Source organism: Saccopteryx bilineata, chromosome 4 (genome assembly GCF_036850765.1).
Source record: "Saccopteryx bilineata isolate mSacBil1 chromosome 4, mSacBil1_pri_phased_curated, whole genome shotgun sequence".
Lineage (NCBI taxonomy): Eukaryota > Metazoa > Chordata > Mammalia > Chiroptera > Emballonuridae > Saccopteryx > Saccopteryx bilineata.
Window position 1 is genome coordinate 93494297 of NC_089493.1, and position 69976 is coordinate 93564272.

Genomic DNA, 69976 nt, shown 5'->3' on the forward strand with positions numbered 1-69976 from the left:
CCTAGGTCCCAGAGGTCTTTTATGCCACAAAAAGGCTTCCTGTACTTAATACTTGTGTTAAAATCAACCCCAGAAGTTATCGCCAAAAAACAATTACTCTGCTTTATAAGTCTGAGAGCTGACAAATTAAAATCTAACAGCAATTATCCATATTTTTAGCAAGACAATAGTCTTAACATTCTGTTGCCATAGAGACCAGTACAGAATAAAGGAGCCCAACAGAGCCCTGCCCCTGAACCTCAGATCTCCTCCTCTTATCTGGTTCCTAGCTGGTGAGCCAGGCTCTAACTCTGTCACCTGTTATAAGCCTTACAAAACTGGCAGAGGAATGTGTGCCTCCCTTATGGTAGGGCCATTCCTGGAATATTCATCTCCCTGAAAGCCACTGTTCCCAGGCCTGCGCTTTCCCAGGCTGAGCTATACATATGGAAAACAGAGTTGAGTGACTGGCAGAATCGAAGACTAGGCCTGAAGAGTCCTGATGTATGATGCCCGAATCCCTTTGGATACTGGACTGGGATTTATATTATAATCAGGGCTAAAGGCAGCATGGAGGCCCCTGGTAACAATGGTGAGTTTGGGAGGTTTCTCTGGTAGTTATGCTTCTCAAGATCTTAAAACACCCTAAAAGAAGGCACAGAATGTGCTGCTGTCACACTGCCCTCTGGTGGAAAGACAAGATCTGTCCTTAGGCACTGACAGAACCTGAAAGTCTAAAGTACAGTGGGCAGGTAGGCTTGGAGATAGTTAAGATGAAGGCAGATAGATGGAAGAGAACCATGGGGCGGAGAGTATAATGCAGATACATCTGTATACAGGTATGTGCTTTTTGTCTTTTTTTCTTTCTAAAGAAGGTTAGGTAACATTAAAATAAAGAAGCCCTGGCTTGTTGGCTCAGTGGTAGAGCGTCAGCCTGGCGTGCAGGAGTCCCAGGTTCGATTCCTGGCCAGGGCACACAGGAGAAGCGCCCATCTGTTTCTCCACCCCTCCCCCTCTTCTTCCTCTCTGTCTCTCTCTTTCCTTCCCGCAGCCAAGGCTCCATTGGAGCAAAGTTGGCCCGGGTGCTGAAGATGGCTCTGTGGCCTCTGCCCTCTGCCTCAGGTGCTAGAATGGCTCTGGTTGCAACAGAGTGACCCCTCAGATGGGCAGAGCATCGCCCTCTGGTGGGCGTGCCGGATAGATCCCGGTCGGGCGCATGCGGGAGTCTGACTGCCTCCGTTTCCAACTTCAGAAAAATACAAAAAATAAAAAATAAATAAAAGAAAAGAAAGAAAACACAATGACATTACAAATGTTTTATATCCCTAGAACTATTCATGGTTTTGGCTTATTAGACATTAACATCAGACACAACTTACTGAGACTACACACATATGGGCAGCAGCCACCACAACAGCAAGACTTGCCTTTTATACAAAGTTTTCGTGTGTGTGTGTGTGTGTGTGTGTGTACACACAAGGGTATAAAATCCAGTGAGAAGGGCTCGCATGTGCCCAGGTAGGGGACAGGAGCAGTTTTCACAGCTGGGGTGGAGCCTACAGTAGAGGCACGTGGGAAGTGGTAGAGAGTAGCAGACTCCCCACCACCCTCTCACCCTGGACCGGAGGAAGGACCTGGGAGGAAGGACTATACAGAGGAAGATGAAAGGTATGGAAAAGGTACCCCATCTTTCACTAAACTCCTGAATGCCCCTAAGACATCCAAAATGCCTGGCAGGATAGATCATTTCTACCGCTCCCAGCAAGAGGCTGAGCTCACAGTAGTTCTGGCCCCAAGCTGAGGTCTAAGGCAGCTTCACAATGCACATACAAGTCCAAGCTATCTTCCAGGGCCCTTGCACAAACCAGCACCTTCAAGGTTCATCCCCCCCCCCCCAACTCCAAAGACCTCTTGGACCAGGGCTTAAAGGTTTTTCGTTGACAGAATTGTAGGGTAAAGGTATAGGGAAAAAAAAGTCAGTTCCTTCAGTTAATGCCCTATGGCCTTCCCAACAGAGGAGGAATCAAGGAATCACTAGGAGGTGGTTGGAAAGGGCAATGAAGATCATCCCAGGAAACGGTATGCACGAAGAAACAGGTGTTCAGTAACTCTGCTCTCTTCGACTAGTGGTTGCTCAGCAGAGTCCATTCCCAGTCGGGCCGTGGGCAGAAGCTCTTCCTGGTGTCTAAGGGTGGCCCCAATGCCCCCAGAATTAATGTCCATGACCTCATGATGGCTTGGTCCACAAAATGGAGAGAAGGGGCCATAGAAGGGTGGTTGTGAAGAGGGGAGTAGCAGTACTCAGAGGCACAGGGAGGCAATACTGTGCCACTGATTTACCTGGGGCAAGGAGAAGAGGTAAATGAAAGCCAAATTAAGGAAAAAAATCAGAGACTAAAATGAGCAGGGTCCTGAGACTCACATGGTCTGGGGGTTAAAAAGGCTAGAAAGCTGGAAGCACTGGGTGGCGATTGCCTGAGAGGCAAGGTTCAGGGCTGGACTCAGAGCTAGAAAAGAAAGGCAAAGTAGGTTAGTGAGCACAGAGCACTCCTTCTTTCCAGGCCCCAGCCCATCTCTCCCTTTCCCAGCTCCAAGGCTACCAGTCAGAGCTCCTGGGTTTAGGGCCCCCAAAGGAACTGCTCCGTTCAACTGCAAGGCAGCAGCTTGGACAGCGGCAGTGGTGGCAGCGGCGGCAGCAGCTGTGGTTGGCAGCTGGATTCCAGAGCCTAAAAGGAAAAGAAAAGGTAAAGTCCCAACCCTTGATCTACAATTCAACCCCATGTTCTTCACTCTGTAGAGAAACTCTACCTTCTGCCAATTTGGCCATGAGCTGTAAACGTCCACCTGCTGATCCCAGATCCAGCTCCTGGTCTCCATCAGGAAAAGTAATATCTGTGCCACCATCTAGTCGCTCAGTCACATGGCCAACCCTCATAGGTCGACCAGCAAGCTCAAATCCATTCAACTGTTCCAGGGCCCGCCGTGCGCACTCAGAGTCAGAGAACTACAAGAAACCCAGGCCATGTCAGTCACCTCTTCGCCACAGACATGCCCTCAAAGCCCCACTAGCACTCCTAGTCCTACTATCCCAAGAAAAGTGCATGCTTGCTGCAGCACAAACTTTTCTCAGGAAATGGGACCTCAGATCCCCCTAAAATTGTTCTCTGAAAGGGACCTTTTCCAAGTGACCCAGTGGTAAACACTTTACAATCTTCCAGCTCTACTAAAAACTTAACAATGTAAAAAGTGTATTATCTGTAGGGAGCCTAGCTTAACGGGCTCTTTTACAAATGGGCATATAAAACAGAAGACCAAGAGCTAAGGCTCCTGTGCCTTAGGACTAGTAAGTTCCCCCCCCCCTTTTTTTTTGGACAGAGACAGAGTCAGAGAGAGGGACAGATAGGGACAGACAGACAGGAAGGGAGATGAGAAGCAGCTCCTTAGTTGTTCAGAGATTGCTTTCTAATATGTGCCTTGACCAGGGGGCTGCAACAGAGCTAGTGACCCCCTGGCTCAAGCCAACAACCTGGGGCTCAAACCAGCGACCCTGGGCTTCAAACCAGCGACCATAAGGTCATGTCTAGGATCCCTCACTCAAACTGGTGAGTGAGTACTCAAGCCAGGTAAGCCTGTGCTCAAGCTGGCAACCTCGGGGTTTCGAACCTGGTCCTCCATGTCTAATGCTCTATTCACTGTGCCACCGCCTGGTCAGGTAGGACTAGTAAGTTTCAGTTCTACTTAAGAAAAAGGAATGTGGACCTCCACAGCCCAGCTATAGGAGGGACACATCCTGGTGTTGTAAAAGATGACTGGATCCAACCCTCACGTCCACCACAGGGCTGCTTACTCAGTGACCTGCTGACCACAGGGCCTCTACTCTCTCGTCCCTTGCATCAGCAGCAGCCTGGCATAAAGAGGATTCCCAGTATGCTGTGTAAGCATCAAGGATGTTGACCTAAGAGCAGCAACATAAGGGCAAAAAGGTCCCACAGAAGCCTTTCCGAATCTGAGTCACACAGAGAGCTAGAAAAGGTACCTGCCACCAGGAACGCCATACCTGGCTTTGTTTACTCTGGTATTACCTGCCCTAGGGCCTGGCACGTGCTACTGACAAGTCCTAGGCAGGTGGTGGAGATGGCCTGCCTTTACTAGATATTTTTGAGGTGAGCAATCGCCATGGTAGAACACCACCTACCTCCCCTCTGCCCTGCAGGTAACTGTGGGGGTATACACTATCTGGACTGAGCCCAGAAAATGTCAGTTTCTATCGGACTTTGTGGCTGGCAGCCAGTCCTCAGCCTGGAGCACATGGGCTAGAACAGTGGCTGGCAAACTCATTAGTCAACAGAGCCAAATATCAACAGTACAACGATTGAAATTTCTTTTGAGAGCCAAATTTTTTAAACTTAAACTATATAGGTAGGTACATTCCTTATCGAGGTAGCGCCTGCACATGGTATTTTGTGAAAGAGTCGCATGTGGCTGGCAAGCCGCGGTTTGCCGACCACTAGGCTAGAAGAACCAGTTACGGGAATTGGAAACAATTTTATTGGAGTGTCAGGGAAAGATGAGACTTGCCCACTATTAGGTGGCTTCACTAATCTCCCTCTAGTATAAAGATACTTCTTAGTGGGAAAACTGCCTCAAACAGGGTAGCACCAAAAGGAAGTACATAACTTCCCATTCCCACCCCATCACAAAAATATACCAATTCTGTAAAGCATACAGTATCTATAAAAGCCCATAACTAACTTCCCTCATACCACCAACCTTTCACTTGCAGCCTGGAATCATTACTATTACCCAAAGAGCAAACTGCAGCACCAAGGTGGCTGAACTCCTGAATACCCCCATACCAGGGCCACTGACAGAGTGCAGGAACAAAGCCAAGATCTCTAGCAATGCACTCATCTCAAGGGGAAGAAGGCTAGTCCAAGCTTCAGGCACCAGGGTTTATGGGTCATTTACACAGTTCCTAAAGGAGGAGGACGAAGCTGCAAAATCAAACAGATGCACAAACCCAAATTAAACAAGTTAACAACTAGAGACTTACCGTAATAAAACCGTAACCTTTAGAGCGGCCTGTATCTGAGTCCTTCATCAGGACAATATTATCGATCTGTATAATAGGGAGAAATTATTATAACTCTTTTGGGTAACCTACACCTTTGACCTTTCCTACCCAGACTGTTCACAAAGCTCCAATTAATTTCTAGCCACCAATTAAATTTCTCCAAATCTTTGAAAAAAGAGACAACGTCCATTTTTCACACAAAATACCTTTTCTGATTAATCTTACTTAATCCAGACCCTTTTATTTCATGATGCTGACTCATTTGTCTACTGAACAATCTAAACATAGAGATGGAGCCTAATTTTCCCAGCATGGACCCATATGCCCCTTACTAGGTACACAGTGGGTTAATCATAGTCAGACAGAATGAAGGAACACTGACCCTCCCCACTATTTCCAATACCTTCAGAGGTTTCTCTTACTTTATACTCACTTTGCCAAAGGGCTCAAAGATGCCCCGGAGCATGTCCTCAGTGATATTGAAGTGCAGGGAGCCCACATACAGGCGCATTGGTCCACCACTGCCCTTCTGCAGATTGTTGGCCATGGCTGCAAGTCGGTTCTTCTCAGCCTGAGAGAGGAAGAACTGATGGGTCAGGTCCCCCACCTCCTACCTTCAAACTTGTCTTCTCATATCATCAGTTTCTCAACCTGCTCACCTGTGAGGCCTGTACAATAATAGGTACTCCCAGAAGCCGCTGCCCGGTCAACCCAATCGCCAGTGGCACAGACTGGATTTCACAGAATTCCACATAAGCAATGCCCTTAGAACGACGTGAGTTCCGATCTGAGATGATACGTACGTCACGAACCTATCCCGGGGAAAAAGGAAATCCTAAATTGGACATAAAGGGGGATGGAAAGAAGACAGAAGAAAACTAAAAGGGGCAGGTTACCTTGCCAACAGCAGAGAAAAAGTCCTCCAGGTCTCGAGGCCGAATGCGGGCGGCTAACTGCATACAGAAAACTGTTCGGGCATCACGTTCCTCAGGACTCAGATTATCAACTGGCTCCCTAAAGAATGAGTAAAAGTTGTTGTGTTCCCCCCGCCCCAGAATACTTGATCATCGTTCCCCAGCTAACCTCAAGTACTGCACATTTCTGAAGGTTGGCTCAAAGGTCTTTTTATTCACAATCCCTAAAAAAGTATGTATTATCAACTCACCTGATTGGGCTCTTCTCTCTGAAATGAGGACTCTTACTGTGTCCATACCTACGTCTAAGAAATAGAGAATGAAAAAAGTGAAAATTGTGTCACCCAACTTTACTTATGTTGGTTCAATGTTGGGTCTGTCATCATTAGAAAACCAGATCTCACCACCTCATTTCACATGTGAATTCTTTTTCTTAATTTTAATTTTTTGGTGACAGGGACAGAGAGAGACAGAGAGAGGGACAGACAGGAAGGAAGAGAGATGAGAAGCATCAATCTTTGTTGCGGCACCTTAATTGTTCATTGATTACTTTCTCATATATGCCCTGACCGAGGTACTAACAACAGACAGAGTGACCCGTTGCTCAAGCAAGTGACCTTGGGCTCAAGCTGGTGAGCCTTGCTCAAGCCAGATGATCCTGCACTAGCTAGCGACCTCGGGGTTTCGAACCTGGGTCCTCTGCATCCCAGTCTGACACTCTATCCATTGGGCCACTGCCTGGTCAGGCTAATTTTTATTTTTAATTTGTTATGTTGACATGGTTTCAAGTATCCCACTCAATATACCACACGTGAATTCTTAATAGCACCCTTCCAGTAACTGAATCTCCTCCCTATCAAAGCAGGATAGAAGCATCTACAGGCAGGAATCACAGTGCATGTTTTTCACCCAGATTACTATACAAAAGTGAGCTTATTAGCAAAAGGTGATACCCAGTGGCTAGTGGTGGACTCCGATAGTGCACACGATCCTCACGACGACGGTCCCGACTTCGGGACTCATTACTATGTCGACGATCCCAGCTACGGCTGCGGTGACGACGCTGCCGATCTCGACTTCGGCTCCGACTGTTTCTCCGTCTATGCCGATCCCAGTCTCGACTACGACTACAGATGGAAATAATTAGTTTGTTAAAGAACCAACCAACCTCTTCAGGCCTTTAATGTATAGCTATCCCTGTATCTTTCCATTTATAATAATTCTCAAAACCCAAGAGCCCTCAAAATGACTGACCTGTGCTTTCTATCCCTGCTTTTACTATGGCTCCGACTCCTCTTTTTCCTGTGAAAGACAGTAAATTCTTATTATTGCAAAGATTTCATTATCTCTCTCAAGTAGAAGGAATGACAGTATGGCCATGGTGAAACAGAAAGCAGTAAAGGATCCAAGCCCGTATGATGTGGCAGCAGGGCACAGCCACCACACAACACCAACTTACACACAGCCCTGGCTGCTGTCAGCATCTGAAGCAGCCAAAGCTAGTGTTTCCAAAGTAGGAGTATTCTTGCTATTTTACTCAAATGAAATACAGTGGTACCTTGAGATACAAGCAGACCAACATACTAAATTTTTAAGATACAAGCTGTGACTCGGTCCAAAATTTTGTTCGAGATACGAGTCATGATTCGGGAAGCTGCCACTAGTTGGCGCGTTGGCGCACAGGTCCAGTATCAGCAGCACAGCACCAGCATCTTGTTCTTTCTCAATTGTCACCCACAGAATCAAGTCGAATCTCGTGTGCTGTACTCGTTCTTGCATCATTTTTGCATTTTTTTACTAACATTTTTGTGTGTGCAATCATGGGGCCGAAGAAAGTGAGTGTAAAGGACAGTGGTGAGAAGAAGAAGAGAATGATGTTGATAGAAGTAAAGCAAGAAATAATAGAAAAACATGAGCATGGTGTACAAGTGATTGAACAGACAAGGCTGTACGACCACAATACATCTACAATTTATACCATCCTTAAACAAAAGGATGCCATCAAAAGCACAAATCCAGTGAAAGGAACTACAATTCTGTCCCAATTAAGGACAAATATCCATGAAGAAATGGAGAGGCTTCTGCTGGTATAGGTGAAAGAGAAAGAGCTGGCAGGAGATACAGTGACGGAGACTGTAATATGCAAAAAGGCATGTAGTATTTATGACGACTTGAAGAAGAAAAACCATCAACCTCAAAGGGAGCAGAAGATACATTTAAGGCAAGTCACAGCTGGTTTGAAAATTTCAAGAAGAGATCTGGTATCCACTCGGTGGTGAGGCATGGTGAAGCTGCGAGTGCTGACGTTAAGGCAGCTGAGGAGTATATCGCACCTTTTGCTGTGCTTATCGCAAAGGAAGGCTATGTCCCCCAACAAGTATTCAACTGTGATAAAACAGGATTGTTTTGGGGAAATATGCCCCGGAGGACTTTCATCACCGTAGAGGAGAAGAGGCTGCCAGGCCATAAACCCATGAAGGACCATCTGACCCTTGCATTGTGTGCAAATGCTAGTGGTGACTGTAAAGTAAAGCCACTGCTAGTGTATCATTCTGAAAATCCTCCAGCCTTTCAGACTCACAAGATTCTTAAAAGAAAAACTGCAGGTTATGCGGCGCACCTATGCTACGGCATGGGTTACAGGGCAGTTTTTTATTGAATGGGTAAATCTTGTCTTTGGTCCTGCAGTGAAGAAATATCGTCAAGAAAATAAACTCCCGCCCTGGCCGGTTAGCTCAGTGGTAGAGTGTCGGCCTGGCGTGCAGAAGTCCCGGGTTCGATTCCCGGCCAGGGCACACAGGAGAAGCGCCCAGCTGCTTCTCCACCCCTCCCCCTCTCCTTCCTCTCTGTCTCTCTCTTCCCCTCCCGCAGCCAAGGCTCCATTGGAGCAAAGATGGCCTGAGCGCTGAGGATGACTCTGTGGCCTCTGCCTCAGGCGCTAGAATGGCTCTGGATGCAACAGAGTGACGCCCCAGAGGGGCAGAGTATCGCCTCCTGGTGGGCATGCCGGGTGGATCCCGGTCGGGAGCATGCGGGAGTCTGTCTGACTGCCTCCCCGTTTCCAGCTTCTGAAAAATGCAAAAATAAAAAACAAATAAATAAACTCCCGATGAAAGCATTAGTAATCCTTGATAATGCTCCAGCCCACCCACCTGGTCTTGAAGATGACATTCTCGATGAGTTCAAATTTGTGAAAGTCCTCTACCTCCCACCCAAAACGACTTCAATCTTGCAACCTATGGATCAGCAGGTCATTTCCAACTTTAAAAAGCTTTACACAAAGCATTTGTTCTGCAGCTGCTTTGAGGTGACTGAGAATACAATTCTAAACCTTTGAGAGTTTTGGAAAGATCACTACGACATCGTGATATGTTTACGCATTACTGACTTTGCATGGCAAGAGGTTACAAGAAGAACCTTGAACTTGGCAGGGAAATAGTTGTTGCAGACAGGGAGTTCAAAGGATTAGAACCAGAGACCGAGACCGGGTAGAAGCATTGGAGGAGATTGTGTCCCTTGGAAACTCGATGGGTCTGGAGGTAGATGAGGGTGATGTAAACAAGCTCATGGAGGAACATGAGGAGGAACTCTCAACCGAGGAATTAAAGGAGCTACAGATGATGCAACATACAGAGCTTCTGCAAGAGATTAGTAGTGAGGAGGAGGTAGAATCAGAGGAAGTGATTTCTACAAGTGAAATTAAAGACATGCTGGCAATGTGGGAGAAGCTTTCACGTTTCTTTTTTTTTTTTTTTTTTTTTTCCTTTCATTTTTCTGAAGCTGGAAACAGGGAGAGACAGTCAGACAGACTCCCGCATGCGCCCGACCGGGATCCACCCGGCACGCCCACCAGGGGCTACACTCTGCCCACCAGGGGGCGATGCTCTGCCCATCCTGGGCATCGCCATGTTGCGACCAGAGCCACTCTAGCGCCTGAGGCAGAGGCCACAGAGCCATCCCCAGTGCCCGGGCCATCTTTGCTCCAATGGAGCCTTGGCTGCAGGAGGGGAAGAGAGAGACAGAGAGGAAAGCGCGGCGGAGGGGTGGAGAAGCAAATGGGCGCTTCTCCTGTGTGCCCTGGCCGGGAATCGAACCCGGGTAGCTTTCACGTTTCATTGAAAAGAAACACCCAGAAAAAGTTTCAACTGGTCATGCTTCAGCACTTTTTAAGGACACTTGTTTGTCACATTTCCATAACATTTTAAGAGGCAGGCAAAAACAAACCTCTTTGGATAGATTTTTATTCAAAAGTAATGCAAGTGAAAGTGCTGAAAGTGCAGCCAAAAAGGCAAAAACAGGTGATGATTAAATGAAAAATATGTAATGTTAAGCTTAGGTTAAATTTAAAGTTAAGAAAGTGCATTTTTTTACAATTAAGTTTTTGTGGTTTCATTTTAAGTAAAGAAAGTGCAGTTTTAGTTTTGTTTAAAGAAAATGCAGTTTTAGTTTACATTTAGTGTTAAGAAAGTGCAGTTTTAGTTTACATGTCTACAGTGCCTGCATCCCCCCTTCCTCCCTCCCTCCTCCTCTGCCATTCACCTCCGTTAGCTGCACTCATCTGTCTCCAAGGTAAGAATACAGTACTAAATAACACTTTTTTCTCTTACTTCATATATTTTGTTATGCATTGGTAAAGTATACATGTGTGTTTCTTAATTAAAAACATGTCTTTTTTCATAATTTAGGATGGTTTGGGGATGTTTCACAGGGCTGGAATGGATTAAATCTATTTCAGTTATTTTAAATGGGAGAAATTTGTTTGATACACGAGTTGACTGACTTACAAGCTCAGTTACAGAATGAATTAAACTCGTATCTCAAGGTACCACTATATATTAATGATGGAACTGATTCACAAATCTATACTGAAATGCTTAATATACAACATTAAATCAAGTCACCACTATTCCCCTGAGCCAGTGGAGCCATTACTAAAAATCAGCAGTCTTAGAACCAACTACCTCCGTGTTCTGACTGTTTCTCCAATGGACATGGTTGTTTCCCTTCCTAAATTGCCAACCCAATTCTTCACCACACTCACTTGCTTGCCTCCCCACCGGTGCTGCTCCCACTGCCACTGTTGCCGGTGCTGCTGCTGGGGTTGCTAGGACCATCCTTTTTAACCTCTTTCCTTTGCTGCTCATCCTGAGGGGTGCACCAGGAAAATGTCACAGGGTTCAAGTAGCAAACACAGATTCCATTGGGCATAGAAAGAACAAAAGTAGATAATAAAAAAAGCATGTGAAATCAAAGCTCTCAATTATCTAGCCAACTTTTTAAGCACCTGGATCTCCTAACAAAGGAAATAAGAAGAAAGAAAACTATTCAAGAGGAAGAGACCAGAATGACAGATTTTGATGTCAAAACTAGTTGCTGAACATCCATTTCTCAGGAGAGTGAGAAATCAGGTCTGAGGTGCACTGACTTTCTAACATATCATTGAGAGCTATGAGCAAAGCACTCATTCCCACCACATCAAGTGCCCCCCTCCCATTTTTGGGAACCCACTATAAAAGCATGGCCCTTGAGTATGGGTCTCTAGCACAGCATACTAAAAGACTATGCCTTTTATGAATAGACACTGTATACAATAAACAAACAGGGAAAGAGAATTCACAAAATGTTGAAACCAATGATCCACAACTGCTTTTTCTTAGTAACCCAATTCCAGGAGTGAGGTGAGAATATTACCTCCTCTTTTTTATAGGGAGCCTCCAGCATGGCCTCAATCACTATATCAAAGTCATCAGATGCCATTGTAGTAGATCTGAGGAGAAGATATCAACACATAAGAACCTCATCTATATTTTTCCTCCCCTTCCAGCACCCCACCTTCCCTTCCCCCTCCAAGAAACAGAGTTTGGAATAAAGTTCCATTTCATAAACTCCAAAGGGATCTTACTGGCTCTTGCTTACCCTCAGTTTAGTTTTGCACCTTATAAATCTGAACTATTTCTGCTTGGTGGTTAGAATAGGTCAAGGGTCTAGAAGGAAACTAGGTAGAAGAGAAAATGCCGGAACTCAAAATTATTATTCACTTTACAAATGAACACTAGGCCTCCATTACACTGTTCAAAATTCTGAATAACTGGTTTAAACTAAAATCATAGAAATAAGCACATATTACCAGTAAAAAGGTAAAGATGCAAGACTAAAACAAGACAAAGCAACACCAAAATAATGCAGATTTGCCCTAAGCTCTTTCCAACATCCCCCTTCCAAACATCAATAATTAGGGGACTCATCATTAAACATTTTTCATACAATATGAACTATTTTTTAGATAACTCAGAAAGATTATGATTAAGACAAGTTTAACCAATCTGACTTAGAAGCCTTTTTGTCTAGGCAGGCAAGGCAAGACTTCTTGCCTCCCCCAAGCTTTCACATCTAGCAATTGTCTTCCTCAAGTCTGCCTATCACAGGTCTGTTAAATATGAAAAACAGAAGATACCAAACAAAATCAATATACACAACATAAATGAACCTCAAAATAATTATGCTAAGAAACCAGACCAAAAAAAGAGTACACATTGTATGATTACATTTACACAAAATTCTAGAAAAATGCAAACTAAATCAGTGACAAAGCAGATGAGTGGTTGCCTAGAGATAAGAGTAGGAGGAGAGGGACTAGGAGCAAAGGATTACAAAAGGGCACAGGGAACTTTTGGAGTGATGGTTTCAAACTCATCAAATTGTACACTTTAATGTGCACAACCTTTTTTTTTTTTTTGGTATTTTTCCGAAGTGAGAAGGGGGTGAGGAGGCAGACAAATAGACTCCCACTTGCGCCTGACCAGGATCCACCCTGCATGCCCGCCAAGGGGCGATGCTCCGCTGCAATGCTGCAATCGGAGCCATTCTAGCGTGAGGCAGAGGTCATGGAGCTATCCTCAGGTCTGGGCCAACTTTGCTCCCATGGAGCCTTGGCTGCAGGAGGGGAAGAGAGAAATGGAGAGGAAGGAGAGAGGAAGGAGAGGGAAAGGGTGGAGAAGGGGATGGCGCTTCTGCTGTGTGCCCTGGCCGGAAATTGAACCCGGGACTTCTACAAGCCAGGGCCAACGCTCTACTGCTGAGCCAACCGGCCAGGGCCAATGTGTAGAACTTTATATCAACTATACCTGAATAAAGCTGAACCCTTCTCCCACTAATCTTAAGAAATTTCTATGCCAGCTTGTTAATCATAATCGAACTTTCCATATCCATAAAAACTTTGTCTTCTTGCCTGACCAGGTGGTGGCTCAGTGGATAGAGCGTCAGACTGGGATGCCGAGGACCCAGGTTCGAGACCTCGAGGTCACCAGCTTGAGCGCAGGCTCATCTGGTTTGAGCAAAGCTCACCAGCTTGGACCCAAGGTGGCTGGCTCAAGCAAGGGGTCACTCACTCACTCTGCTGTAGCCCCATGGTCAAGGCACATATGAGGAAGCAATCAATGAACAGCTAAGGTGTCACAACAAAAAACTAATGATTGATGCTTCTCATCTCTCTGTTCTGTTCCTGTCTGTCCTTGTCTATCCCTCTCTCTGACTCTCTCTGTCTCTGTTTAAAATAAATAAATAGGCCCTGGCCGGTTGGCTCAGTGGTAGAGCGTCGGCCTGGCGTGCGAAAGTCCCGGGTTCGATTCCCGGCCAGGGCACACAGGAGAGGCGCCCATCTGCTTCTCCACCCCTCCCCTTCTCCTTCCTCTCTGTCTCTCTCTTCCCTACCCACAGCCAAGGCTCCATTGGAGCAAAGATGGCCCGGGCGCTGGGGATGGCTCCTTGGCCTCTGCCCCAGGCGCTAGAGTGGCTCTGGTCGTTACAGAGCGACGCTCCCTGGTGGGCGTGCCGGGTGGATCCCGGTCGGGCACATGCGGGAGTCTGTCTGACTGCCTCCCCATTTCCAGCTTCGGAAAAATACAATAAATAAATAAATAAAAAACTTTGTCTTCTTTAAAGCAGCTAATGCATCATTCAACAGTGCCCATAAAATCCAGTCTACTTGATGACTTAATAAAGTAATATGAGTAATGTAAAAATTATATTAAGAGGTAACAAAAATAATATAAAAATATGAAAAGAGAAATCATTACACTTATCATTTACAGCAGCAGTCCCCAACCTTTTTTGGGCCACGGACCAGTTTAATGTCAGAAAATATTTTCATGGACCAGCCTTTAGGGTGGGACGGATAAATGTATCATGTGACTAAGCGTCAAGAGTGAGTTTTAGACGGATGTAACAGAGGGAATCTGGTTATTTTAAAAAAATAAAACATCGTTCAGACTTAAATATAAATAAAACGGAAATAATGTAAGTTACTTATTCTTTCTCTGCGGACCAGTACCAAATGGCCCACGGACCGATATTGGTCCGTGGCCCGGGGGTTGGGGACCACTGACTTACAGTACCTAATACTGCTAGGCATGCTACAAGAGATAAAATTCTTGGAAAGAGCTAAACAATAAAAATTACTTAGAAACAAATTTAAGGCTTAAAATGGAAATCAAGCCAAAATCAAATTGATGTGTCTAAAATCCAGTGAACTTGTATGACATGTGAGGGCAGAGTGGATAAAGTGACAACTTAAAATATCTGAGGTTGTTGGTTATGGGCTTGCCAGGTCAAGGCACATATGAGTTGATGCTTCCCACTCCTCCCCTCGCCTTTCTCTAAAATCAATAAATAAAATCTTAAATAAAATCCAGTGAACTCAATCTCTTATAATACACCTTACATTTATTTTGCAACCCAAAGTTATGGATTCTAAAGCCAGATATTAGATCCAATGCACAGATGAAATACAGGTTTTATGAACTGCTCAAAATCACAAAAGTCAAAGGGAAGAGCTGCCTCAGGAGTAAAGTCTCTGATTTTGGTCTAATTTCTATCTACTATACATACTGATTTTAGCTCTCTCATAGCTTATAACTCTAAAGAAAACTTTAGCCTGACCTGCGGTGGTGCTGTGGATAAAGCGTTGACCTGGAATGCTGAGGTCGCCGGTTCAAAACCCTGGGCTTGCCTGGTTAAGGCACATGTGGGAGTTGATGCTTTCTGCTCCTCCCCCCTTTCTCTCTCTCTCTCTCTCTCTCTCTCCTCTAAAATGAATAAATAAATAAAATTTAAAAAAAAAAAAAGAAAACTTTAAAAAGTACACAGCAAATCAAAATGTCTGTTTTTAAATATATTTATCTAGAGAATTAATGTTCTGATAGGTTTATCAAAAGAATCAGTCCCAGCCCTGGCTGGTTGGCTAAGTGGTAGAGCGTCAGCCTGGGGTGTGGAAGTCCCGGGTTTGATTCCCGGCTGGGCACACAGAGGCACCTATCTGCTTCTCCACCCTTCCACCTCTCCTTTCTCTCTCTCTTCCCTTCCTGCAGCCAAGGCTCCATTGGAGCAAAGTTGGCCCTGGCGCTGAGGATGGCTCCATGGCCTTCACCTCAAGCTAGAATGGCTCTGGTTGCAAAGGAGCATCACCCCCTAGTGGGCATGCCAGTTAGATCCCGGTCAGGCGCATGCGGGAGTCTGTCTGCCTGCCTCCCCTCTTCTCACTTTAGAAAAATACCAAAAAAAAAAAAAAAAAAAAAAAGCCTGACCAGGCGGTGGCACAGTGGATAGAGCGTCAGACTGGGATGCAGAGGACTCAGGTTCGAGACCCCGAGGTCGCCAGCTTGAGCGCAGGCTCATCTGGTTTGAGCAAAAGCTCACCAGCTTGGACCCAAGGTTGCTGGCTCAAGCAAGGGTTACTTGGTCTGCTGAAGGCCCGCAGTCAAGGCACATATGAGAAAGCAATCAATGAACAACTAAGGTGTGGCACGCGCAACGAAAAACTAATGATTGATGTTTCTCATCTCTCCGTTCCTGTCTTCTGTCCCTGCCTATCCCTCTCTCTGACTCTCTGTTAAAAAAAAATAAATTAATTAATTAAATTAAATTTTTAAAAAAGAAAAATACAAAAAAAAAGGAAAGAAAATCAGTCCTATTAGCCACACCTTATTATGTTGCTTCTATCTATAATAGATATATGTTCCGAATTATCAAGAACCAGGCTAATTGTAATATATACTATTTGGCCTATTGTGGGGAAAATGGTTCTAAAAAGAAAAGGTTTTGATCCTCAAACTTCATTTCAATCATTTTGGCTGCCAAATCCATACAAATTTTTTTTTAATTTTACTTATTCATTTTTAGAGAGAAGAGAGAGAAGGAGAGAGAGAAACAGAGAAAGAGGAGCTGGAACAGAAGGGGAGGAGCTGGAAGCATCAACTCCCATATGTGCCTTGACCAGGCAAGCCCAGAGTTTTGAACCGGCGACCTCAGCATTTCCAGGTGGACGCTTTATCCACTGAGCAACTACAGGTCAGGTAAATCCATACAAATTTTGTCATAAACTTTATCCTTTACAATCTGCTTTTTCTTCCCTAAATGAAATGCTTCCGATTTCAAGAAATGTTAAGTGCTAGTACAGGGTTGGAGTAATCTAATACACACAAAACAACTTTCACTTACATTGACAAACAAACCCCCAATGATGGAGTCAAGTTTTCCCTCAGACTCAAAAACAAGTGAACTAATTTAAACAAAAACATATATAACATAAGCACATTTTGAAACTTGCAATCTCACTGGGTTTAGTATAGCTTTCTGATGTCCTAAAATCAGTCAAGTCCCAAACACTTTAAATTTTCAGGTTCCTAATTTTCACTCCCTGTCCTAACTTATGGGTCAAAGTCCATTCAATTCCATTCATTAAAACATCACGAAACTTCCTTCCTTGCTCCAAAAACTGCCTTAGGGACCCACAATCATGGCAGTGCCCAGACCCTGTCACACTAAAGACCCAAGAGTGCACTTAGACCCAAAGGAGAAGGAAGAACCACTGTCAGCCCATTTCAGGCAGAATTCACCAAACGCTCCCCAGGAGTGATGGCAGCGCCACCTCCCGGGACTGTTCACTGAGCTGGCACAAACGAAGGCAGTCTCCAAACTGAAGGCAGCTTAATTAAGAACAAGAACATGAAGAAAGATAAAAACATTCCCCATGACGTGTAACAAGCCAAGGCAATGCTTTAAAATAAATGGTCAAAGCCCTGGTTGGATGGCTCAGTTGGTTGTTAGAGCATCCTCTCAAAGCGCAGAGGCTGTCTGTTCAATCCCCGGTCAGGGCACAAACAAGAGCAGACCGATATTCCTGTCTCTCTCCTCCTTCCCCTTTCTCTCTCAAACCAATACAATAAACATTAAAAAACGAATAGAGAAATGAATGCTAATAAATATTGTTTTAAAAAGTAAATGGTTCTATAAGCATCATCTCTCCGATGGCTAGTGTCCCAAGGCTAAAACCTCGTACGTGGCCTCTCTACACTTCTCTTCCGCCACGGAAAGTGTGGTCACAAAAGGAGAGGCAAAAAGCCCGCAGAGGCCAAACTACTGAAATGAGCCTTTCAGAAACTGAAGACTGACAAATCAAAATTCCTTCATCTCTCTGAGAGGCGACACTAGGGATGAAAGGCGATCCTACGTGTTCCCTCAGAAGCAGCGGGTTGATGCTCCCTCTCCCGTATCTGCAACCTTAAACATCAGGGCTGCGCGGACCTGGAAAAAGATCCTAGAGCCACTGAGATCCTTGATACAGCATCTCATCGGTAACAAACATGGCCACGAGGCTGCCTATCCCTAAAATCCTGCCAGTGGGCTACATTTAGGTAGCAAACACTTCCAAGTCAAAGAAAACAATTTTCTAAAAAAACTTGTAAGTTTGCCTGAACGTGCTCTTGACGCCATTTTCTGCCTGTGACGTCAGGGGCAGGCGCCGTGCGTCACGCATAAGTGACGTCGAGAGGAACCAGGTTTCAGGGTTTCTCACCAGTTCCGGGTCCCCGCGGTGGGGGGAGGGCGTCCCGGTCTTCTCCGTTCCTTTGGGTTTGTTGGGGGAGGTGCGAAACACGGCTGTCTTCCAGAGCCCCAGCTGTAAATGCAGCACTATAGCCCTAGCTACTCCTCTTCCCGCAAAATGGCGGCAGCTCCACTATCTTCCAGAACTTTCCCCAATCTGCGCAGGCGCTAATACAGACAAGCGGTGGAACTAACCTTCCAGGTTTCGCGGCAAGTTCAAAGCACAGATTTTCATTGGCTTAAATGCGAAACACGGGTGGAGCCAAACTCAAGTGTTTCTTAGCAACCATCAAGTTCCCATTGATTGGCCAACCCTCCGAGACTTCCGGAAAGTGGAAGCTGCCTCAGGCATCCTCTCACAGCTCTCATTGGCTAAATGACTTGCAGAAGGCGGGGAAGATGAGCGGAGAGCGGGAGGTAAGGACCTTTCTACCAGGCTAGGCCACCGCCACGAGCCAAGCTGAGATTTAACATTTGCCACGGGGATGATGTCGGTTTGGGAACAGCTTTGTGGAGAGCGACTGCGCTTCCGTCACGTCGGGAGATGCTGGACTGCCCACCCCATTCTGAGCGCGCTGTTCACACAAGCCTCCCAAATGCCTCCTCCTACCCTCAGTGCTTGGGACCTGGGAATCAGTTTTGTCACCAATTTGGTCCTACAGCTCACAAACCTTCAGTTCAGATCAGTACTCCACACACTGCACCTTGCAAGGGGAAAGGAAACTGGAGACTCTCTCAAGTGGCTCCTTAAGATATGGAACTGATGTCTGCCCCTCAATCTCAAGACTTCTGGAAAGGTAGCTGGTTCTAACATGGAGAGAGTGGGAATCAGAGGACTTAATGCCAAATCAGTCTGGATTTGAAAACTATATTATTATACCAATTTCAAATACCTCCTCTATGAAATACAGAATTGGAATAGATAATCTCTTAGGACTGCAAACTCTAACTTGATTTTGTTCAAAATAGGTGGGTTCTTGCTGGAGATAACCAGATGGCTTCATTTATCTCCCAAGAAGTAACAGGTGCTGGCAGTTCAGCAGCTCAGGAAGGTGGAAGGAAAGCTGGCTTTATATACTACCCCATCTTTCTCCATAGTGGAATATTACACCTCCCCAGAAAAAAGCCAAGTCATGGGTCCTAATGGATGAGACCTCTTGTTGCTCGTTAGAAAGGCCCATACCCAGGAGTCCAAGAGTCACCACTAAGCTTGCTAAATAGGGAATAAAGCTAGGCTCCCCTGGGTCTTGCATAAGGGAAGAGATCTGAATATGCCTAAATTTAGGTAAGGTGTGGGAAAACAGAGGCAGGGGGGAGCAGGATTGGACCAGAAAGGCCATAATTTCACTTTATTTGTATTTCCTCCCACACAAAACCATCAAAACAGGAACACAGATGGGCAGGGAAAGGGCTGAAAATGTGTTCAATCTCCATGTTCTCAGGGCTATTCCAGGGAGCACTTGAGGCTGAGTGCCTGTTGGAGTAGCTTCAGATTACTAATTTAATTTCTCGTGCTTTGGCCTGAAGTCTTCACAGATTGATGGCTTGAGCCCTGTATTAATTCTCCTTTGCCCACCTTGATGTAAGGTGGGAAAGCAGACTGAAATGCTCCTCTCTGGTGGGCAAGGGGAATCACAGCCCACAGAGGTACTGCACCATCTGTACTACAGGAGTGGAACCATAAGCTGCTTCCAGACATGGCAGGCAGGGCTAGAGGCCAATGGTGTACGAGCGGCCTGTGGGGTTGTGAATAGCAGAACAGACTGGTGCTGTCACAGCCCACTCATACCACACCTTCTTGGAATTGCTGCATCGCCAGAAACGCACACAGATGGTCTGGCCTTCACGCACCGTAATGGGCTGCTGTAAGAAGCAAGAAAGGGTGTTTCAGGGTGGAGCTAATGAATTATATGTAGCAATGTACTGAACTGTATGTGGAAATAAAATAAAACATGAATCCCAAACCTCATGAAGTTTATTTGAAGTCTGTCAGAATAACCAGAACTGAAAAATCAGACAGTAAACAAATAATCCAAAATGTGATCAGTGCTGTGAACATGCAGAGGGTGCTATGAAAGTTCCTTTGAAAGGGAACACTAACTTAGTCTAGGAAGTCAGAGAAAGTTATCTGACAAGACTAATCTTTAAGGAGACATGGAAAATAAGTTAGCTGGGTGAAGAGGGAGGCAAAGAATTTCACAGGCAAAGGAGAAAGATATGAAAGCCTGAGGCAGGAAAGAAGATGGGGTATCAGAGAAACCAAAAGCCAGTCCAGTGGACTGAAGCAATGTAATCAAGGAGACAGTAGCTTGAAAGGCAGGCTAATACCAAATCACACCAAGTCTTACGAGCAATGCTCAGGATTTTAACCATTATCCTAAGAACAGTAGGAAGGGTTTTAAGCAGAAGAGAGATATGATCAGATTTGAGTTATTAAGACTCTCAGTCAAGGTAGAAAATAGTAGAACAGCTAGAGGAGATAAGGAAGCCAGGCAGAAGGCCACTGCAGATACCCCAACATTTATAACTGATATCCAAGCATGTGAGAGCAGTAGAACATGAGTCATGGCGAAGCATCATCCATTACCCAAAGGTGAAGTTATTCCTAAATCTATGGAGTTTTAAAGACGATTCGTACCTTAATGGGGAAGAGGATGGGAAACCATGAGAACATCCCAGGAGAGTGAGTCTCTGGGCGGATACCTATGTGGACAAAATAATAAAAAAACTGAGGTCTTCATGACTGTGCTTTTTGACTAGGTTGAGGAATCTTCTGGATTACTTTGAAACAAGTAATCAAAGATCCCCATTCACTGACTCCTGGGCTCCCCATAACACTAAATGAAATGCATATAAGCTACCGAGATTGTATACTCATACCCCACCATCCACTGCCCCAGACACTTACTCAGAGTGATGTCCTGATAAAGCACAGTCTCAAAGTAGCCTGCAAAGCCATGCAGCACTGTATTCACCTCCACAGGAAACTCCAAGGTACAGTAGCGGTTGTTGTCAATCATAGGATCTGTCAGGGAAGAGTTGTGTGGGTGACAAAGGGCAACTTGCTAAAGCATGAACAAGAACAAGGGAAGCCTCAACAGGGCTGACCCAGGACAGCAAGGGAAAAAACCAAGAGGGTGAGCTCTTACCCACCCAGCCAGAGGAGAGACATACAGGAACCCACCTCTGTTGGGATGGCTGAAGGTAAAACAGGGCTGGGGTGCAGAGAGCTGGTGGAAGTTGTGCAGCCTTACCACATAAGGCATCTCAAACTGAGCCTGACCCAAGAGATGGAAAGCAAGAGCTGGAGAAGATAGGTAAGGGATACCTACTTCTTCACTTCAAATACTTTCCCACACCCTCAACTCCTCCACCTCTCCATTTTCTGCAGAGGAATAAAACAATTGGTGCTAATACAGGAAAAGGAAGTACAAAAGAAATGACTCCTCCAGAAGAGGGTGGCTCTTTACCTCAGGGTCACGATCCTTTTCCCGACAGGCTCGGACCTCATTGTACAGCTTAGAAGAGGAGATAGGAGCCAAAAAAGAGGTATACTCCCCAGGGATGCTCACGCCGTCATCTGCAGTACAACAGGGCCACATTAATTCCCAAGGGCTGGATATGGTATAGCTGTACTCACTGAAAGCTCAAATTTCACTCATCCAAACAGACTCAGGTAACTCAATGTTGTCACATTCCCAGGCCAACCTGCTCCCAGCTCCTGCTATGAGGGATTCCACTTCCAGGTTAATTTGGAGTCACCCAAGATTAAAACTGGAAGGAACCTAAGTATTCTAATCAAATGCTTAACTTTTGTGAGGTCACAGAGCTCTTTGAGATTCTGACAAAAGCTAAGCCCAAGGTACATATCACAGCACTCGGAGTCCACAGACCTCAGATTAAAAGTCTGCTCTAGTCCACTCCCTTTATTTTATATATTTATTCTTTCTTAATCATTTCTTATTTTTCAGTTACAGCTGACATATAGATGTGAACACCAGTCTTCAGAGAAATTACTTCATTTCCTAAGGGCATTGACCCAAGTCCAACCCTTCTCCCCCTAAAACCCTGTAGCCTTCTCCTAGACTGCTGTCTCACCCAACCCCCTCATCCCCCACAGCCTTCCCAGCTGATAATCCAATCCCCTTACTCAGTACACCCCAACCTGGAGGCACCTTTCAGGAAGTGTTGGGCTCCATCCAGGCACTCAGGTGACAGTTCATTATCAGCAAAGGAGCCCAGAAGCTCACTGACAATAATGTCTGCTTTCTCTGGAGCCACCCATTCCCGCATGTCTGATGAGACTACTGTCACCTGGCTTCCCCATTCTTCAAACTGCCAGTTCTCTAACCTAAAACAGAGGTGATACAAGTGAGGACACTAATAAGGAAAACTGGTACTGGGGACAAACTTCTTAGCAAGTGTTGCCACTCACGTCACCACAGCATTAGGGTTCTTCTCCACAGCATACAGCTTTATCCGCCGGTCAGCCTGCTTGGCTGCCCGCAGGGAAGCATTCACCAGGGGACCCCGGCCTGCTCCCAGGACCATCAGCACCCTAGGAAAGAAAGACTTAAGCTGACTCAGCATATAGAAAAGTAGGAACACAAATCTCTGGAATCATGGTGAGGTTACTCACTGAACATTGGTGTCCTTCTCGTCATCTGGCACTCGGTCTAGTAGACATTTGTAGATGGCCTAAGGGGAAGGAGAGAAGACTTCATGGCTATAATCACATCCTCACCTAGGTCATTCTGGCCCTGTGCCTGACCCACTCTGGGACCTACACTGTACCTGCTGGTACTGAGAGTATTTGATGGGGTCCTTTTCAAACACTTCATATGTCTGAGATTCCAAATTGTCCATCAGTGGCTGATGAATGAGAGGAAACATGCAAAACATGTTAGCCAGTTTCTGGCAAGGACAATGCACCAGAATACTAAAACCTTCCCATCACTGCCTCCTGAGCTCTGGTAGGATTTTAGAACACCTACTCTCAAAAGACAGCTCCCCTCCCCTTCTCAGTGCATTCCAGACCTACCTGGAGTGGGGACTGCAGATAGTCTTCATAGCCCTTGGCAAAGAGTTCATAGGCATTGGGTGGAGGGCGGTTCTGGCTCAAGTATTCCAAGTACTGGAGGTAGGAGCAGAACTCCTTCTCCGAGTGATGGTTGGTGCCTGTGATAATGAACTGCACCTCCAACTGTGAGAGAAATCAGACCATAAGACACAGCCTCACACCAAGATTCGGGGATATTATTATGGCTTATAGCCAAAGAGTAGTAGCATAAAATAAGGTCCAGGCCAAGAGTTCTCCAAATACCAAAATCGACATAATACTTCAATGAACTTAACTTATAAATCCCTAAAATGCTATATAAACATTAGCGTGGCTCAAAGGGCCCTATAAATCCTTGCTGGAACTTCTTTTTTTTTTTTTTTTTTTTTTTTTTTTGAGAGAAAAAAGGAGAAAGCAAGAGAGAGACAGGAATATTGATCTTCTCCACATGTGCTCTGACTTGGGATTGAACCGGCAATCGATCATCTCCCATATGTGCCCGGAATCGGGATTACTGACAACCACTGTGCTTCAGGATGATACTCTAACCAACTGAGCCATTTGGCCAGGGCCCTTGCTGTAACTTCTTAAATGAAACCTGCAAAGTTTTCATGAGATCTGGTAAATTCTTAAATGTTTCTGGAGCTCCTACTGCCATTTGCCTTTTTCCCCTCGAGTCCCCTAACTTTGCTAAAATAGTTCTTCAGAAACCAGAGAGGAAAGGAGTCAGTCCCACAGAAGAAAAAGGCATCATACATATGGGAATAAAGTAAAAGGATTAGCTGGAGCACCTTTAAAATCCTACCACCCACCTTGAGCAGCCGGAAGATCAGTCTCTGGTGCATCTTAGAAAGAACAGGAAATCCCTTCTTATTGGTCAGGAAAATGCTGGTGGGGAGAATGGCTGATTTGATGGGCTCCCCAAGCCAACGATCAATGACATGATTAGATGGAAGGTCAGCCCCAATTTCAAGAGCTACACAAGGGAAAAGAAAGACCTGTCAACTATTGCCAGGCAAGAAGCATTTTCTCGTTCTTTTGTGTTAAGATCTGTTTATCCCTTAAAAGCAAGGCAGACTAAGGCACAGAAAAAAAGCAAAACTGCCCAGTAGCCAGGTGTACATGACATTCCTGATTCTTATTCACAAGAGGTCAGAGAAGGGATACCTAGCATAGGACCCTGATGGACTTACCTACTGCAATCCTCTTGCTATAATCACACAAGGTCCGGAAATTGTGCCACCTGTCCAGAGTCAAACAAAAATATAGCTAAATATATATGGCACACCAATCACCACAGTTCAAGGAGACCATCCTACAGGTTCCACCCTGTAGTTCCCTTCAACATACCCTTTGCCCTGGTACAGTAGCAAAAGGAAACATACCACATCCATGTCTTCTCTTCTCCACTGTATTCCTCTGTGTGTGCAGTTGGTGCATTCTCAATTATATCATCTCTAAGGTCCTCTGGTGCCACCAAGGGTACTCGCATCCAGAACTGTACATGGACAAGCACTCTCTTTAGAACTCATTGGGTCAAGAAAGCTTCCCTCAATTAAAAGACCTTGATCTAGCCTGACTGGTTGTGATGCAGTGGATAGCGTCGACCTGGGACACTGAGGTCCCAGGTTCAAAACCCCAAGGTCACTAGCTTAAGCACAGGCTCACCAGCTTGAGTGTGGGATCATCAACATGATCCCATGGTCACTGGATGGTTTGAGTTCAAAGTCTCTGGCTTAAGCCCCTGACAAGGCACGAAGCAATCAATGAACAACTAAAGTAACACAACTGCAAGTTGACACTTCTCATCTCTCCCTCTCTCTTGCTAAAGAAATAAAAATTGAAAAAACAAAAGACCTTGATCCAGAGCTCAAATTAATCCCTTCATATGCTTTTCCCAAATTTGTGATTATTTACAAATGTATCTAATGCATATCTTTATATAAATATCTGTGTTAGTCTTTATTTCAACTATAAATTTTTGGAGATACTTGTATATTCTTTTTTTTTAATTTTTCATTTATTGATTTTAAAGAATAGAGAGAGAAAGGTGGGAGGAAGAGCTGGAAGTATCAACTCATAGTACTTACTTCTTATATGTGCCTTGACTGGCAAGCCCAGGGTTTCAAACCCTCGCCCTCAGCATTCCAGGCCAAGACTTTATCCACTGCACCACCATAGGTCAGGCTATTCTTTATCTTTACTTTTTTTTTTACAGAGACAGAAAGAGAGTCAGAGAGAGGGATAGACAGGGACAGACAGGAATGGAGAGATGAGAGGCATCAATCATTAGTTTTTCGTTGCATACTGCGATACCTTAGTTGTTCATTGATTGCTTTCTCATATGTGCCTTGACTGTGGGGCTACAACAGACCGAGTAACCCCTTGCTCAAGCCAGCAACCTTGTGCTCAAGCTAGTGAGCTTTTGCTCAAACCAGATGAGCCCTCGCTCAAGCTGGTGACCTCGGGGTCTCGAACCTGGGTCTTCTGCATCCTAGTCCGACGCTCTATCCACTGCGCCACCACCCGGTCAGGCTATTCTTTATCTTTAATAAATCTCTGCTCACCACTTTCAGATATGGGAAGGCAGTACTGACATTACAGTTCTACCAAATGCACCCTTTACTGAATGTCTAGGAACAAGAAGGTATGAACCACACCTGGACTACCATAATATGCAGCAGGAAAGAAAGCCTTCAGCCATACCATGGAGGAGTGATGGCCAGTGTGGATGTGGTTGGTCAAAACTCTGGCCAGGTTTGTGTTATCTTCTTGATTTAGGGGCAGCAAGAAAGCTGGAAGACCCAAATATGCTCCAAAATTTAGCTCCTGTAACATGGCCTGGAATGGAGATCAAGAGGAAAAGGTCAAGAGCTAGCAACCCATATAGCTTTAATTGAATTATATCAGAGTTATTGAGTTATGGGGGAAAAACTGCTCTCCCCACTCAGCTTGGTTAGAGACCTGATCTTCAGAAAGATGCAATGAAAAAGACAAAAAGTCTTACCGCCTCCGAGTTCCTGCGGATCTTCTCCACTTTTGAGTCTGGACGAATCCATGGAGAAAGCTTTCCCACAATTAGTGTATTCCAGTCTGCACTCCCCCACCCAAGAAAAACAAAGATCGAATGAGGTTAGGCACTTCACTCATTCAACTTCTAGTTCTTAACAGGAAGTAAGAGTAGAAATGAAAGAAAACGACTTTTTCTATCACAGATCTGGGATAGCCTGATGCAGATTAGGAAACTAAGGCTTTAAGCAGGTAAGCAAAGAGAAAACAGTTTTCTACATATAACGAGTTATCTATATCCCAGGGACTAATCAATATATCTAAGCCAGGAAAGGAGAATGAGGGTACTGATAAAGCAGAAATTGTTACTGCCTCTAATAAGTAAGGGGTGTATGGGATGGTCCCTACCCCTTCCTGACAGCAGTAGGTCTGATCGTGTCTGGGGGCCCGGTCGATTCTTAGCAGGTTCCTGAGTGAATTCCCTCTTGAAACGCGGGTGGAAGACAGGCATGCAGAGGAAATCAAACCTACAACCGCGACAGACCCAGAGTCGTCATGTCAAGAGCAGCAGTGCCCAGAGATCCAAGCAACTGTATTAGGCTATCTGGATTCTGCACAACCTTCTCAGCTGCCACCATCAGTCAACCGACTGGACAGCTGAGTTCAGCCCACCTTGGGGCATATCACCTCCGCTGCACTGTGCCTCACTTTCTCCACAAAACACAGCCATGTAAAAGATGAGTAAGGAGAAAGGTGAAAATCCACACCAAGTGAATTTTCTACTCTGGTGTCATTGGTTTTCCAAGACTGTCACATCCAGATCTGCCCCAGTACTGCTCATGCCTCCCCCTTAAAGGTTTACCTCTTCCCTCCTTAGCCCCCTAAAACTACCTCCCTTTTTCAGACAACAATCTCCCTCTCCGGGGCCCTGGAGATCGGTTCTCCCCTTTTTTGAGTTTGCATGACAATTGCCCCGACTTTTGGGCTCAGTGACCACACGCCCCCACTAAGATTTTCCTACCGCTCCAGGGCCCGAGCCTTCTCCTCACAACGTGTACTGGTTTCTGGTCCCCACTATCTTACTCACTCCGGCTCCCCCCTCACCCCTGCCTTCGGGGATGACTAATCTACCCCTCTCCGTCCTCGAGTTCGGACCCTAGATTCCGCCCGCAGAGGTCCGGGCCCTCACCCCTGCTTGGCCACAGCCCCCAATGTGTCAGCTATTTCGGGGACGCAATTCAGGTCCCTGCCGCTGGACACGCGGCTCCCACCAGCAGCTCCAACCGTCATCGCCGCCATCTTTCTTCGCCCTGTCCACGCCGGGATTCCTTAATACTAGCAACCAATCACAAAGCCGGGGAGAGAAGCCCCCCCCCCGGAAGGCGGGACGAGTCTCCGTAACAACCAGAGCGTCTTTCCCGGCTCGGGTGACCCTTCCTGCCAATCGCGGGCTGTAGAGTGACGTACGATGTGGCTCCGGAAGCCTAACCAATCGTAGGGTCTGGTTCTTGACGAACTTCAATCTCCCATAATGCTTTATATATTCGCAAAATTTTGTTGGGACTACACGTCCCATGAAACCCTGCAATATAAGTTTGAAGTGCCACCATTGAAGGGCCTTTCGTCGTCTCAGGGCCAGTGGCGCAATGGATAACGCGTCTGACTACGGATCAGAAGATTCCAGGTTCGACTCCTGGCTGGCTCGGTGAGACGAGCGGGAACATGTTTTTATTGCATGGGATATGGCCATAAGTCTCCTTTTCTCTTCTTACACTACTCACTACTTAAAGTTTCCTCTCTGATACCGTGATTTTCTGGTCTTAATTTGATTGAGTTCTACAGCCATCTTATGTCAGCTTTTCCCGTAACCGAATTCAAAGGTGGTTATTGTGTCACTGCTTAGGTTCATCTGCACCCTGAGAAAATTGGGTTAATGGCTGGTACTCTTAAAGTAGACTTTTTATGAACTTTAATATATTATGTTTGTAAATAGATTGTGGCAATTCAGCCACTAGTTTCTCGTGATTCTATATCTCAAACACATAATGTAAATAAACATCTAAACACACGCGAAGATAGAAAAATATTTAGTGGTGAAAAATTAAAGAGGAGTCATGATCTGCTTGGCCGAGGCCTGAGAGAATTTCTACATTTTTCTTGGTCAATACCTGATAGAAGGATGGAAAAGAAGGAAAGGAATGAAGGAAAGACATCGGGAAGAGAAAGGGAACACCTGAAGGCAGGAGGCCGAGAGGAGCAGCAGGGATGGAAAGGAGAACACAGTACAAAAGGCCCTAAGCAGGAGGCACTGACAGAACTTAGGGACCGACTGGCAGAGACGTGAGAGAGAATTCTGGGGGTTCTGACCCTCTGTGAGACAAGAGTAATGAGAGAAACTGTTCAGGGAGAATCAGGGTTTGGGTTTGGTAATGCTGAATTGTACGCCCAGGGGGCGCTGTATAATAGAGAGTTGGATGAACCAGACAAGATTTGGAAGTCGCCAGAAGAGAGGTAGTGACTCAAGTCACGAGACGGAATGAATCCACCATCGCCCATGGGAGACACATTACTGGGAAACACGGGAAGGGTGTGGGTATTGTAAACAATAAGGACCCCTCGGTACAATGTCAAGTGTCCAAAAAGGGTGAAGGTCCAAAATCCGAGGGACTAAGAAAATGCCTATGAAGCCAAAAGGGGTTGCAGATGTTTTTGTCCCATCTTAGTCTTTCATTCCTGCAAGTGATATTATTATTATTATTTCTTTATTCCTCAGAACAGGTTTAGATTTACAGAAAAATTGAGCATAAACTACAGCGAGTTCCTATATGCCTACCCATATCTTTCTCTATTATTAACATCTTTTTTTTTTTTTTTTTTATTCATTTTAGAGAGGAGAGGGAGAGACAGAGGGAGAGAGAGAGGAGAGACAGAAGCTGGAAGCATCAACTCCCATATGTGCCTTGACCAGGCAAGCCCAGGGTTTCAAACTGGCGACCTCAGCATTTCCAGGCCGACGCTTTATCCACTGCGCCACCACAGGTCAGGCTCTATTGTTAACATCTTAACATGAGCATAGTACAGTTATAACAACTCATGTACCAATATTGAAAACATTATTAAGTAAAGTACATAGTTTATTCAGGTTTCCTTGATTTTTACCTAATATCCTTTCAGTTCCAAGATCCCATCCAGATACCATATCACATATAGTTGTCATGTCTCCATAAGCTCCTCTGGCTGTGACAGTTTCCCAGTTGTTCCTTGTTTTTGATTACTTTAAGGAGTACTGGTCAGATAGACTGTAGGATGCTCCTCTATTTGGAATTTTTCTAATGGTTTTCTCATGATTAGACTGGGATTATGGGTTTGGGGGATGAAGATCAAGGGATAAAGTGCCATTTTCAATCACATCATACCAGGAGTACATAATATCAACATAATTTATGACTTGATACTGACCTTTCTCACTTGGGAGAAGTACTAGAATTATACTCCCCTCTTCCCCCTTCCATCTATGTTTTTTAGAAGGAAGTCACTATGCCCATCCCACACTTAAGGAGTGGAAAATTACAAAAAAAAAAAACATCTTTGGGGTGGAGTGTCTACAATATTGATTTGGATTCTTCCCTGCAGATCTTATGAGTAGGTGGTTGCCCACAGGAAGTGAGTGAGTGCTCCATTGACATTTTAAGAGGTAAAAAAGAGTTGTTGAGGGTGCTGGCTTGTTCTCTGCCCCAGCTGTGACCAACCAAACTCTGCATTCACAGAAGTCTTAGTAGATGTTGTTTCTTCAGAAGCTAATTATCTGAGTTGTAGACCATCTGTGCTCCTGGCATCTTCCTTCTCATGTCAAGCTGGCTTCTCTGTTTGTTGTTAACTAACCCATCCATGGGTGAGGGGGAGAGAAATCTATAAAACAGTAATGTCTGCTTTGCTGTCAGTTAAAAATAATTTTCAAACGGATTTGTGTAAAAAGAACCTAGAATTTATGACTGTCCTTGATTCTTGAAGTAAGTTTAGATGTGCAGAATATCATTTGTCTGTTATGTCTTTGTTTTTTTTTCATTCAAGATGGCCTCAGTTATATGGCAAGCATAATGCTGAACAGTACCCAGTAATTCCATACCACATTGCTTCCCACCTTTCCTTTAGTACTTTCCTGTGTCTTTTTTTTTTAATTTTTTTTAATTTACTTTTTTAGATTTTATCTATTCATTTTTATTAGAGAGAGGGGAGAGAGAGAGAGAGAGGGAGAGATAGAGAGAGAACAGGGGGAAGAGCAGGAAGCATCAACTCCCATATGTGCCTTGACCAGGCAAGCCCAGGGTTTCGAACTGGCAACCTCAGCATTCCAGGTCGACGCTTTATCCACTGCGCCACCACAGGTCAGGCACTTTCCTGTGTCTTAAAAAAACATTATGTACTGTGGGTCTCCCTATATGAGCTGTAGAGAAGCAGAAGAAACGTACTGATAAAGAAAACCTTGTAAAGGATACTTCCTAGGCATAAAATCAAAGCTGGTGAAGTCTGTCCATGCTTGGCTTCATCTGCTCTACCCTCTATGCTGAACGTTTGTGCTCCGAAGCATGTGAATCACTGCTTTACACCTACACTGGGTGTAGGCCTTGGCTGGGATGAAGATAGGAGATGGTAGAACAAAAGGGAAAACACTGTGGAAAAGAAATAATGTTACATACTTTCTCCAACAGGAAACAGTTACCAACAGGCCAGAGCATTGGAAACTGTTCAATAAGGGAAGATGTACCCACTCCCAGTTCTTCCTCCAATTGGCCTGCCAGCATTCCTCACCTTCAGGCCCAGTTCTTCTACCTGATCTTATTCTTTGTTTTTTTCTTCTTTTTTTCTTTATTAAGTGAGAAGTGGGAGGCCGGGAGGCAGGGAGGCAGAGACAGACTCCTGCATGTGCCCCAACTGGGATCCATCCTGGCAGGCCCCCCACAGGGCGATACTCTGCCCATCTGGGGCTGCTGCTCCGTTGCTCTGCAACTGAGCTATTTCAGCGCTTGAGGCGAGGCTATGGAGCCACCATCAGCACCTGAGGCCAAATTGCTCAAACTACTCAAGCCATGGCTGTGGGAGAGTGGGGAGAGAGAGAGAAGGAAGAGGGAAAGGGTGGAGAAGCAGATGATTGCTTCTTCTGTGTGCCCTGACCGGGAATCAAACTGGAACTTCTACACACTGGGCCAATGCTCTACTGCTGAGCCAACCTGCCCGGGCCTTTCTCCCTTTTTATTGAATTTATTGAGGTGACCCTGGTTAACAAAATTATACAGGTTTCAGGTACACAATTCTACAACACATCTTACCCGATCTTATTTTTATGTCCTTGTGTAAACCACCTCCAGCCCATTGTGAACTCATCTTTTCTTGTGCTGCCCTCCTCCCTCAGCACTTAGCTCCCTCCCCGGGATCACCTTCACTCGCCTCTGTGCCTGCTCAGCCAGCCACACTCTTCAACACCAAAATAATGGCTCATTTGACCCTCCTACTGCTCCAGACTGCTGCTTCACAATCAAGGCTGTCCTCCAGCCACAAAAGTGGCAGAGTTACTGAGGCAAAATAATTTGTGCCAATTTGTATTCTCTTCCTTGTCATCTTTTAATATACAGGATTTATCTGTCAAACAAATTGAAAGTAGAAATTGTTTTGGAACATAGAAAAAGATGGAAAACTACCCAATTTGTTTATGAAGTCAGAATATACCTACTATCAAAACCTATCAGAAATAGTGCCCCTCACAATACACAAAAAATCTATAGATCAATCTCACTTATGAATATACATGCAAAATCCTAAAATATTTAAGGTTAACATAAACAATTCAACAGTATATTAACATAATTATATACCTCAACCAGTTAGGGTTTATTCCAGGAATTAACACAAAGTTAGATATTAGAAAATTTCTTTATGTAAGAGGTCAAAATTAACCAAATAAGAAAAACATTTAATCATTTCTAATAGCCACTAAAGAGAACATGGTTTTCTATAAATATTCTCCTTTTTTTTTTTTTTTTACAGAGACAGAGTCAGAGAGAGGGATAGACAGGGACAGACAGGAACGGAGAGAGATGAGAAGCATCAATCATTAGTTTTTCATTGCACGTTGCAACACCTTAGTTGTTCATTGATTGCTTTCTCATATGTGCCTTGACCGTGGGCCTCAGCAGACCGAGTAACCCCTTGCTGGAGCCAGCGACCTTGGGTTCAAGCTGGTGGGCTTTTTTTTTGCCTCAAACCAGATGAGCCCGTGCTCAAGCTGGCGACCTCGGGGTCTTGAACCTGGGTCCCCTGCATCCCAGTCCAACACTCTATCCACTGCGCCACTGCTTGGTCAGGCATATTCTCCTTTTTTTGTGTGAGAGAGACAGACAGAGGGACAGACAGAGGGACAGACAGAAAGGGAGAGAGATGAGAAGCATCAATTATTTGTTGCAACACCTTAGTTATTCATTGATTGCTTTCTCATATGTGCCTTAACTAGGGGGCCTACAGAAGAGCGAGTGACCCCTTGCTCAAGCCAAGGGGCCTTGGGCTCAAGCCAGCAACCATGAGGTCATGTCTATGATCCCATGCTCAAGCCAGCACCTCGGGTTTTTTGTTTGTTTTTTTAATTTATTCATTTTAGAGAGGAGAGAGAGAGACAGAGAGAGAGAGGAGAGACAGAGAGAGATGAGGGGAGGAGCTGGAAGCATCAACTCCCATATGTGCCTTGACCAGGCAAGCCCAGGGTTTCAAACCGGCAACCTCAGCATTTCCAAGTGGACGCTTTATCCACTGCACCACCACAGGTCAGGCCACCTCGGGGTTTTGAACCTGGGTCCTCTGCGACCCAGTTCAACAGTCTATCCACTGTGCCACTGCCTGGTCAGGCTCTATAAATATTCTTAATAGTCTTGATATTCTTTATATATATATATATATATATATATATATATATATATATGTCAGGTTATGTAAAGATAAAATAAAATAAAATAAGACTCTCATCACTGTATTTAATATTATTTTGAAAAACCCAACATAATAAGATTGGAAATTTAAAAAGAGGGGGTTATAACTTTTGGAAAAAGAGGCAAATTTATCATTGTTTGCAGATGATATCTTGTATACATAGAAAATTCATGAAAATCAATTCTAAAATAATGAGAATTAATAACAGAATTCAGAGATGTCATTTGATACAAGATAAATATAAAACATTCGTAGACTTCTTATATACTAAAAATAACCAATTAAAAGACATAATTAATTTTAAAAACCAATAACATGATCATGGCTCATTTGCCAGATGCCCTGTTCATCCATCTACTAACCATGTAAACCTAATCCTTCTAGCCACAAAATGGGAATGTAAATCTCATAGAGCTGTTTGAGGATTAAATTAGTTAATATGGTAAAGCATTTAGAACCTACCTTGCACTTAACTATCAATATATATATGCCTTATCTACTGTATTAGTATTTTCTTCATTCACAGTGGTTACAGTAAGACCACCCTAAAACACTTAGCTGAAAAAACAAACAAAAAGAAAACACTTAGCTGTAACCTTATTGAAAAATGTGAGGAACCTGTATAAAGACAGTTAAAAAATTTTGCTGAGAGATAAAATGAAAGATGAAAAACAATGTATTTTATGAAGATATTGATTCTTACCCAATTAATTTCTCACTTTTACAACATTCAATCACAATTCTAGTGGATTAGAATCACAATTCTAATTCTTTTGTTATTTATTTATTTATTTAAGTGAAAGCAGAGGAGATAGGCTCCAACTGGGATCCACCAGGCAACCCCCGCCTGGGGCCAATGCTCAAATCAACAAAGCTATCTTCAGCACCTGAGGCCCACACTCGCACCAGCTGAGCCACTGGCTGCAGAGCAGAAGAGAGAGAGAAGGGGAAGAGGAAAGGGGAAAGCAGATGGTCCCTTCTTATGTGTGCCCTGACTGGGGATTGAACCTGGGACAATCGTACACTGGGCCAATGCTCTATCCACTGAGCCAACCAGCCAGGGCTGAATTATTTGATAAAATTATTCTACCATTCATCTGTAATAAAAAGCAGACAAGAAAAGCTAAGAAAATTTTTAAAAAGAGGAAAAGAGAGAAGAAATTTGCTCTTTATATTAAGCCCTTTACCTCAAGCTCTTTATGAAAATAAACAATTTATAAATAAATAAAGGGCTACAATGCGCAGTTGGTACAAGAATAGACAGAATAAAAGAGCTAAACCAATAGACCAGTTGTATATGTATAGGTATCTGATTAAATATATGAAATTATTTATTTTTAATTTTATTTTTTTTTAGTGAGAGAGAGACAGATAGGAAGGGAGAAAGATAAGAAGCACCAACTCGCCTGACCAGGTGGTGGCGCAGTAGATAGAGCATTGGCCTGAGATGCGGAGGACCCAGGTTCAAGACCCAGAGGTCGCCAGCTTGAGTGCAGGCTCGTTTGGCTTGAGCAAAAAGCTCACCAGCTTGGACCCAAGGTCTCTGGCTCGAGCAAGAAGTTACTCGGTCTGCTGAAGGCCCACTGTCAAGGCACATATGAGAAAGCAATCAATGAGCAACTAAAGTGTCACAACGAAAAACTGATGATTGATGCTTCTCATCTCTCTCCATTCCTGTCTGTCTATCCCTGTCTTTCTCTCTCTCTCTCTCTCTGTTCCTGTAAAAAAAAAAAAAAAAGAAGAAGAAGCACCAACTCATAGTTGTTCACTGATTGCTTCTTGTATGTGCCTTGACCTGGGGGGCAGGGGCTTCAGCTCAGCCAGTGACCCCAGTGCTCAAGCTGGTGAGCCTGCCCTCAAGCCAGAGAATTTCGGTACACAAGTGGGCAATCTTGGGGCTTGAAGCTGGGACTTCAGTGTCTCAGGTTGATGGTTTATCCACTGTGCCACCACTGGTCAGGCTAATTAAATTTATGAATTTAATTTAATAATAACAGCTAACATTTATTGGGCCCTTATTTTGTGTCAGTTTCTATGAAAAGCACTTTACATTCACAAGAACGCTGTGAGGTAGGACATGTTATTCATCTATTGGTGAAGGAACTAAGTCTTAGAGAGGTTAAATGACTTGCTACCCACCCTACACAGCGATTTAGGTGAGGTCAACACACTTAAGTCAACTGACCCCAGAGCCTTTGATCTTAACCTTAAGATATACTATCTATAATTTCCCTTCTAGAAAGCTACTTTGACAATCTTCACAAATGAGGACAAAGATTAATTAAGAGAAACGCTTAGTCTAGCATTTTTTTTATGATTACAAAATTGTAAAACAAGTTAGATATTCAACAGGGACATGATTAAATATATCATCCATACAATGAAATCTTAAGCAGCCGCAAAATCAATGTTGTCAGAGAAAATTTAATAATGTAGAGAAATGTTCATGATATGCCATTAAGTGATGCAGATCACAAATTGTACATACAAAATGACCTCAATATGTGGGAAAAAATAGTATTTCCCTGGTTTTTTTTTTTAATTTGTTTTTTTTAATTTATTTTTGGAGAGGAGAGAGAGGGAGAGAGAGACGGGGGGGAGGAGCTGGAAGCATCAACTCCCATATGTGCCTTGACCAGGCAGGCCCAGGGTTTTGAACCGGCGACCTCAGCATTTCCAGGTCGATGCTTTATCCACTGCGCCACCACAGGTCAGGCCATTTCCCTGGTTTTTTAATTTAATTTAATTTTTTTTATTTTTGTATTTTTCTGAAGCTGGAAACGGGGAGGCAGTCAGACAGACTCCCGCATGTGCCCGACCGAGATCCACCCGGCATGCCCACCAGGGGGCGATGCTCTGCCCATCCAGGGCCTCGTTCTGTTGCTACCAGAGCCACTTTAGTGCCTGGGGCAGAGGCCATGGAGCCATCCCCAGCACCCGGGCCATCTTTTGCTCCAATGGAGCCTTGGCTGCGGGAGGGGAAGAGAGAGACAGAGAGGAAGGAGAGGGGGAGGGGTGGAGAAGCAGATGGGCGCCTCTTCTGTGTGCCCTGGCCGGGAATCAACCGGGACTTCCGCACGCCAGGCCGATGCTCTACCACTGAGTCAACTGGCCAGGGCCATTTCCCTGGTTTTTTATAATCATCTTTATATTATGTGGGAAAAAAATTTAATGTGTATAAAAGATGTCATCTCTGCTTTTTTTACATCTTTTTTTTTTTTTTTTGAGTGCGAGCACGAGAGAGAGGAGAGAGAGATGAGAAGCATCAACCTATAGTTGTGTCACTTGAGCTGTTTATTGATTACTTCTCATATGTGCCTTGATGGGAGGGGCAGGGGAGGTGCTCCAGCCAAGCTAGTGACCCCTTGCTCAAGCCAGCAACCTTGGGCTCAAGCCAGTGACTCCGCTAGGACCCCTCGCTCAAACTGATGAGCCCGTGCTCAAGTCAACGACTTTGGAAACTGGGACTTCTGCATCCCAAGTCGATGCTCTATCCACTGCACCATCACCAGTCAGGCATACTTCCTTTTCTTTTGAAGATCTAACCAAGGCTCCCCTCCTCTGTAGGCTCCTGTCATCCAATCTTCAGCAGTCACTCTTCCCTCATAGCAATAAGTAATAATCCTCCTAGGTGGACTAATATTTATGAAGCACTAACATATGCCAGGCACTTTAAATCTGTTATCTCACATAATCCTTAGGACATAACCTTGTGGGTAGGATTTTTTTTTTTTTTTTCCTGAAGTTGGAAACAGGAAGGCAGTCAGACAGACTCCCGCATGTGCTGGACGAGATCCACCTGGCATGCCCACCAGGGGCGATGCTCTGCCCATCTGGGGCGTCACTGTTGCAACCAGAGCCATTCCAGCGCCTGAGGCAGAGGCCACAGAGCCATCCTCAGCGCCCGTGCCAACTTTGCTCCAATGGAGCCTTGGCTGCAGGAGGGGAAGAGAGAGACAGAGAGGTAGGAGAGGGGGAGGAGTGGAGAGGCAGATGGGTGCTTCTCCTGTGTGCCCTGGCCGGGAATTGAACCTGGGACTCCTGCACGCCAGGCCGACGCTCTACCACTGAGCCAACCGGCCAGGGCCGTGGGTAGGAATTTTTTTTTTTTTTAAGGAATTTTTAATATACCCATTTTGTAGATGATAAAACTGAGGTTAAGGGTCTTGAACAAAGTTATGTTTCAATTAAATGGAACAGCCAGAGTAAGAATACAGATCTTCTAATTCCCAACACACTGCGTTTTCTTTTACATTGTTTTCCAAAGTGTGGTCCAAGAACCTTAGGGGCTCCCTAAGACTTTTTAAGTCCGTGTGAAGACAGGTTTTCTTTTTCTTTTTTGTTTTCTTAAATGTTTATTTTATTGATTTTAAACAGAGAGGAAGGGAGAGAGTAAAGAGAGACAGGAACATTGATCTGCTCCTGTATGTTCCCTGACTGGGAATCATAGCAGCAACCTCTGTGCTTTTATTTTTTTTTTTTTTTTTAATTTTTTTTATTTATTCATTTTAGAGAGGAGGGGGGGGAGAGAGAGAGAGAGAGAGAGAGAGAGAAGGGGGGAGGAGCAGGAAGCATCAACTCCCATATGTGCCTTGACCAGGCAAGCCCAGGGTTTCAAACCGGCGACCTCAGCATTTCCAGGTCGACGCTTTATCCACTGCGCCACCACAGGTCAGGCAGCCTCTGTGCTTTTAGACAATGCTCTAACCAACTGAGCTATCAGGCCAGGGCAAGATTTTCTTCATTTAACCAAAGTCACATATCACCACAGAAATCAGATAGGAGAATTCAGTTGTCTTCTATTAAGCCAGATATAAAGGAAATTTGCAAAAATATAAAACAGCCTGACCAGGCGGTGATGCAGTGGGTAGAGCACTGGACTGGGACTCAGAGAACCCAGGTTCAAAACCCCTAGGTCGCCAGCTTGAGCGTGGACTCATTGACTCATCTGATTTGAGCAAGGCTCACCAGCTTGAATCCAAGGTCGCTGGCCTGAGCAAGGAGTCACTTGCTCTGCTGTAGCCCCCTCCCCCAATCAAGGCATATATGAGAAAGCAATCAATGAACAATTAAGGTGCCACAGCAAAGAATTGATGTTTCTCATCTCTCTCCCTTCCTGTCTGTCTGTCCCTCTCTCTGACTATCACACACACACACACACACACACACACACACAAATATATATATGACATATACATACATATATATATAAACATATATGACATATACATACATTTATATATATATAAAACAATGTTACCCTTCTCATTATATTTTTTTGTTTTGGAAAATAGTTATTTTTTATTAAAATGTCTTATTTATGTTAACATGCAATGGGCTTATGTTTTTTTGTTTTTTTTAATGTTTTCTTTTTTTTTTATTTTAATTTCTTTATTTATTCATTTTAGTGCGGAGGGAGAGAGATAGAGAGAGAGAGAGAGAAGGGGGAGGAGCAGGAAGCATCAACTCCCATACGTGCCTTGACCAGGCAAGCCAGGGTTTTGAACTGGCGACCTCAGTGTTTCCAGGTTGACGGTTTATCCACTGCGCCACCACAGGTCAGGCGGGCTTATGTTTTTAAATGAATTAATAGGCAACTACTTTAATATTTTCTTAATTTTAATATTTTTGATTGGGAAATTTTGTATTTTTTTTCTTTATTGGGAAATTTTGTATTTTTTTTTCTTTATTGAGAGAAAGACAGGAAGGGAGAGAGATGAGAAGCATCAACTCATAGTTGCAGTGCCTTAGTTGTTCATTGATTGTGTTCTCATACTACCTTGGTGGTGGGGGGTGCTCCAACTGAGCCAGCGACCCCTTGCTGAAGCCAGAGACCTTGGGCTCAAGCTGGTGACCCCGCATTCAAGCTGGTGCGCCCACATTCAAGCCAGAGACTTGGGGTTTTGAACCTGAGTCTTCAGCCTCCCAGGTTGACTCTCCACCCACTGTGCTACTGCCGGGTCAGGAACAATGTTTATTTTTGTAGTTGATTATAAAAACGGCATTTGTTGGGTATCTAGCTGCTTTTGTATTTAGATTTAAAATCAGCTGTCCTTTCTCAATATGTATTGCATTGTCAGAAGCAACAGCACATTATTTTTTGACCTGGGTCCTTAGCATCCCAGACAATGCTCTATCTATCCACTGTGCCACTGCCTGGTCAGGCAGAGAATATATTTAGTTTATTAAATACTGTGAATGTCTGAAGTATCTGATATATTATTTCAATATATAAATATCAAATCACATTTTATTTTTTTTTAATTTTATTTATTCATTTTTAGAGAGGAGAGAGAGAGGGAGAGAGAGAAAAACAGAAAGAGAGAAGGGGGGAGGAGCTGGAAGCATCAACTCCCATATGTGCTTTGACCAGGCAAGCCCAGGGTTTCGAACTGGCAACCTCAGCATTTCCAGGTCAACACTTTATCCACTGCGCCACCACAGGTCAGGCCTCAAATCATATTTTAAAGTCAGATTTAGATTACATGTATTTCTTTTTTGCTTTTCCATAACAATTACAACTAAGACCATTCTATATTCGTTTCTTCGGTCTTTAAAATACAGGATTTTTGTTTTTAGTGACTTGAAAGAACATGGATTTATTATCTTATGGTTCTGGAGGCCAGATGTCTGATGCAGATCTCACTGGACTAAAATCAAGCTGTTGGCATGCTGCATTTCTTTATGGAGGCTAGCTCTGGAGTCCAGAAGTCCAAATCAAGCTGTGGACAGAACAGGTTCCTTCTGAGAGCTTTGAAGGAAAGATCTGCTCTGGGCCTCTCTCTTAGTTTATAGATGACTGTCTTCTCCTGGGTCTTCACATTATCTTCTTTGTCTATCTAAAATACAGTTTTTAAATGATGTTCAAATAAACTTCAAGTAGTTATCTTCAACTTTCTCTAAATAAAAAGTTTCTATTGTTAAGACATAGGCTTGTAGTTCATATATATTTTTTAAAATATTTATTTATTTATAATGTTTATTTTATTTCTTTTGGAGAGATGAAGGGAGAGAGAGACAGGAACATCAATCTCTTCCTGTATGTGCCCTGACCAGGAATCAAATTGGCAACCTCTGTGCTTTGGGACGATGCTCTGGTACCAAGGTATTTAGCCAAAGCTAAAATTTATTTATTGATTTTAGAGAGATAGGAGGAGAAAGACAGACAGACAGACAGAAACATTGTCCTGTTTCTGTATGTGCCCTGACTGGGATTGATCATGAACCTTTGTGAATCAGGACAATGCTCTAACCAGCCAAGCTATCCAGCCAGGGCTACAGTTCATACATACTGCTCACAAAAATTAGGGGATATTTCAAAATGAATCTGAAGCAATAAAAAAAAAGCATTTGAATTTTTTTTATTAAACAAGAACATCTGAAAAAGCAAACAACAAGTAAAAGAAAGTTGTTCAATTATGCATGAGATGCAAAACCAACTTTTATTTCATTGGTGAAAATGCACTATACAAAAGGCTGAAAGTACTGGAGTATCTGCACATTCCTGATCCCCTAATTTTTGTGAGCAGTGTACTTGATATTACTCAATAGCGTTTTACTTGTAATAGGTAAAGGGAAATCAGGTTTCAATGAAGTAGTCTACGGCAAACATAGGCTAAGTACTGCTTCCATAAAACTGAGATCTAGGCCCTGGCCAGTTGGCTCAGTGGTAGAGCATCGGACTGGCATGCAGAAGTCCCAGGTTCAATTCCCGGCCAGGGCACACAGGAGAGGTGCCCATCTGCTTCTCCACCCCTCCCCCTCTCCTTCCTCTCTGTCTCTCTCTTCCCCTCCAGCATACAAGGCTCCATTGGAGCAAAGTTGGCCCGGGCGCCAAGGATGGCTCTGTGGCCTCTGCCTCAGGCGCTGGAATGTCTCTGGTTGCAACAGAGTGACGCCCCAGACGGGCAGAACATCACCCCCTGGTGGGCGTGCCGGGTGGATCTCGGTCGGGCGCATGCGGGAGTCTGTCTGACTGCCTCCCTGTTTCCAGCTTTAGGAAAAAACAAAAACAAAAAACTGAGATCCCAAATCATGATCATATTTAAAGAACAAAGCAGTTGTGATCATATGGAGCTTGGAGACTACATGATTCCATCTTGTCAATTCATGTAACAATTGTGCTCAATAAAACCAAATGATTTTTTTTATATTCTCCAGAAAAAGACTATATTTTGATATGATAAATATCACACATAAAACTTACATAAACAAAAGCTCTTGCCTGACCAGGCAGTGGTGCAGAGGATAGAGCATCGGACTAGGATGCAGAGGACTCAGGTTCGAGACCCTGAGGTCACCAGCTTGAATGTGGGCTCATCTGATTTGAGCAAAGCTCACCAGCTTGGACCCAAGGTCCCTGGCTCGAGGGGTTCCTCAGCCTGCTGAAGGCTTGCAGTCAAGGCACATATGAGAAAGCAATCAATGAACAACTAAGGTGCCGCAACAAAAAAGTGATGATTGATGCTTCTCATCTCTCTCCGTTCCTGTCTGTCTGTCCCTATCTATCCCTCTCTCTGACTCTCTCTCTCTCTGTCTCTGTAAGAAAAAAAAAAAGCTCTTTGGAGTCCTTAATAATTGAGAGTAAAGGAACCCTGAGGCCAAAAAGGTTGAAAACACCTACTTTACCACCAACTGTCTTCCTGGAGATTCTGAAGTTGTAGATAGCATCAAACATACATCCTGATATTGCGATGATAATTCAAGGCCATGCATGACAGGTACCTTGAATGAGTTGTAACAAAGTGCTGTGGGTCCTGACCAGGTGGTGGTGCAGTGGACAGAGCATCGGACTGGGATGCAGAGGACCCAAGTTCAAAACCTCGAAGTCTGCCTGATCAGGCAGTGGCGCAGTGGATAGAGCGTCAGACTGGGATGCGGAAGGACCCAGGTTCGAGACCCCGAGGTCGCCAGCTTGAGCGCGGGCTCATCTGGCTTGAGCAAAGAGCTCACCAGCTTGGACCCAGGGTCCCTGGCTCCAGCAGGGGGTTACTCGGTCTGCTGAAGGCCCACGGTCAAGGCACATGTGAGAAAGCAATCAATGAACAACTAAGAAGTCGCAACGCGCACAACGAGAAACTGATGATTGATGCTTCTCATCTCTCTCCGTTCCTGTCTGTCTGTCCCTGTCTATCTCTGCCTCTGTAAAAAAAAAAAAAAAAAACAAACAAAACCTCGAAGTCATCAGCTTGAGCATGGGCTCATCTGGTTTGAGCAAGGCTCACCAGCTTAAGCCCAAGGTTGCTGGCTTGAGCAAGGGGTCACTAGCTCTGTTGTAGGCCCCTGGTGAAGGCACATATGAGAAAGCAATCACTGAACAACTAAGGTGCCCCAACAAAGAATTGGTGCTTCTCATCTCTTTCTCTCTTGTCTGTCCCTCTCTCTTTCTCTCTTTGTAAAAATAAAAAAAAATTAAAAAAAAGTGCTGTGAGAATTTAAATGATGGGTGAGACCTTTTCTAGCTGCAATAATAGGATTTTATGCGCAGAAGCATTTTTCCTAGGTGGATAAAACCTTAACAAGAACAGTAAAGCATAAAAGGATGAGTTAATCCATGGGGGTGGTGGCAGGGGAAAGATGCCCATTGGCCACAGTGGCTGGTTTCATGGGTGGCAGGACATTGGCAAGGTCTTCTGGTTCAGAGTTCCATCTTTGGGGGCCCAAGAGCCTCCATTTCTTAGCGCCTGTGTCTCAAACTTCCTGCACTACTCACCAGAGACCAGTCTTTATACTGCATCACCAGTGTACATGGAGGATAGCAGTATAGCAGTTTCCAGGAATAGTTATCTGATGTAGGGGCATCCCCTTCCCAGAGCCAAGGATAATCAAGTCAGTAAACATGATGTTGCTTGGAGGGATGTATGCCTGGATCCAGGGCATCAGAGGGTCTCAGGATAGCAGGCTGGAGCCAGACTGTCTGTCATGCCAGGGCTCTTCAACTTAGAGGATTTGTGATATTGCACAGTTACCTGATCTCTCCATACCTTACTTAGTTTCCATATTTGTAATGTGGAGATAATAGTACTTATCTCAGAAATTTGCTGATAATTAAATGACTTACTACATGTGATGTGCTTAGAAGTCATGTCTGGTACCTAATAAAATTTCAAAACATTTGTTTTATGGAGAGAACTTGCAACCAGGCCTTGTTTCTGCTCAGTGTAGCCCTTCTCTCCTGTGACCTAACTCACACCCCCTAGGCAGTGTCTCTTTCAAATAGGTTTAGTGCTGGATGGAAACCGGAATACCTGTGAAATGGTTTGCTTTATGTATGTCAACTTGGCTAGCCGAAATCCCCAGTTATTATCAAATGCTAATGCAGTGAAGATATTCTATAGATGTGGTTAACTTCTACAGGTAGATAATCTGGGTGAGTTTCATTCAATTAGTTGAAGGCTTAAGAGCAAAACCTGAGATTTCCCAGAGAAGAAAGTTTCACTCAAGACTGCAGCATCATTTTTAAATTTTATTTACTGATATTAGAGAGAGAAAAGGGGAGAGAGAGAAAGGAGAGAAACATTGACTTGTTGTTCCACTTATTTATACATTCACTGGTATGTGCCCTGACTAGGGATCAAACCGGCAACCTTGGAGTATCCAGACAGTGCTCTAACCAACTGAGCTACCCGGCCAGGGTGCAGCATTGCTTCTGAGTTTTCAGCCTGCAGCCTGCCCTACAAATGTTTTACTTGCCAGCTCCACAATCACATGAGCCAATTTCTTAAAATAAATCTCATAAGATAGAGATAGATAGATAGATAGATAGATAGATAATAGATTTTGTTTCTCTGGAGAAGCCTAATCTTCCTCTTTAGGTAAGTCTTTTCTGAACTCTGGGCTGATCATTTACTTTTTGTTATACGTTCATTTTTCAGCCAGGCTTACTACATATAAGTCTCTTTAAATTTCAGCCTGACCTGTGGTGGCTCAGTGGATAAAGCGTCAACCTGGAAACACTGAGGTTGCCGGTTCAAATCCCTGGCTTGCCTGGTCAAGGCACATATGGGAGTTGATGCTTCCTGCTCCTCCCCCTTCTCTCTCTCTCTCTCTCTCATCTCCCCCCTCCTCTCTAAAATGAATAAATAAATAAAAAAAAAATTTAAATTTCAGTTGTATTTCTCTGAGATTAGGCCTTACTTAGCCACTTTGGCTGGACCTCGTCTACTTGAATATAAAACATCTTTTAGGGTAAATAATTTCTACAGATTGTTATCTTGTCCATCATGAGCTGACTCCTATATTTTCCGTCTCAAGGTCAAAGGAGTCCGGCTGGTTCCTTTAACAAAACCTAGCTCAGGTCCTTCCAGATAGGTAATGTGAAGAGATTCTTCATGGGGTGAGGGCCCCACCAGGGAGTCTGGGCTTCAGATTCCCCTGTTGCTTGGGAAGCTTCAGGCTGGTCTCTAGGTGGGGGTGGCTTTCCTATTTGTGGTGGCTGAGGAAGAATGCAGGGTTACTCCTCAGGAGACCACTGATACTCTTCATTGAGAACCTTGAAGGGACAGATTGTTCATCTGAGAGCCCCAGTCTCCTTATAGAGAGTGAACCTGTTCCAAGTTCTGGAGGTGATTTACTTTGCCTCTCTCAATGGAGGAAGACTGATTCTTTTTTTTTTTTTTTAATTTTTTAATTTTTTTGGTATTTTTCTGAAGCTGGAAATGAGGAAAGACAGTCAGACAGACTCCTGCATGCGCCCGACTGGGATCCACCCGGCACGCCCACCAGGGGGCGACGCTCTGCCCACCAGGAGGCCATGCTCTGCCCCTCTGGGGCGTCACTCTGCCGCGACCAGAGCTACTCTAGCACCTGGGGCAGAGGCCAAGGAGCCATCCCCAGCGCCAGGGCCATCTTTGCTCCAATGGAGCCTTGGCTGCGGGAGGGGAAGAGAGTGACAGAGAGGAAGGAGAGGGGGAGGGGCGGAGAAGCAAATGGGCGCCTCTCCTGTGTGCCCTGGCCGGGAATCGAACCCGGGACTTCTGCACGCCAGGCCAACGCTCTACCACTGAGCCAACCGGCCAGGGCCGGAAGACTGATTCTTGACCAGATGTGGTAAAAGACTAGTGAAGAGGGGTAGGACTACAAAAGAATGAAGGAAAGGAAGTAAATGCAAATTTTTTCTGGAAAGTGTGAGCAGGAGGACAGCTGAGGTCCAAGATGACAACCTTCAGTAATCACTGTCACACTGCTTGCCCTCCAAGTCTTCTCTTCCATCTATTCTACAACAGACAACAGCACATGTGGGAGGCACCTCCTGCAAACCTTCCCTATCTAGTCGTGAAGAATGAAAGGACCCAAACTGCTGTAGTCCTCCCTTCGGGTGGCAATGAACACATCTTCTGTCCCTTTGTCCTCACCATGGAACTGTTGTGATTTTTTTTCTACCAAACTACATTCATGCCTGATCAGACAGTGGCGCAGTGGATAGAGCATCAGACTGGGATGCGGAAGACCCAGGTTCGAGACCCTGAGGTCACCAGCTTGAGCAAGGGCTCATCTGGTTTGAGCAAAGCTCACCAGCTTGAGCCCAAGGTCGCTGGCTCGGGCAAGGGGTACTTGGTCTGCTGAAGGCCCGCAGTCAAGGCATGTATGAGAAAGCAATCAATGAACAATTAAGGTGTTGTAACGTGCAACAAAAAACTAATGACTGATGCTTCTCATCTCTCCGTTCCTATCTGTCTGTTCCTATCCCTCTCTCTGACTCTCTCTGTAAAAAAAGAAAAAGAAAAAAAGAAGCCTGACCTCTGGTGGCGCAGTGGATAAAGTGTCGACCTAGAACGCTGAGGTCGCCAGTTCAAAACCCTGGGCTTGCCCAGTCAAAGCACATATGGGAGTTGATGCTTCCTGCTCCTCCCCCTTCTCTCTCTCTCTCTCTTCTCAAACATGAATAAATAAATAAAAATAATTTTAAAAACTACATTCATAAGGTCAGTAATTAATCTTTCCCCACCCCATAAAATAGCTAGAATTAACAGGCTGATCTTTATTATTTGAAATACCAAAAACCAGTATGGTTCAAGATGAGTTCCCTAATTAAATGAGGAAATTATGAATGTCTAAATAAATATCAGGACAAACTATTTTGAGATTTTTTTATATTTATTTCCATATTCTACTAACTACAAGGGAAAATATACTTTCATATATTAAGGACATCTGGCAATTACCACCTTAATCGAGCAATCACTCAGTGAAATTAATAGACATTCTGACCTGATGTGGCTCTAGGGTGATGTAATGTGAAGTACATAATGTTATTAAATATTCTTTGCAAAAAATGTTGTTTATCTTGTATCTTCCAGTTTACAGGAAATGTAGGCTTACTGCACTAACAGAACTTTTGGCAATGATATATCTGCATTGTCTAATACAGTAACCATCAACCTACTGAAAGCTTATTTCATTTTAAGTAACTTTAGTTTGAATTTAAATAGCCACATGTGACTAAAGGCTACTACATTGAACAGAGAAGGAGAGGAACAAGTTCTCCACCACAGAAACCAGTTAGACAATGGAACATTCTACAAGATAACACACCTTTATTTCCAGAAAGTCAATTTTATTTTTTTTTAAAGAAATTAAAGAAATCTAACATCCAAATGTTATATGCGAACTTTTTTTTTTTTTACAGGGACAGAGAGAGAGAGAGTCAGAGAGAGGGATAGATAGGGACAGACAGGAACGGAGAGAGATGAGAAGCATCAATCATCAGTTTTTCGTGGCGACACCTTAGTTGTTCATTGATTGCTTTCTCATATGTGCCATGACCGCGGGCCTTCAGAAGACCGAGTAACCCCTTGCTCAAGCCAGCGACCTTGGGTCCAAGCTGGTGAGCTTTTTTGCTTAAGCCAGATGAGCACGCGCTCAAGCTGGCGACCTCGGGGTCTCGAACCTGGGTCCTTCCGCATCCCAGTCTGACGCTCTATCCACTGCGCCACTGCCTGGTCAGGCATATGTGAACTTTTATTGGGCCCTAGACCAGGCAAAAAAAATTGGGGAAATTTGAATATGACCTTAATAATATACAAAGTTATTGGTTTTTAGGTATAATAGTTGTATTAGTTTTAGAGGAGTGCCCTATTTTTAGGAGTTGCCTGCTTAACTATTTAGGGAATAAAATGTATCTGCAACTAAGTATAAAATGGTTGGGTGGGGGAAGGTTGTATAACTATATTTTTATCTATCTATCTAGAGGGGGAGAGAGAGAGAAAGAGGAATGAGGGAGAGAGAAAAACCAAATGGTTTCATTTGTTGAAACTAGGGTAAGGCTGTACTGGTACTTATTCTTTCAACTTTCTATGGGTTTGAAAACTTTCCCCAAAAAAGTTGGGGGAAAAACTATAGAACTAAGCAATATTGGCTATGTCTGTTTTCTTGTTAAACCTATTTGCTATTTGTTCATTTTGTATGGGCCAACATTTGCTTATAGATAAATGGTGGTAAGCACCATGTAAAGAAATATTTGAAGTTGAGTCAAAGACCTTAATTTTTCCTATAAATCATCCAAGACCATCATTTAAAATGTATTTATTTATTTTTAATTTTATTTATTTATTTTTTACAGAGACAGAGAGTGAGTCAGAGAGAGGGATAGACAGGGACAGACAGGAATGGAGAGAGATGAGAAGCATCAATCATTAGTTTTTCATTGCGCGTTGTAACACCTTAGTTGTTCATTGATTGCTTTTTCACATGTGCCCTGACCGCGGGCCTTCAGCAGACCAAGCAACCCCTTGCTGGAGCCAGCGACCTTGGGTCCAAGCTGGTGAGCCTCGCTCAAACCAGATGAGCCCGCACTCAAGCTGGCGACCTCGGGGTCTCGAACCTGGGTCCTTCCGCATCCCAGTCCGACGCTCTATCCATTGCACCACCACCAGGTCAGGCTATTTATTTATATTTTTAAAAATTTTATTTATTGATCTGAGAGAGAGAGGAAGGGAAAAGGACAGGAACAGTGCTGTTCATCTACGTGCTCTGACTGGGGATCAAACTGGCCACCTGTACTTTGGGGTGATGCTCTAACTAACTGAGCTATCTGGCCAGGGCTAAACGTTTATTTTATTGATTTTAGAGAGATAATGGGAGAGAGCAGGAGAGAGACAGGAACATCTGTTCCTATGTATGCCCTGACCTGGGATCGAACTGGGAACTTCTATGCTTCAGGATGATGCTCTAACCAACTGAGCCAGGGCCAAGACCATCATTATTTGATCTCAGCAGAAGAATGCCTCACAACAGTCTCCCTGAAAAGTGGTTGAGAAGCTAAGTGGCTTCTTCCACATAAAGATGGTCTTCTGTTTCTGCTCTCAGCCCGACATTGACACTAGCCAGGGCCTTGCCATGTTGTAAGCTATGTAGACCGTGGCCTTGTTTCCTCAGAGTGATCTCCTCCCACCCTCTGCTATCGGAAAAGGTAACCCTAAAACTATACCAGAGGGAACCAGGAGCACAAGTGGTTTGTGTCCTTTCCTGTAACAAGAACTGGAGCCCTGCCTGGATAGCTCAGTTGGTTACAGCATCACCCTGATACACAAAGGTTGCAGGTTCAATCCCTGGTCAGGGCATATACAAGAACAGATAGATGTTTCTGTCTCTTTCTCTTCCTCTCTCTAAAAATAAAAATAAATCAATAAATAAAAGAACATGGCATCCGGCTGCTTTATCATAACACCTCCACTGAGAGCCACAATAACAGAAGTTTCCCTACCTGCCTAACATCTAGCACTCCTCTGGAGAGTATAGTTCTTAAAGAGCAAGCCTAGTGTTTTTGTTGGGTTTTTTTGTGTGTATTTTTCCGAAGCTGGAAACGGGGAGGCAGTCAGACAGACTCCCGCATGCGCCCGACCGGGATCCATCCGGCATGCCCACCAGGGGGCGATGCTCTGCCCATCTAGGACATTGCTTTGTTGCAACCAGAGCCATTCTAGCACCTGAGGCAGAGGGCACAGAACCATCCTCAGCACCCAGGCAAACTTTGCTCCAGTGGAGCCTTGGCTGCGGGAGGGGAAGAGAGAGATAGAGGAAGGAGAGGGGGAGGGGTGAAGCAGATGGGCACTTCTCCTGTGTGCCCTGGCCAGGAATCGAACCTGGGTCTCCTGCATGCCAGGCCGACGCTCTACTACTGAGCCAACTAGCCAGGGCTGTTGTTTTTTTTAAAAAGCCCTGGATAGCTCAGTTGGTTAGAGCATCATCCCAATATGCAAGAGTTGCCAGTTCAATCCTCAGGGCACATACGGAAACAAATCAATGTTTCTGTCTCTCCCTTCCTCTCTCTCTCAAATAAAAAAACAAAACAAAACAATAAAACAAAAAAAGAGTAAGCCTAGTTTTAATCCACTCTTGTTTTCTAAGAATGAAGCGTCAAGACTCCAAGTGGGCAGGCTGGCACTTCTACCTTCCACCATTTGTGTAAGTATTACAGATCTGTCTCTATTGCTATCCACTCAGTTCCCTCCCCAGCCTCACCCACACGGCCTTTAATATTCTTTTTCTGCCTGACCTGTGGTGGCGCAGTGGATCAAGCATTGACCTGGAACACTGAGGTCACTGGTTCAAAACCCTGGGCTTGCCTGGTCAAGGCACGTATGGGAGTTGATGCTTTCTGCTCCTCCCCCGCCTCCTCTCTCTCTCTCTCTCCTCTAAAATGAATAAATAAATAAAAAAATATTTTTTTTTAAATATTCTTTTTCTATATTTGCCCAAAGGAAAATAACTGCAATCCTAGGAGTCAATATTATCACTTTATTCAGGAGATAATCAATACAATACAGGGACAACAAAGAAAAATAGCTGTACATAAAATTACATAAATTGGCTACATTTTCCAGAAGCGATTCAATCATTTTAAACAAGGAAGAGAAATCAGGAGGGTGCCTAAATGACTTCAGTGTTTCAAGCAAGTATCCCCACACTCCCTTGACTGAAGATGGCCCCAGGTGGAGGTGGTCCTTTTAGCAGGAAGAGGAAGAGGCAGCACCGATGCATAAGCCATGCCTCTTGGTCTGCCAACATTCAGCGGTAGGCCTTGTTGAACTCCTGGAGTGCCCAGCGCTTGTTCTCAGTTGCCTGCTTGAGTTGGGTGTACTCTTTTACCAGCCTGTCAAATTCCTCCCCAAGGACCTCATAAGTGTTTAGGACCTGTCGGGACTTCTCCATGTCCTGTTCTTGTAGGCAAATGGCCCTCTCCAAACGGTCCCTAAGAACCCGGACACAGAAGATGCAATATAAGGATCTGGCTCCTCAGAAAGCACACAAGAATGGGAACATGTTAAAATGAATGAGTCTAGAGCAGGAGTCCCCAAACTATGCCCACGGGCCGCACGCGACCCCCTGAGGCCATTTATCCAACCCCCGCCACACTTCCGGAAGGGGCACCTCTTTCATTGGTGGTCAGTGAGAGGAGCACTGTATGTGGCAGCCCTCCAACGGTCTGAGGGACAGTGAACTGGCCCCCTGTGTAAAAATTTTGGGGACCCCTGGTCTAGACAGTATGGGAACCAGCTCTGAATAGCTGCACCAAGCTCTCACCTAATGAGACGATGAACTTCCACTTTCTCAGTAGTGTAAGTGTCGGACAGAATCTTTAGCTCTTCCATCCTGACAGAGGAAAGATAGAAATGTGAAGCTGAGGATCCCCAACAGGAACACAGTTAAGAACAAGACACAGTACCTGCCCATAATCAAAGCTGTGGGGCAAGCAGTGACAGGATGAATAAAGTCACTCTGAATTCCTGAGCAATTTATTTCAGTCAAGCACCTATTTCATAAAGATTTAAAATTAAAAAATCAAGAATGTTGAAAGCTTTGGAGTAATCTTTTTTTTGGTAGTTTATGTAAAAATTTATTTGACCAAAATGTAGAAAAAGTGATACTATTACATATGATACAGTTGCAAGAATCTAAATGAAAAGTGTGGGTTTTATTTAATTGTACAATTTGCTAGTGTATCTCCTGGGTAGTGAGATGCCTAATAAATTAGGAATGAGGGGCAGAGGAGTTGGGTAAGCTAGAAGCAGGGTGGTTTTTAGTCAACAATAAACCTGAGTTGCCCCCCCCCCCCACTGCTGGGGAATATGGAATGTTTCAGCTGAGAAGTTAACCAAGAGCTTTGGGGTAATCTGAAGGCTAATACTGCTGTGTGACATTTACTGGATCCCTACACCAGTGGTCCCCAACCCCCAGGCTGCAGACCGGTACTGGCCCGTGGGCCATTTGGTACCGGTCCGCAGAGAAAGAATAAATAACTTACGTTATTTCCGTTTTATTTATATTTAAGTCTGAACGATGTTTTATTTTTTTTAAATGACCAGATTCCCTCTGTTACATCTAAGACTCACTCTTGACGTCGGTCACGTGATACATTTATCAGTCCCACCCTAAAGGCCGGTCTGTGAAAATATTTTCTGACATTAAACCAGTCCGTGGCCCAAAAAAGGTTGGGGACCACTGCCCTACAAGACGTTAGGCATGTTACAGAGGAAAGAGAGAGGAAAGCAAGGTTGGCAGAGGATGGTGTGTCCCTCAGACGCACAGGAGTCATAGCTCACCTCAGCTTAAGGACCATGGCACTGCACTTGATCTCCAGGTACTGGGAATTGACGTGGTCTAGCTCAGACTGAGTTTTTAGCCGGTGTTCCTGAAGAAGTCTCTGCAGTAAGGTGAGGCAGCGGAGAAGTACCTGAGCCCCCAAGAAGCAGGAGAAAGAGGGTGAAGAAAAGATGGAGAAAAAAAGGCAGGTCAGATATACTTGGCTTCCCCAAAAGTACCAATGGGGCCAAGGTAAAAGAGATGAGGTTAGCCTAGTGCTCTGACAAACCTGGGAGTAGGCGGCACTCTTCTTTTCCAGCAAAACCATCTGCTCCTTCTGCTGGCTCCTGGAGACCTGACACTGCTGCTTCTCACTCACCAGGGTCTCTGCCAGTTTCCATACCTTTGCTGCCTTCAGGGCCTCACGGTCTGAATCTGGGCAAAGAGACAGAGGACTGGACAGGAAAATCCTACTTTTTGTGGCCCTTTTAAAGTCATTTTTCAGTGCCTCTATCTTACATCCAGCCCTAGAAATTATCTTCTTCCAGGTTTTCTTCTGATGTCCTGTTAAAAATGGCCCACTCTCAATTATGTTCTTTTTTACTCTTATCTTTAATTCCAGATTTTTCTCCTCCCTTTTTTTTTTTTTTTTAAATTTTATTTTTATTTATTTATTTTTTACAGAGTCAGAGAGAGGGATAGATAGGGACAGACAGACAGGAACGGAGAGAGATGAGAAGCATCAATCATCAGTTTTTCGTTGTGACACCTTAGTTGTTCATTAATTGCTTTCTCATATGTGCCTTGACCATGGGCCTTCAGCAGACTGAGTAACCCCTTGCTCGAGCCAGCGACCTTGGGTCTAAGCTGGCGAGCTTTTTTTGCTCAAGCCAGATGAGCCTGTGCTCAAGCTGGCAACCTCGGGGTCTCGAACCTGAGTCCTTCCACATCCCAGTCTGACACTCTATCTACTGCGCCACCGCCTGGTCAGGCTCCTCCTTTTTTTTTTTAAGCGAGAGAGAGATAGAGACAGGAAGGGAGAGATGAGGAGCATCAACTTGTAGTTGTGGCATTTTAATTGTTCACTGATTGCTTCTCATATGTACCTTGACCAAGGGGCTCCAGCTGAGCCAGTGACCCTTTCCTCAAGCCAGCAGCAACCTTGGGCTTCAAGACAGTGATCGGAGTCATGTCTATGATCCCACACTCAAGCCAGTGACCCCGCGCTCAAGCCAGGTAAGCCTGCATTCAAGCCAGCAACTTCGGGTTTCGAACCTGGGCTCACAGCATCCCAGGTCAATGCTCTATCCACTGAACCACCACCTGGTCAGGCACCCCTTAATTCTTTTTTTTTTCTTACAGAGACAGAGACAGAGTCAGAGAGATGGATAGCTAGGGACAGACAGACAGGAATGAAGAGAGATGAGAAGCATCAATCATCAGTTTTTCATTGCGACACCTTAGTTGTTCATTAATTGCTTTCTCATATGTGCCTTGACTGTGGGCCTTCAGCAGACCGAGTAACCTCTTGCTCAAGCCAGCGACCTTGGGTCTAAGCTGGTGAGCTTTGCTCAAACCAGATGAGCCCGTGCTCAAGCTGGCAACCTTGGGGTCTCGAACCTCGGTCCTCTGCATCCCAGTCTGACGCTCTATCCACTGCGCCACTGCCCAGTCAGGCACCCCCCCTTAATTCTTTTTTCTTTTTTTGCAACAAAGACAGAAGGACAGATACAGACAGACAGACAGGAAGGGAGAGATGCAAAGCATCAATTCTTTGTTGCTGCACCTTAGTTGTTCATTGATTGCTTTCTCATATGTGCCTTGACTGGGGGGGGGGGGGCCCTCCAGCCAAGCCAGTGATCTTGGGCTCAAGCTAGTGAACTTTGGGCTCAAGCCAGCAATCTCATGCTCAAGCTAGTGAGCCTGTGCTCAAGCTGGCAACCTCAGGGTTTCAAACCTGGGTCCTCTGCGTCCCAGTCTGATGATCTATGCACTGCACCACTGCCTGATCAGGCCCCCTTAATTCATTTTTTTCTGGTGAGAGGAGGGGAGGTAGTGAGACAGACTCCCGCATGTGCCCCAGCCGGATTCACCTGGCAATGTCATCTTGGGCTGATGCTTGAGTACCAAGCTGTTATTAGCACCGGAGGCTGATACACTTCAGTGGATCTATTCTCAGTACCCAGGGCCATGCTCAAACCAACTAAGCCACTGGCTGCAGAGGGGTAGGTGGAGAAGCAGATGATAGCTTTTCCTGGAGAAGCTGATGGTAGTTTCTCCTGTGTGCCCTGACCAGGAATTGACCTGGGATATCCATATGCTGGGCCAACACACTATCCACTGAGCCGCTGGACAGGACCTTAATTATTTTTTTTCCAAAAATTAATTAATTTTTTGGATAGTGAAAGGGAGAGACATGCACAGAATCCTTTGGCTTCACCTAGTTGCAGGGATAGAATCTGCAACCTTATCCCATCTAGGCAACACTGCAGTTATCCTAGGTTTTTAGTTTTATTACTATTTATTTTATATTAAATTTACTCCTGGGCCATAGGTTTATTTTTAATAAATAAATTTTTATTAATTTTAATCGGGTGACAATAAATCAGGGTACATATATTCAAAGAAAACATGTCCAGGTTATCTTGTCATTCAATTCTGTTGCATACCCATCGCCCAAAGTCAGATTGTCCTCCATCACCTTCTATCTAGTTTTCTTTGCCTCAACTTGTAGTTGTGGCATTTTAATTGTTCATTGACTGCTTCTCATATGTACCTTGACCAAGGGGCTCCAGCTGAGCCAGTGACCCTTTCCTCAAGCCAGCAACCTTCCCCTCCCTTCTTCCCTCCCCCCGCCCCCCGTAACCACCACACTCTTGTCCATGTCTTAGTATAGTTTTTATGTCCCACCAATATATAGAATCCTGCAGTTCTTGTTTTTTTCTGATTTACTTATTTCACTCTGTATAATGTTACCAAGATCCCACCATTTTGTTGTAAGTGATCCGATGTCATCATTTCTTATGGCTGAATAGTATACCATGGTGTATATGTGCCACATCTTCTTTATCTAGTCTTCTATTTTTTTTTTACAGTGATTAAAGCCTTTAAGCAAACTCTTGGCCAATACAGCAAGAATCCATAAAAGAGTAGTGTCGGCCCTGGCCGGTTGGCTCAGTGGTAGAGCGTCGGCCTGGCGTGCGGGGGACCCGGGATCGATTCCCGGCCAGGGCACATAGGAGAAGCGCCCATTTGCTTCTCCATCCCCCCCCTCCTTCCTCTCTGTCTCTCTCTTCCCCTCCCGCAGCCAAGGCTCCATTGGAGCAAGGATGGCCCGGGCGCTGGGGATGGCTCCTTGGCCTCTGCCCCAGGCGCTAGAGTGGCTCTGGTCATGGCAAAGCGACGCCCCAGAGGGGCAGAGCATCGCCCCTGGTGGGCGTGCCGGGTGGATCCCGGTCGGAAGTCTGTCTGACTATCTCTCCCCGTTTCCAGCTTCAGAAAAATACAAAAAAAAAGAAAAACAAAAGAGTAGTGTCCTTAACATGTTCACCAAGTCCAAGTTGTGGGCCATAAGTTTTTGTTTCTTCAGTTTCTTCTGGGATATCTTTTTCTTCTGTGCAACCTCCTCTTCTGGTTTAGGAACAGTCTGCTCTTTTTCAGTACGGATCATCTCAGTGTGGCAGGCAGAGCTCCTATAAGGGTTAATCTGCCATGAGCTCTGTAAGTTCTCCACTGTGTCTTGGGGGCTTTGTTCATGTGGATGTGCTCAATGACCAGAAAATCTACGTCTAAACCTTTAAGTTCAGCATTACTCTCTTCATTTTTAAGCATGTATAGCAAAAACTCAGCACTCTTTTTGGGCCACTGACCTTGTGTTCAGCCCCACTGTTTGGCCTGGGCACACCTACCAGCTTCACCATTGTTAACAACAGAATGGCACACATTGCTTCCACAAAGTGCCATTCTTCAAGTACTTGGTGGCTTTTCAAATATGTACACCTTGATGGCCTGGGCAGTTTCACATATGACCTTAAAGTGTACCTGAAGGGCCTGACTGGGCAGTGGCACAGTGGATAGAGCGTTGGACTGGGATGCCGAGGACCCAGGTTCGAGACCCCACGGTCGCAGCTTGAGCGCGGGCTCATGTGGTTTGAGCAAAGCTCACCAGCTTGGACCCAAGGTCACTGGCTCGAGCAGGGGGTTACTCTGTCTGCTGTAGCCCCACAGTCAAGGCACATATGAGAAAGCAATCAATGAATAACTAAGGTGTCGCAATGAAAAACTGATGATTGATGCTTCTCATCTCTCTCCGTTCCTGTCTGTCCCTATCTGTCCCTCTCTCTGACTCTCTGTCTCTGAAAAAAATAAACAAAGTGTACATGAAGGTTTGAACTTCTTGATTTGCATGATTTTGTGGGATTTTCTGGGTCAACTGAATAGTGAACCATTTTCAGAGGTCACCTACAACTGTTTTTGGTAAGAGGAGGATCTTAACTCTTAAATCATAGAAATTAAGACAACGGGCCTGACCTATCGTGGCGCAGTGGATCAAGTGCCGACCTGGAATGCTGAGGTTGTCAGTTCGAAACCCTAGGCTTGCCTGGTCAAAGCACATATGGGAGCAACTACTATGAGTTGATGCTTCCCACTTCTCCCTCCCTTGTCTCTCTCCCCACTCCCCGCTGTCTAAAGATTAAAAAAAAAAAAAGAAAGAAAGACAACAGGAACACCTACTAGCCTGAACTTTCATCCTTATTCCATTTTGATTCTCCTGAGAACAAACTCATCCTTCCCTGCAGCAAGAGGACACTCTGGCCTGGCACCTTGATGAATAAAAGGAGTTCTCACAGAATTCTTTGCTTTTATTTTATCAGTAAGGAAACAAACATCTCCAATGTCTCCAATGCTTCCCAGCTTTTGTTCCAAATCTAAAATTCAAAGATATCATTCTCAAAAGAACAACCCCGGAGTCCTGAGGGCCAGCTGTGAACAGAACACAGAGAGCCAGCACTCACCCAAACTGGGATCATGGTAGCAAAGAAGAGTGAAACATTTCTTCTTGAGCTGCTCCTCCACTTCGAGGTGGAGCCGACCTCTCATCCACACAAAATCCTACAGCCACAGAAACAAAAAGAGATACAAATAGACTGTTAGAACTAGGAAGATCCAGCCAATGAGTACATGATGACAACAATCTCAAAAAAAAAAAAAAAAAACAATCTCAATGATAACCAAAGGAAATGCATTAAGAGACATCAGAGAGATTTACTAAAAAAAATATACAATTTAATGCTTTTAATAGGGATGTGCATAAAAATAAAACTATCAGTGTAAACTACCAGAGCACTCTTTATAATAGCAAATGCCTGAACAGAGAGATTCATTTTTAGCCCATCCAGTTAGCAAAAAATAGTATTAGGTTCCCTAACTGATGAAAACATGGGGAACTCAGGGCACTGGAAACACCTTTCTGGAAAACAGTTTGGCAATAAGTACCAATATGTTCTATGTGTGTATCCTTTGACCCAGTGATCCCATTTTGAGCACTAATAGTTAGGAAATAATCACACAAGGGCAAAGACACATGAACTAACATGTTCATATCAGTGTGGTTTCTAACAGCAAACATGTGAAAACAAGTTTAAATTAATATTCATCAATAGGGTCAAATTATGTTACATTCATACACTAGAACCCTGTCAGTTATTTAAACCAATGATATAAACAGTGCCTGCACATCGTGCTAAGAGTGCTTTAGGAGGTATAATCTTATTTACATTTATTGACTGATTTGAAAAGAAGTCCAGCCCTGGCCGGTTGGCTCAGCGGTAGAGCGTTGGCCTAGCGTGCGGAGGACCCGGGTTCGATTCCCGGCCAGGGCACACAGGAGAAGCGCCCATTTGCTTCTCCACCCCTCCGCCGCGCTTTCCTCTCTGTCTCTCTCTTCCCCTCCCGCAGCCAAGGCTCCATTGGAGCAAAGATGGCCCGGGCGCTGGGGATGGCTCTGTGGCCTCTGCCTCAGGCGCTAGAGTGGCTCTGGTCGCAACATGGCGACGCCCAGGATGGGCAGATTATCACCCCCTGGTGGGCAGAGCGTCGCCCCATGGTGGGCGTGCCGGGTGGATCCCGGTCGGGCGCATGCAGCAGTCTGTCTGACTGTCTCTCCCCATTTCCAGCTTCAGGGAAAAAAAAAGAAAAAAAAAAAAGAAAAGAAGTCCAAAATATATTAAGTGAAAACAGATTATACTCTATATAAGCACGGAGAGTATAACAGTATTTATGTCAAGCTGTGTTTATTTCTAGATGTAGTATTTCAGCTTTTACTTTTTTCTGTGTAATGTTTTTATTTAAGTTTGACCACCATAAACATTTATCATTTTTATAAAAACAATAAAGCTTAACAAAAATAATGTTCAAATGTAGAGGAGAAATTAAGCCCACATTTGTCCATCCCCGACCTCTGAAGGTGGCATAAGCTCCAGAAGGTCCACTTTCTCCAGTCCCAGCAGTGGAGGCATCTCCCTCTCCTGGTTATGAGCCAAGAGCTGTGTTAGTTCAGTCACAAGTAGCCGCCGTTCAAGGGTCTCATGAAACTGAGAGAGAGAATAAAAACAAAAAGAGGTTACTATGCCTGACTTGTGGTGGTACAATGGATAGAGCATCAAGTTGGAACACTAAAGTCCCAGTTGAAAATCCTAATGTCATTGGCTTGAGCATGGGCTTGCCAGCTTGAGTGTGGGATCATCAACATGATCCTGACTGAGGTCACTGGCTTGGCTTGAGCATCCCAGTCAAGGCATGTATGAGAAGTAATCAATGAACTAAAGTGAAGCAACTAAAAGTTGATACTTCTCTTTCCTCCCACCTCTCTAAAAATCAATTTAAAAAAGAAAAGAGCCTGACCAGGCGGTGGCGCAGTGGATAGAGCATCAGACTAGGATGTGGAGGACCCAGGTTCAAGACCCCGAGGTTGCCAGCTTGAGTGCGGGCTCATCTGGTTTGAGCAAGGCTCACCAGCTTGAGCCCAAGGTCGCTGGCTCAGGCAAGGGGTTACTCGGTCTGCTGTAGCCCCCCCCCATTGATTAATGTGAGAAATTAATCAATGAACTAACGGAGCCGCAACAAAGAATTGATGTTTCTCATCTCTCTCCCTTCCTGTCTGTCTGTTCCTATCTGTCCCTCTCTCTGACTCTGTCTCTGCCACAAAAAAATAAATAAAAAAAGAGGTTACTATATATTTTCTCTCACTCCACCACCTCCATCATCATGAATCAGTTCTGCACACATTTTCAAAGTTCTCAAATATGTCATCCCTTTCAGATAACTTCTCGGTTGTCAGTGCCTTCTCCTGTTAATGTTTTTTTTTTTCAAAACCCTGACAACAGCCTGACCAGGCGGTGGCGCAGTGAATAGAGCATCAGACTGGGATGCAGAGGATCCAGGTTCGAGACCCCGAGGTCGCCAGCTTGAGCACAGCTCATCTTGTTTGAGCCCAAAAAAAGCTCACCAGCTTGAACCCAAGGTCGCTGGCTTGAGCAAGGGGTCACTCGGTCTGCTGTAGCCCCACCGTCAAGGCACATATGAGAAAGCAATCAATGAACAACTATGGTGCCACAACAAAAAACTGATGGTTGATGCTTCTCATCTCTCTCCGTTCCTGTCTGTCTGTCCCTATCTATCCCTCTCTCTGTCTGTAAAAAAAAAGAGAAAAAATGAAAAACGCTGACAACACACCCACCACCTCTTCCTCCCATAACTACATCCCAATTTTTTACAATCCATTCCTTTTTGATAGCCATTTCATAAAGCTCCTACTTCCCCCCAGATCATATAATCAGATGAAGCCATAGTTGGCCTACTCAATCTTATGGTAACCAACTCCTACTTCATCTCTCCCACCTTACTTTTTTATCTTCAGAAGTTAAATCTGTGTCTTGTATCTTCACATAGTAGTCCCCAAGCAGCTCTTGAATGACTCTCTGTAAAATCTCAGACCTCAGCCATGTTGTCTTATACAGTCGAACTTCCTTCCATGCCTAGAAAAAAAAAATCCCAGATAAGAACCCCCTCTCTCAGAAGATTCTTCCACCCCCCATCACCCCAGGTTCTTACCTGAGCCAGCTCCTTTGCCAGGAAGAGGCTTAAGCCACTCTTGTCCACATGTTGTGAGAGACTCAGCAGCAGTTTGCTGAAGTGTGGGTTTTGTAACAGGTCCTCTTCATTCAGGTTACAAGGAGGAAGCTGTTTGCTGCACACTTAATAGGATGTCCCCCATTGGGACAAAAAGCAAAGAAGGTATGGACTCTTAAATTATATATAATTGAGCATAACTTAGCTTAATACTCACAAAAAAACCCTAGGTTTTTAATATGGAAGTTTTCTAATTCTAATGAATATTTTTTTTCATAAGACAGACACAGAGAGAGACAGACAGACAGACAGGAAGGAAGGAAGGGAGATGAGAAGCATCAGTTCATAGTTGCATCACTTTAGTTGTTCATTGACTGCTTCACATACACGCCTGCTGAACCAGTGACCCCTTGCTCAGGCCAGTGACCTTGACCTCAAGCTAGCGACCATAGGATCATTTCGATGATCCCATGCTCTAGCTGGTGACCCCACACTCAAGCTGGCAAACCTGGCTCAAGTGAGATGAGCCTGTGCTTAAAATGGCAAGCTCTGGGTTTTGAACCTGGAACCTCAGTGTCCCAGGTCAACGCTCTATTCACTGCAGTGCTACTGGTCAGGCGAGTAAGTTAAGAATTTAACCAAATTCTCCTTACTGTAAATAGAATTGAGTAACCTGTATAAATATGCATGAGAAACGTGCAAGAAACTAGGATCCTGTTGCAATTCTGTATGTTCAAGGGGCTTTCTTTCCATTTCTTTTCTGATGTGCTTTCTGTTCGGATCTTCTGTTTTACACCTACTTACCAAACAAACACTCAAATTTTCACTCTTTGGGTCATCATACCCAAAGTCCTTTTAGAGAATAAGAATTCTCTTTTTTCTCCCCAAGGCAGAAGGATCAATAGAGGAATGGTAAAAATATAGAAGATTCAAGTCCTTGAAGGATTCAAGATATAGAAAGGGCTTGAGATATGGAAGGAATTCAAGATATTGGGAGGATCCGAGATTTTGGAGAGAAGATATGAAAAAAATTCAAGACATAGGTAGGAAGGAAGGCCTTAAGAAGTTGCTGGCCACCCTTATCTTCTGGATATGCTTGCTCACACTGCATGGGAGCATCTTCAGTTTTTAGTCTACTGCACAAGGAGACACTAAACAGGAGTCAGTCTAATCTGTTTTCCAATAAGACTGTTAAAGAATCTTCATGTACCCTAATTTCCCTAGAAACGTAAGCTTCTGTGAGAGAAACCATACTGGTGAACATTATAAATCTTTTTTATTATAGGAAGTATGAACATGGATAAGACCTCTCTGGGTAAGTCATTAATTTCTTTTTAACTTTTTTTTTTTTTTTTGCATTTTTCTGAAGCTGGAAACAGGGAGAGACAGTCAGACAGACTCCCGCATGCGCCCGACCGGGATCCACCCGGCACGCCCACCAGGGGGCGACGCTCTGCCCACCAGGGGGCGATGCTCTGCCCATCCTGGGCGTCGCTATGTTGCGACCAGAGCCACTCTAGCGCCTGGGGCAGAGGCCACAGAGCCATCCCCAGCGCCCGTGCCAACTTTGCTCCAATGGAGCCTTGGTTGTGGGAGGGGAAGAGAGAGACAGAGAGGAAGGCGCGGCGGAGGGGTGGAGAAGCAAATGGGCGCTTCTCCTGTGTGCCCTGGCCGGAAATCGAACCCGGGTCCTCCGCACGCTAGGCCGACGCTCTACCGCTGAGCCAACCGGCCAGGGCCTGGGTAAGTCATTAATTTCTTACAAATGGCTAACCTTACCTTTTTGGAGTGTATCCATCCCTTCTCCAGGTGAACAAAAATCCCCAGATGCCATCTGATACTTTTATCTTTGGAATCAAGCAGAAGAAAACAAAAAGAACAATAAACTGGTCTGACCTGTGGTGGTGCAGTGGATAAAGCATCGATCTGGAATACTGAGTTCTCTGGTTCGAAACCCTGGGCTTGCCTGGTCAAGACACATATGGGAGTTGATGCTTCCTGCTCCCTCCTCCCCACCTGTCTGTCTCCCTCCCTCTCTAAAATAAATAAATAAATAAATAAATAAACTAAACTGGCTGGCTGCTCCAGAGAAAATTAAATACTTGGGTTAAAATTTCTGTTGTTTACAAGCTGGGGAGGAACTTCCGGGATGCCTCTTAACAGAGGAGGGACTATATCACACATCCTCGGTCCCAAGCTCTTATACAAATATTATAGACAGACAGACTTATCAGTGGCAAAACATTTTGCATTCTAACCACATAAATGTTTCCACTTGTTATAAACTGTCTAAAAATGGAGCCTCCTTAGGAAAGAAAACTTTCCAATTCACTAGTCTAAAGCAGGAGGATGCCTCCCTCTCCCCACAATTATTTCTATGTTAAAACTGAGATGCTGTGCCTGACCAGGCGGTGGCGCAGTAGACAGTGTCGGGCCGGGATGCGGAGGACCCAGGTAGCCAGCTTGAGCACGGGCTCATCTGGTTTGAGCAAAGCTCACCAGCTTGGACCCAAGGTCGCTGGCTCGAGGAAGGGGTTACTCGGTCTGCTGAAGGCCCATAGTCAAGGTACATATGAGAAAGAAATCAATGAACTAAGGTGTTGCAACAAAAAACTAATGATTGATGCTTCTCATCTCGCTCAGTTCCTGTCTGTCTGTCCCTGTCTATCCCTCTCTCTGACTCTCTCTCTCTCTGTAAATAAAAAATTTTTAAAAATAAGAAAAAAAAAAAAAAACCGAGCTGCTGCTTCCAAGTTACAAGTGAACTGAAAAAAGGAAAAAAGAAATCAAGGTCTACTTTTTTCCCTCCAATCACTCAGCTATTAAATTCCACAATAGTGGCCCTGGCCGGTTAGCTCAGTGGCAGAGCATTGGCCTGGCGTGCAGGAGTCCCGGGTTCGATTCCCAGCCAGGGCACACAAGAGAAGCGCCCATCTGCTTCTCCACCCCTCCCTCTCTTCTTCCTCTCTGTCTCTCTCTTCCCCTCCTGCAGCCAAGGCTCCATTGGAGCAAAAGTTTGCCCAGGCGCTGAGGATGGCTCTGTGGCCTCTGCCCCAGGCGCCAGAATGACTCTGATTGTGGCAGAGCTACGCCCCGGATGGGCAGAGCATCGCCCCCTGGTGGGCATGCCAGGTGAATCCCGGTCAGGCGCATGCGGGAGTCTGTCTGACTGCCTCCCCGTTTCCAACTTCAGAAAAATGCAAAAAAAAAAAAAGCCACAATAGTTTCTTACACTTCTTTAATTTGTCTTTCATCTAAGTTGGTAGTTTTTGATCATTAACTCCAGAAACACCCTTCGAAGTAACAAATCATTCCACACTTGAACAACAACTGGTTTTCACATAACAGCATTAGTAAAGAGCACCTGGAAAAAAAGAGCATGACAAGAAAAGGGGCAGGGAGGTCAGTGCCAATACAGAGGTATAGTTAGTAATGCAGCTGAGGCCAGGACAGGGGCTGTGGGTGTTTTGCCAGAACACAAAGCACACTGAACCTAACCAGGCGGTGGCGCAGTGGATAGAGTGACGGACTGGGATGCAGAGGACCCAGGTTCGAGACCCCGAGGTCACTGGCTTCAGTGCGGGCTCATCTGGTTTGAGCAAAAGCCCACCAGCTTGAACCCAAGGTCGCTGGCTCCAGCAAGGGGTTACTCAGTCTGCTGAAGGCCCACGGTCAAGGCGCATATGAGAAAGCAATCAATGAACAACTAAGGTGTTGCAACGCGCAATGAAAAACTAATGATTGATGCTTCTCGTCTCTCTCCATTCCTGTCTGTCTGTCGCTGTCTATCCCTCTCTCTGACTCACTCTCTGTCTCTGTAAAAAATAAATTAATTAAAAAAAAAAAGCACACTGAAAAGAACAACATCAACACAAAGGAGTGGTGAAGATGGACACAGTTTGGGCTCTGGAGACAAAAGTTTTCCCTTGACATTATTTTCCATTTTGTTGCACCATCCCCTCCTCTAAGGTATCAAACTCCAAAGGACAGCTGTGTCTCCCAAAGCAAAACAAACATAGAAGGTTATGATTTAACACTTCATGTTCACAGAACATTTGGTTTACTCACTTGTTTTATGAGTAACTTCAAAGTAACTACTCATTTGTTTTGTAACACGGTCTAGAGCAGGACACAGCTGAGGAATCAGAATGCTAGGACTTAGTTTGCTCAGCCATTGTTCTGTGTCATGTAAGGGAAATGGTTTTTTGTGCCAAACTTTTATTCCACCTGCAAACTTGAGATAACGATTCCTGCCTTGGAGAGACATTAAGAATTAATAACACAATGTACCTGTCAACAAAAGCCACTACTTAGTGAGCTCAGCGTTTTCGCAATTCTGTTTATCGTTGATCTAGGCCTGCATATAAAAATTTTGTAGGCAAGTATCACACACGAAAATGAGGATCATCCCAAATTTAAAAATAAAAAATCAGTTGTCATTGCTTCCCTAGGGGAACTACCCTCTTGGAGTTTTTTAAGGATGCTTTTCTTTACCCTTTTTAAAGGTTAGATTAGAGGGCGTGAACGGGGTGGGGAGAGGCAGCAATCAGGCACGAATCTCCATCCTCTGCACTCAAACGTGTTAAAACACTGCTACAGGGACCCAAGCATTCAAATGCTCTGACTCAGATGTCTTTTAAATCCTTAGAGCTGTCTTTACACGCTGTACTGAACGTTAAATCGATTTCACAGGTATTTTCACGAGATGAATCAAAATGCCGAGCGGACCCTCGGGCGCCGACTTCCCCACGGTCTGGGCAGCCAGACTCCCAAGTGGGGAGGGCGGTCTCAGAACAGGGACTGGCCGGATTGGCCCTTCCAGGCTCCCTTCCCCAGCAGCACCGCCCGCCGACCCTCTGAAGCAAACCTGCACACCGTAGGGCGGCTGAAGCGTCAACCCTCAGGACCCCGCCCGCGTCCGGGCTCCGTAACTTCTCACTCAGGCCCGGCGTTGGGGTGCGGGGAAACTAGGGCCTGGAAGACTGCCGGGAACGTCGGAGGGGAGAGACCTGGAAGCGCCTCAGAGGCCGCGCGAGGGCGAAGAGGGGGCGGGGCCGCGCTCAGGCGGGAGCGGCAGGCCCCGCCCCTCGCCGGGCGCACGTCCCTAGAAGCCAACCGCCGCAGGACCGGGTTTTGAAGTCCGTGGTGACACGGAAGCGGTCTCCGAAGGTTCCTTGCTCTTTCTCCTAGGTACTTTTTGAGGGCAAACGTTGATAAAATGGTAACGATTGCCAGCTTTTATTGAGGGTCTACGATGGGTCAGGCGTTATTCCTTGCCTTGCCTCATTTGGGGTTTTTGTTGTTGTTGTTTTTACAGAGACAGGGCCAGGGACAGACAGGAACGGAGAGAGATGAGAAGCATCAATCATCAGTTTTTCCTTGCGACACCTTAGTTCATTGATTGCTTTCTCATATGTGCCTTGACCGCGGGCCTTCAGCAGACTGAGTGACCCCTTGCTTGAACCAGCGACTTTGGGTCCAAACTGGTGAGCTTTGCTCAAACCAGATGAGCCCGCGCTCAAGCTGGTGACCTTGGGGTCTCAAACCTGAGTCCTTCCGCATCCCAGTCGACGCTCTATCCACTGCACCACCGCCTGGTCAGGCGCCTCATTTAGTTTTTACAGCGTCCCTCTTACCCATTTTACTGAAGGAAAAACTAAGGAACAGTAAGGTTAAACGACTTGCTCAGGGACGCTAGCAGAGTCAAAACCTGACCCAATGGCCCTCAATGAACCTTCCCAGACCTGCCGCCCACCCCCCACCACAGCCGGAGAGTCTTCTGGGTCTGGCCCTGCCCACCAGCCCTGTCACCTGGGTGGGCTCAATTTCCTCCTTTAGGTGCTTCCCTCTCGTTTTTCTCTCGCTCTCTTAACTAATATATGGACATTTACTGTGCTTAACGAGAAGTCTGGAGCTGAGGGTCCCATGGCTTTTTAGTAGTTCCATGGTGTCAAGGTACCCTGCAGTTCTCTTTGCATTCTCCTGGTAATCACAGGTGGCTTCAGAAGTCAACACATCCCAAGCAGGAAGGAAGGGGGAAAGCCGCCTTCCTATAACAGTCCTGAAGAAATTCTTTCCCAGAAGCACCCACCAGACTTTCCCATCTGTTTCTCTGGCCAGGTTAGGTCACCTGCCCAGCCCTAGACCAATGAGCTGGATATTTGTCCCCCAGATTCATATTCTGCTCTGCAACACCCTATGTAGCAGGTTAGGATTACCTGTAAAGACCTCAGGGTTCTCATATTTTCTTACTAGTTTCAACCAATGGGAGATTCCAACAGGAGGGTGGAGGGAGAGAATGATGAGAGGAGGGGGAAAATTCCCCTGACTTCCTCCATGGGCTTGACCTCAGGTTGGCTATGGACTTCTACCAAAGGTTATTGTTCCTCTCAAGGGGGTTCCCTGACCTTTCTGTCCTAAACCTTACCCCCATCTTTTCAAACTTGACTGAAATTTGTCATTAGGTGAATTATTTCAAAAATGATATTTGATATTAAATAAATTGTGCAGTCTGACCAGATGGTGGTGCAGTGGATAGAGCGTTGCCCTGGGACACAAAGAACCTGGATTCAAAACCCAGAGGTCGCTGGCTTGAGCCCAAGGTCGCTGGCTTGAGCAAGGGGTCACTAGCTAGGCTGCAACCCCCTTCCATGAAGGCACATATGAGAACGCAATCAATGAACAACTAAGGTGCCATAACAAAAAATTGATGATTTTCATCTCTCTCCCTTCCTACCTGTCTGTCCCTATCTGTCTCTCTCTGTCTCAGTTGCCAAAAAAATAATAAAAATAAATTGCATCAAAGTTGTCACATCTCTTGCATCAGAGAAGCTGAAAGTCTGGCTGGTTGGAAGGGATCTCAGGCTAGGTGTTCTGGGTGATAGAGTTTAACCTTTTCTTTTAGTACCAACTAGAGAATTATTTTAGCAATACATAGAATAGTGTGATCCAGTGCAGGAATTTTATATCCCCGGTCATCTCGTCAGCTGCCACCTTTCATGCTTAATATTAAACTGCTGTCATTTTCTAAGGCTTTTAAAAAATCATTTATGCTTCCTCAGCTCTGTAGTGCAGCCTAAATATCAGGCATAATGCCCCTAACAAATGACACTTGGGAAAAATAGCAGGCATGTTTTGGTGACTCAGGAAACTACTGAAATTTCATGTCTCATATTTGTCAAGTTTTCTAATATGGTACTACAAAGCTTTGGCAAGCTAAAGTTTTTGGGAAATGAGGTAAAGGGTGCAATGGCCTATCTTCAGGTAGGAGGGTAGAGAGGAGAGCCACGGGAACCCTTGAATAGGACCAAACCTTCACATGTAATTATCTGTTCTATCTCTGACAAACTGAGTGACCTTGGGCTTCAGGTTCCTCATCTTTCAAAAGAAGGAAATGACATATTTTTTTAGCCCTCCAGATCTCATAGTGTTGATGTAATGATCAAATGAGATAATGGCTGAGAAAGTACTTTGGAAAGACTATCAAAGTGAAGTGATTTAAAAGTGACACGTATTAAGTATTTATTAAGTGCCTTGGGAAAGACACAAAGATAATATATGACTCAGTCCCAGACCTGAAGAAGTTCAGAATCTAGTTGAGAAGACACACACATGAGAAACAAATAATATAAAGCAGTAAAAAGGTGTCAAAAAAGCAGTTTAGATTATAAGTACTAGAGAAACTCAAAGAAGGTACAGAATTCTTTCTGCAGGAATGAATAGGAAAGAGTATGAAATAAATCTTATCTTAATTGGGCCTGATCAGGGAGAGAAAATTTGGATAATTTCGAGTGGATTAAATTTTCCAGCAAATAGAAGTAGAGACAAGAAATCCAAGCTGCATTCTGGGTCCAAAAGGAGACTGGACCAGCTGAAATGCTGGATTTCATAGGCCAGGTCTATATAAGACTAGAAAGTTGAGCCGATAGAGCATCCTTGGTAGTTAAAACTAAAACAAAGTACTGAAGAAGGATCTCATGATCAGATACCATCTGGTGTCCTTGAGCAAGAAAGAATTATAAGAGGTCCTAGTATTCATTCTCTTCCCTACTCCCCAGCCCCCCACTTTTTTGTTCTGATTTTATATTTATTTATTTATTTATATTTTTCTGAAGTTGGAAACAGGGAGGCAGACAGACTCCCGCATGCGCCCGACTGGGATCCACCCGGCATGCCCACCAGGGGGCGATATTCTGCCCATCTGGGGCATCGCTCTGTTGCAACCAGAGCCATTCTAGCTCCTGAAGCAGAGGCCACAGGGCCATCCTCAGCGCCCGGGGGCCAACTTTGCTCCAATGGAGCCTTGGCTGCGGGAGGGGAAGAGAGAGACAGAGAGGAAGGAAAGGGGAAGGGGTGGAGAAGCAGATGGGTGCTTCTCCTGTGTGCCCTGGCTGGGAATTGAACCCAGGACTCCTGCACGCCAGGCCGATGCTCTACTACTGAGCCAACCGGACAGGGCCTTATTTTATTTTTTTAGCGAGAGAGAGAGAGAGAGAGAGAGAGAGAGAGAGAGAGGAAGGGGGGAGAAATGAGAAGCATCACCTTGTTGTTGAGTGACTTTAGTTGTTCATTGATTGCTTCTCATACGTGCCTTGACTGGGGGAAGGGGGGCGACTCCAGCTGAGATAGTGACCCCTTGCTCAAGCCAGTGACTTTTGGGTTTAAGCCATAGACATGGGATCATGCCGATGATCCCACACTCAAGCTGACAACTCTGTGCTCAAGCCAGCGACCTTGAAGTTTTGGACCTGGGATCTTGGCATTCAGGTCTGTCCACTGTGCCACCACCTGTCAGGCTGTTCTGAAATTTTTATTTTTATTTAGAGAGGGGGGGGCATGGAGGGAAAGAGAGGTACATTGATCTATTCCTGTATGTGCCGACTGGGTATTCAAACTAGTAACCTCTGCACTAGGACGATTCTCCAACCAACTGAGCTATCCAGCCTGGATTTATTATTGATTGATTTTTAGAGAGGTAGAGGGAGGAAGGGAGAGAGAGGAGGGGAAAGGGAAGCATTCGTTTGTTGCTCCACTCAATCATACATTCATTGGCTGCTTCCTGTGTGTGCCCTGACCAGAGATTGAAACCACAACCTCTGTGCATCAATGATGCTCTAACCAAGCTATCCTTTTTTTTTTTAATTTTTATTTATTTATTCATTTTAGAGGAGAGAGAGAGAGAGAAGGGAGGTAGGGAGGGAGGAGCAGGAAGCATCAACTCCCATTGTGCCTTGACCGGGCAAGCCCAGGGTTTTGAACCGGCGACCTCAGCGTTCCAGGTCCAAGCTTGATCCACTGCGCCACCACAGGTCAGGCTTTTTTTTTTTTTTTTTTTGAAGATTATTTATTGATTGATTTTACAGAGGGGAGGAAGCATCAACTCCCATATGTGCCTTGACCAGGCAAGCCCCGGGTTTCAAGCTGGTGACCTCAGCATTCCAGGTCGATGCTTTATCTACTGTGCCACTGCAGGTTAGGCTATTCAGAGTTTGTTTGTTTTTTAATAACAGCTTTATTAAGATAGTTTGGCATACAATACTTAAACTGTACAGTTCTGGCCCTGGCTAGTTTGCTCAGTGGATAGAGCATTGGCCCACACACCTGGTGTGTGGAAGTCCCAGATTCAATCCCTGGTCAAGACACGCATGAGAAATGACCATCTGCTTTCTTTCCCTCCCTCTTTTTTTTTTTTAAACACAGAGAGTGAGTCAGAGAGAGGGATAGATAGGAATAGACAGACAGGACTAGAGAGAGATGAGAAGCATCAATCATCAGTTTTTCATTGCGACATCTTATCAGGCGTTCCCAAACTATGGCCAGCTGGCCGCATGTGGCCCCCTGAGGCCATTTATCCGGCCCCACCACACTTCTGGAAGGGGCACCTCTTTCACTGGTGGTCAGTGAGAGGAGCACTGTATCTGGCGGCCCTCCAATGGTCTGAGGGACAGTGAACTGACCCCCTGTGTAAAAAGTTTGGGGACCCCTGCCTTAGTTGTTCATTGATTGCTTTCTCATATGTGCCTTGACTGTGGGCCTTCACCAGACTGAGTAACCCCTTGCTCAAGCCAGCAACCTTGGGTCTAAGCTGGTAAACTTTGCTCAAACCAGATGAGCCCTCTCTCAAGCTGGCGACCTCAGGGTCTCGAACCTGGGTCCTCCGCCTCCCAGCCCAACGCTCTATCCACTGCGCCACCGCCTTGTCAGGTTCCCTCCCTCTCTTTCTCTTCCTTGCTCACAGCCAGTGGCTCAATTGGTTTGGTTCAATTATTGGCCTCAGGCGCTGAGGAAAGCTTGGTTGATTCAAGCACTCCTGGTGGATTCCGATCAATGTGCATGTGACAGTCCATCTCTATCTCCCCTGCTCTCACTTAAAATAAACAAATAAAAATAAAGTGTACAGTTCACTGTGTTTTGACATAACTATACATTTTTGAA

General features: G+C 44.9%; 3 protein-coding genes and 1 non-coding gene across 12 annotated transcripts; 1 reads left to right on the forward strand and 3 right to left on the reverse strand.

The window, feature by feature from the left end:
• Positions 1 to 1280: 1280 nt before the first annotated feature.
• On the reverse strand, positions 1281 to 18015 carry RBM23 (RNA binding motif protein 23). 5 transcript variants are annotated; one of them, XM_066277427.1, is made up of 14 exons: positions 17819 to 18015; positions 11659 to 11734; positions 11009 to 11112; positions 7222 to 7269; positions 6921 to 7094; positions 6219 to 6272; positions 5950 to 6067; positions 5713 to 5865; positions 5487 to 5624; positions 5033 to 5098; positions 2788 to 2983; positions 2580 to 2705; positions 2402 to 2486; positions 1281 to 2319 (listed from the first exon to the last, which is right to left on the reverse strand). In XM_066277427.1, exons 2-14 carry the CDS (start codon positions 11722 to 11724, stop codon positions 2316 to 2318), a joined length of 1332 nt encoding a protein of 443 aa, XP_066133524.1. In that variant the 5' UTR covers positions 11725 to 11734; positions 17819 to 18015; the 3' UTR covers positions 1281 to 2315. The 5 variants fall into 5 exon arrangements, with proteins under 5 accessions (XP_066133524.1, XP_066133523.1, XP_066133525.1 ...); XM_066277426.1 differs by having other exon boundaries at positions 1281 to 2486; XM_066277428.1 differs by lacking the exon at positions 7222 to 7269 and having other exon boundaries at positions 1281 to 2486.
• Positions 18016 to 19169: 1154 nt separating this feature from the next.
• PRMT5 (protein arginine methyltransferase 5) lies at positions 19170 to 27238 on the reverse strand. Its single transcript, XM_066277431.1, has 17 exons — positions 27105 to 27238; positions 26324 to 26442; positions 25914 to 25999; positions 25613 to 25747; positions 24292 to 24404; positions 24100 to 24149; positions 23719 to 23882; positions 22889 to 23050; positions 22642 to 22719; positions 22487 to 22545; positions 22283 to 22405; positions 22023 to 22198; positions 21318 to 21427; positions 21032 to 21125; positions 20756 to 20872; positions 20486 to 20550; positions 19170 to 19710 (listed from the first exon to the last, which is right to left on the reverse strand). Exons 1-17 carry the CDS (start codon positions 27212 to 27214, stop codon positions 19558 to 19560), a joined length of 1914 nt encoding a protein of 637 aa, XP_066133528.1. The 5' UTR covers positions 27215 to 27238; the 3' UTR covers positions 19170 to 19557.
• A 309-nt stretch (positions 27239 to 27547) lies between these two features.
• Positions 27548 to 27620, forward strand: TRNAR-ACG (transfer RNA arginine (anticodon ACG)). Its single transcript has one exon. It is a non-coding gene; the product is annotated as a tRNA-Arg (tRNA).
• Positions 27621 to 49607: 21987 nt separating this feature from the next.
• On the reverse strand, positions 49608 to 64595 carry HAUS4 (HAUS augmin like complex subunit 4). 5 transcript variants are annotated; one of them, XM_066277433.1, is made up of 10 exons: positions 64418 to 64595; positions 61322 to 61389; positions 59525 to 59667; positions 59317 to 59448; positions 57871 to 58005; positions 56428 to 56524; positions 51702 to 51847; positions 51433 to 51563; positions 50414 to 50482; positions 49608 to 50081 (listed from the first exon to the last, which is right to left on the reverse strand). In XM_066277433.1, the coding sequence occupies exons 2-10, from the start codon at positions 61374 to 61376 to the stop codon at positions 49898 to 49900; spliced, it is 1092 nt and encodes a 363-aa protein (XP_066133530.1). In that variant the 5' UTR covers positions 61377 to 61389; positions 64418 to 64595; the 3' UTR covers positions 49608 to 49897. The 5 variants fall into 5 exon arrangements, with proteins under 5 accessions (XP_066133530.1, XP_066133533.1, XP_066133532.1 ...); XM_066277436.1 differs by lacking the exon at positions 61322 to 61389 and adding an exon at positions 62775 to 62906; XM_066277435.1 differs by lacking the exon at positions 61322 to 61389 and adding an exon at positions 62775 to 62906 and having other exon boundaries at positions 64410 to 64595.
• Between the last annotated feature and the right edge of the window lie 5381 nt (positions 64596 to 69976).

Bases quoted from the DNA above. Each gene is read 5' to 3' on its own strand.
- HAUS4 (XM_066277433.1), bottom strand. From the start codon at position 61,376: ATGGCATCTGGGGATTTTTGTTCACCTGGAGAAGGGATGGATACACTC. The intron at 56,525-57,870 runs GTCGGGGATGGA...CTGTGGCTGTAG, and splicing joins AGCTTATGCCACCTTCAGAG to GATTTTGTGTGGATGAGAGG. The intron at 51,848-56,427 runs GTGAGTGCTGGC...CTCTTTGCCCAG, and splicing joins CTACCATGATCCCAGTTTGG to ATTCAGACCGTGAGGCCCTG.
- PRMT5 (XM_066277431.1), bottom strand. From the start codon at position 27,214: ATGGCGGCGATGACGGTTGGAGCTGCTGGTGGGAGCCGCGTGTCCAGC. The intron at 22,546-22,641 runs GTACAGTGTAGG...CCTTCCCCTTAG, and splicing joins AATACTCTCAGTACCAGCAG to GCCATCTACAAATGTCTACT. The intron at 20,873-21,031 runs GTGGGTTCCTGT...CTTCCCTGACAG, and splicing joins CTTCAGCCATCCCAACAGAG to ATCCTATGATTGACAACAAC.
- RBM23 (XM_066277427.1), bottom strand. From the start codon at position 11,724: ATGGCATCTGATGACTTTGATATAGTGATTGAGGCCATGCTGGAGGCT. The intron at 7,270-11,008 runs GTGAGTGTGGTG...TGTCTTTCACAG, and splicing joins ACCGGTGGGGAGGCAAGCAA to GAAAAAGAGGAGTCGGAGCC. The intron at 2,984-5,032 runs GTAAGTCTCTAG...GGTTTCTTGTAG, and splicing joins AAGGTTACGGTTTTATTACG to TTCTCTGACTCTGAGTGCGC.